This window comes from Primulina eburnea, chromosome 5 (genome assembly GCF_022965805.1).
Source record: "Primulina eburnea isolate SZY01 chromosome 5, ASM2296580v1, whole genome shotgun sequence".
Lineage (NCBI taxonomy): Eukaryota > Viridiplantae > Streptophyta > Magnoliopsida > Lamiales > Gesneriaceae > Primulina > Primulina eburnea.
Genome location: NC_133105.1, coordinates 13,700,235 through 13,772,323, shown reverse-complemented (window position 1 = coordinate 13,772,323; position 72,089 = coordinate 13,700,235). Strand labels below are relative to the sequence as shown.

The window sequence follows — 72,089 nt, the reverse complement described above, 5'->3', positions numbered from 1 at the left end:
TTCGTGAAAGAACTAGGAAATGGTCCCATAAAGTCTATCCCCCATACATCGAAAATCTCACACTCAATGATATTATTTAAAGGCATTTCATGACGGTTAGAGATGTTACCTGACCGATGGCATTTATCACAATGTAGCACATAAGAACGAGCATCTTTAAAGAGGGTTGGCCAATAAAAGCCACATTCAAGTACCTTGGATGCCTTCCTTGTTGGTCCGAAATGACCACCTACCTCACGGTCATGGCAATGGTTGAGGATTTGCCCAAACTCTTCCTCTGCGACACATCTCCGAATCATGGCATCTGCACAAATTCTGAACAAGAAAGGTTCCTCCCAAAAATAATACTTCACGTCCGAAAAGAATTTCTTTCTCTGGTGAAATGTTAAATTTGGGGGGGGGGGGGGGGGGGTTTGAGCCTGTAACAAGAAAATTTGCAAAATTTGCATACCATGGACAATTTTTCACCTCAAACAACTGCTCATCTGGAAACCAATAATTAATCGCATCATTCACACAATCATCACTGATAAATTCCAATCTAGACAAATGATCCGCAACCACATTCTCAACACCCTTCTTATCTTTTATTTCTACATCAAATTCTTGCAATAATAAAATCCACCGAAGTAAGCGTGGCTTTGCATCTTTCTTGGCAAGTAAATATTTAAGGGCAGAGTGATCAGTAAACACAGTTACTTTCGACAAAATAAGGTATGAGTGGAACTTGTCAAGTGCAAACACTACTGCAAGTAACTCTTTTTCAGTGGTGGCATAATTTAATTGTGCTTCATCTAGAGTCCTACTTGCATAGTATATAGTGTGAAATACCTTGTTTAGTCTTTGGCCGAGGACAGCACCAACCGCAGTATCACTGGCATCGCACATGACCTCAAAAAGTAGATCCCAATCCGGTGCCACCAAGACAGGGGCCGTCACCAAGCGCTCCTTCAACTTCTCGTATGCCTGCAAACAATCCGAATTAAAATCAAAGGGTGCATCTTTCATGAGTAAAGAAGATAGAGGTTTTGCAATTTTAGAAAAATCTTTGATAAAACGCCGGTAGAAGCCGGCGTGGCCTAGAAAACTTCTAACTCCCTTTATGGACTCCGGAGGTGGTAAGTTCTTGGTAACTTCAACTTTCGCCTTGTCCACCTCTATTCTGTGCCCCGAAATCTTGTGCCCTAGGACAATTCCCTCTTGTACCATGAAGTGGCATTTTTCCCAATTAAGTACCAAATTCGTCTCCTCGCATCTCTTCAACACCACCTTCAAATTCTGCAAACAATCATCAAAAGAAGAGCCAAATATCGAGAAGTCATCCATAAAAATTTCAAGAAACGTTTCTATCATGTCGTGAAATATAGCAGTCATGCATCGCTGAAAAGTGGCCGGCGCATTACACAAACCAAAGGGCATTCGTCTAAAAGCAAAAGTGCCGTAAGGACAAGTGAAAGTGGTCTTCTCTTGGTCCTCCGGCGCAATCATAATTTGGTTGTACCCTGAATACCCATCCAAAAAGCAATAAAATTCATGACCCGCTAACCTTTATGCATTTGATCGATAAAGGGAAGGGGAAAGTGATCTTTACAGGTGGCATCATTTAATTTCCTATAATCAATGCACACACGCCATCCCGTAACAGTCCTAGTGGGTATTAATTCATTATTCTCATTTGTAATCACAGTAATCCCACCCTTTTTTGGCACACACTGAACAGGACTTACCCATGCACTATCAGATATAGGATAGATAATACCTGCATCGAGAAGCTTAATTGTTTCCGCCTTTACTACCTCTTGCATCTTTGGATTCAGTCTTCGCTGAGGTTGCACATGAGGTGAGTACTTCTCTTCCATCAAGATCTTGTGCATGCAGACTGATGGATTAATCCCTTTGATATCCGCCACCTTCCACGCAAATGCACCCTTGTGTGCTTTCAATACCTCCAGCAGTTTGTCCTCCATCACATTTGTCAAAGCAGCAGAAATAATGACAGGTAAAGTGTTATTCTCACCTAAGTATACGTACTTGAGGTGTGGAGGCAACAGCTTCAGCTCAAGTGTTGGTGGATCCTCGATGCTTGACCTTTGAGGGGTCAAATCTATCCGTTCTCCTAGATCCTCCAGTCGCATCCTCATTGGCTTTCTCCATGGATGGTTGGTATTAAAGTGTGCCACTATTTCAGCTCTTTCTTCATCCAACTCCTCCTCTGCCAATTCAGTATTTATAGTGGCCTCCAAAGGGTCCCTAAGAGCATCCTGCACATAGTGAGACGCAAGAAAGTCAAAAGTATCAATTCTAAAACAACTATCAGAATGCAGTGTGTGCTTAAGTGCATGAAAAACATCAAAAGTAATCTCATCCTCGCCCACTCTCAGTTTCAACTTCCCCTCTTGCACATCAATCAGTGCCTTGCCAGTTGCAAGGAACGGTCTACCCAAAATCAGAGGCATCTCCGCATCTTCCTCCATGTCAAGCACCACGAAGTCCGCAGGGAAAATGAATTTGTCCACTTTCACTAGCACATCCTCAATCACTCCGCGGGGGTACTTGACAGATCTGTCAGCTAGTTGTAGAGACATCTTCGTCGGCTTTGGTTCTCCCAACCCAAGCTTCCTAAACACAGACAATGGCATAAGATTAATACTGGCACCGAGATCACACAATGCTTTATGAAAAACAACATCACCAATCATGCAAGGAATAGAGAAACTCCCTGGGTCTTTCAGTTTCGGTGGAATTTTGTTTTGCACCAAAGCGGAGCAATTCTCGGTTAAGTTGACTGTCATATGATCCTCCAACTTCCTCTTATTAGCTAAGATATCCTTCAAAAATTTTGCATAACTAGGCATTTGCATTAGAGCATCGGCAAAGGGAATATTGATATGCAGCTTTTTAAACACCTCGAGAAACTTACCGAATTGTGCATCTAGTTTTGCTTTTTTAAGTGCTGCAGGGAAAGGAGGAGGTATAACAATCTTAGCATGCGTAGTGTGTGCCGGTGTAGGGTTAGATGACTTACCTTTTGATGTCGCATCTTGTTCATCCGGCACTTGGCTTTTCTCTTTTTCTCTAGGCTCCAAAACTTTTCCACTCTTCAACTCAATGGCCTTCACTTGCTCTTTTGGATTAGTCTCGGTATTACTTGGCAAGGTGACCGGCTCTCTACTTGCTATCATCTTGGCCAACTGTCCAATTTGATTCTCGAGCCCCTTTATTGATGCATCTTGGTTTTGGAGTCGAGTTTCAGTGGATGAAATAAACTTAGACATCATTTGTTCCAAGTTGGACTTTTCTTCTCTAGGAGGATCGGATCTATACATCGGTTGTTTTCCATATTGTTGTCCTCCTTGCGGTCTATTCTGACTGTTTTGACCGCCCCACGAGAATTTGGGATGTTGCCTCCACCCAGGATTGTATGTGTTCGAATAAGGTTCATTCCTTGGGCAGTTTTGGACTCCCACTTGATTCACCGGTTCCTCATTTTGCACATAGAAGGGATTTCCATCTTGACAGTCTTTCACATAGTGCTCTCCTCCACACTTTTCACAGAATATCTCTTGAAGACGCATAGCCGTGCCACCCACATTCAAGCCGTCTATTTTCCTGTTTAAAGCGTCAAGTTGTGCAGTAATAGCAGAAAAATCAGTTACCTGGTGAACTCCTGCACTTCTCCGCTGGTTGTTCCTGTCAGATTGAGGATGATAGCTGCTAGCAGCCATTTCCTCTAACAATTCATATCCTTCCTCCGCGGTCTTTCTCAACAGGTTTCCACAAGCAGCCGCATCTATCATAGTACGGTTAGGAGTAAGCAAACCATAATAAAATGTTTGAACGACTAACCCAAGTGGTAACTCGTGATGTGGGCATCTTTGTAGTAGATCCTTGAAACGCTCCCATGCCTCATATAGTGATTCCTGATCGAATTGAGCAAATGTTGTAATGTCTGCCCGCAGCTTCATGGTTTTTGATGGGGGAAAGTATTTGATAAGAAACGCTTTCGCCATGTCCTCCCAAGTGGTGATTGAACCTATAGGCAAACAATTCAACCATGCTTTAGCTTTATCACGTAAAGAGAAAGGAAATAAACGTAACCTAAAAGCATCATCAGAAACTCCATTGAATTTAAAAGTATCGCAAATCTCAAGAAAATCCGCGATGTGCGTGTTTGGGTCATCTACTGCAGTTCCTCCGAATTGGACTGTGTTCTGAATCATCTGGATTATAGCTGGCTTGATTTCAAAGTGATTTGCCCGCACAATAGGCCTCACAATGCTAGGGCGTGCACCATCCAAAGAAGGCTGGGCATACTCTAACATTGGTATGCGGCGTGGCATCTCAATATGTCCCTCTTCACGCTGTTCCTCCTCACGTTCTGGCTCGTGTCTCTCCATAAGTTCTTTAAGCCTCTGTTGTTGTCTTCTCCTGCGGAAGGTTCTTTCAATTTCAGGATCAAACTCATGCTCCACGTCAAGTGATTTTGGCATGCACTGGAAGAGATATCTGTAAAAAAATATGAAGTGTTATCTCACGAGAAATAAAATAATGCTAAAGAAGATAACTAAAAATAAAATCGTAGATTAACAGTCCCCGACAACGGCGCCAAAAACTTGATCGAGCAAAACTTGCACAGTAAAATCCCCAATAAAAATATGATTTTTTATGCTCAAAATAAATCGCAAGTGCACGATGTCAAGTTATAATATAGTGTACGTGAGTACGAGTATCGTTCCACTGAAGACTGTGTTTTACAATTATTATTTTCAGTTATTGAACATTTAGCAACGAAAAGTGATTTGATTGGTTTATTCCTACTAAAATCAAATAAAAATGCAAATAAAAAGATTCAAAATCAAGTAATGAGATATAATGTCTAAAATGGTTGAGTAAAATTCAATGAGAAATGGATTTGTTGGGAATCTCGGTTCACCTACCCCTCGTTAATCAATTAATTCTTTCGTTCGTGATCTACGCTTCCGACAGGATTTCCTAATCTATTGAACACACTCTCTCGAGCTATGCCAAACTAATTCTACTCAATGAAGTAATTAAATCTCTTTAATTATTTATCAAGAGTGAATCGTATTTCGACTTATGAAATCCCCTAGTTCTCGACCCTTCGGACTATGACTATCGGCACGTATCCAATTTCATATATCTCTGTAAATTGTAGATCCGCGAATTATACTACTCGATCCTATCACTCGTTATTCTCTCGAACTCACTCGTGATATGAAAACATCGTTAAAGTTAGCTATTCTTTAATGACACGATAAAACAGTAGTAAAATCAAGAATAACACACAACCGAAATATAAATTAATTCAAACCAACATTCGGGGTAGGATCCCCTTTAATCCCAACAAATAATAAAGTTAGCTACTAGAATTCATAGTAAAAATAAATGCAACAATGTTTAAAACGAAAGAAACTAGATTAGAAATACTAGGCGAGACGAAATCTGCGAAGAACGGTGCTCGGAATCTTCAAATCTTCAATCCAAGCGCAAAAGTGCTCTCTAAACTTGACGACGGCTGCAAAATTCAGTCTGAATCTCTCTGAATGTCCCCCAAAAGTCGACCAAAAACTCCTTCCATAATAGCCACCCTCCTAAACTAAGGTAAGAAATCGAGCATGAAATCTTGCCAAAAATAGGTGGCGCTCGGGCGGTAGAAAAATACCGCTCGAGCGCCACACTTTCTGTATTCTCCCTGGGCTTGTGCGGCATTCGCGCTCGGGCGGTAGAAAACTACCGCCCGAGCGCCGACCTTTCTGTCGAAGCTCTTGGGATGAGTGGCATTCGCGCTCGGGCGGTAGAAAACTACCGCTCGAGCGCCGACCTTTCTGCCTTTTTTCCTCGGAAATCCACCTACCGCGCTCGGGCGGTAGAAAACTACCGCTCGAGCGCCGACCTTGCTGCACTTCATTTTCTTGACTTGGCACTTGGCTCCGATTTTTGGTTTTCCGGCCACTTTTCCTGCAAATTCATCATGCCCGAGTGAGATAGGATAAAATGCAGATATTTACTCTAAAATGAACAGAATGTGATTGAAATAAACGATGCGCAATGCGAAACACACACAGACTAATGCAATGAAACACGTAAAAACAACACATATCAACCCCCTCATACTAACCTTTTGCTCGCCCTCGAGTAAAATAGGTTAAAGCACGAGATACTAAACAAACTCAACAACCACAAAATTACTCAAACAAGAAATAACTAACACAAGTAAATATCAATGGTGAGTTAACAAATTTTATGCTCATGCCTCAGTGAACTTTCTCACGTACAAATCATAATCAAGTCAAATCACAAACGAATACTCATTCTCATCTACGCATAAATCTTGACACTAATTTGAACGTGTGTGTGTGTGTCATGATGGGTCTAGTCATTCGTATTTCAAATAGATCAATTATCCAATCATGCGAGTCACTCAATTAACACTTCAATACAAGTCTCACTAGCATGCATCCCCGTGTCCATTTATCACTAGCCATTAATTGAACTTTATTCAACTTTTAAGTGCAGATAAGGGTGTCGAAAAGAAGGAAAATAAGCTCAAGTGGCTAAAAGTTGGGAGTACACCGATCATTTTCATTGTGCAATCGTCAAGACTTTTCGTCTGACTTTCCTCGTCTCCTTACATCTCCAACTTTTAGCCTAAGAATAGAATTTCATTCCTTTTATTTCGGCTCCCCCTCACCTTACATCTCCTTCTTCCTTCTCTTTTTCTTTTTTTTTTAAATGCACAATTTTCACACATGTACTCCCTAGGCTAAGAATATAATCCTTTGGATTACAGCTGGTTAGGAGTATGACATTTTAATTCAGTGCATTGAAAAGGAGGTAAATGTAAAGTTCAAGGCAAAACAAATTTTCTCATTCGAGGTCCCAATTAGCGACTTATTTTCACGGGTTTACATGCTAAATCAACTCATAAATGGTGCCTTTCAAGTTAACCACACAAAACTTTCAAATTTCACCATTATTCCTACAAACTTCTAGTCCCCACACATATGTGCTTAAAAAGTTCAAACTTGAGCCAAAATTCATGCTTTAACAATCAAGAGTACCGTTCATGAAATGACCCAATCAATACTTTTGTATACTATCAATCCAACCTCATCATTGGCGCATAAACTCTGTCTTCTCACCATAACGACACTAAACAAAATAAATGCAACGAATAACTAAACCAATCAACTAAACAATCAAAACAATCTATCTACCCCCCCTCATACTAGAGTTGTGCAATGCCCTCAGTGCACAAACGAAACCAACACTAAAAGCAAACCAAAAAAAACTCATGAATGCAAATGCAACGACAAAATAAGCAAAAAGAATAAAAGAAAGGGGAAACAGTAAACTCCCCTGATCACGCGTCCTCGTCATCATACTCCGGCGGTGGCACTCCTGCGGCCTCCCCATGCTGAGAATAATCATACTGGAACTGGAATGGGGGAGGAGGGAGCGGAGTCGGTGGAATGGTCGACGGGTCAACGCCCACGTGCACAAGCAAAGTGCGCATCATGGAGTCAATGTGAGATAAATGGTCTGTGACATAGGAGTTGAACTGACTCTGATGCGCTTGGAAGGCGATATTTTCATCCATCTTATCATTCTGAGTTCGCCTGCGGGGTTGTGGTGGGAGGCGTTGTGGAACGGCAGTGCTTGATCCACCGGCCTCCTCCGCCCGAGGGGGAAAGTCCGCTCGTCGTTTTGCCTTTTGCGGTGTTCATCCTCCCGACAAATTGGCTACATCGGTTGAAGCCACTCCTCGTCGTCCCGGAAATGCACCCCGGCCCGTGCACACAATTCGGAAATGATGCTCGGGAAGAAGAGACCTATGTGGCTGTTGTGGGTGCTCAGTGTGATTTGCGAGTTGATAAGTTTGCCCACATCGATGGCGTAACCTCGGTGCAACGCAAAAAGTAACACCGCACGCTCCTTTTGCACCTCGCTTTTGTGCGAGACTGGCATCATCCGTCGGGCCACAAACAGATACCACAAGGCAATATCAGCTCTCAAGTACTTCTCATCAAAACAGCTCGGCGATCCACCCAATGGCTTCCACATCGCGCCCGGGTGGCACAGAGTCTCGATAATCAGGTTTTAGTCAGGATTAACCATCAATGCCTGGAAAATAGAGTCATCTACCTCGGCCGTTTCCAAAAGGGCGTTAATCGTGGGCAAATCGAACGGCACAAGCTTGCCTCTAACAAAGGCCCTACCATCAGTTCGTTCAACGGCATTGGCGTAGAATTCCCTAACCACCGACACCACAGCCGCCTTAGGTTGCTCGCCAAATTTGTCCATCCCCTTCTTCCCAAGTCCACAAGAGGTGGCATATATCGATCCTCCATAGTACGACGAAATCCCCTCTCGGTAATGGGGTTTCGGTGAATTTTAGCATGGTCATATCTAGCACGAGCCTCCGCACTCACGAAACGTGTTCTATCAAATGAGGATGAAGAGGAGGAGCTAGGATTACCTCGTTGCTTCTTGGGAGCCATGGGGTTGAAGAAGTTGGAACTTTGAATTGGAGATGGTGTTCTTGCTTCCGAAGGGAGATTGTGCCTTGCCGTCGAAAACTTGAGTGGAGATGGTGGTGCTTGCACAAGAAAATCGAAAAGAGAAAGGATGAGAGGAGTTAGGGATTTGGGAGTGAAATTGGGGGAAAAATTTCGTGCAGAATGAGAGAAGGGGAAGGGGGATCGAGTTTTAAAAACTCTCGCGCTCGAGCGGTAGAAAACTACCGCTCGAGCGCGAACCTCTCTGGAGTTTTTATTTCAAAGGTAAGCTCTCACGCTCGGGCGGTAGAAAACTACCGCCCGAGCGCCAACCTCTCGGGAAAAAATTTCACGAGGTAGACGTTCGCGCTCGGGCGGTATAAAATTACCGCTCGAGCGCGAACCCCTCTGTTTTTTCTTTAAATTTTTTTTTCATTTTTTTTAAAATAAAATAAAACAAAAGGAATAGAAAATAACGAATCTAAATCAAATGCGAGAGAAGGGAAGAAAATAGTTCTCAATTTATAGTCGAGAGCTTGACTGTCGGTCTGTCTCAGTTCGGCATGTCTTGGAACCGGGTGATTCCAAGTTGTGGCTCAGTTATGTCACCCATTGTAGTGCTTCAGGCGCTGGGCATTGACCGTGAATGTCCCATCCTTCCCGCTTTCAATTCTACAGCTCTCGATGGATATACTTTCGAATTCACAAATGGACCAGACCATCGTGATTTCAACTTTCCGGGAAAAAGTCGCAGCCGGGAGTTGTAGAGTAGGGACACTTTCACCTTCTTTGAACTCTCTCTCAACGATCCGCTTGTCATGGGCCTTCTTCGTCTTTTCCTTGTAGGTTAGTGCGAGATCATATGCCAGATTTCGGAATTCCTCCAACTGATCTAGTTGAAGCAACCATCGTTCACCTGCATCAGTAAAGTTAAAGTTTAGTGCTTTTGTTGCCCAATATGCGCGATGCTCTAACTCTACAGGTAAGTGACATGCTTTACCAAACAATAATCTGTACGGTGTCGTGCCTATTGGTGTTTTGAAAGCAGTCCTATATGCCAAAGAGCATCATCTAATCTCACCGACCAATCCTTCCTATTGACACCTACCACTTTTCCAAAATCCGCTTAATTTCTCGGTTAGACACTTCCACTTGACCACTCGTCTGGGGATGATAAGGGGTAGATATCTTATGTGTGACACCATATTTGCTCAAGAGTTTTTCAAAGAGTTTTTTGCAAAAATGAGTGCCACCATCACTAATGATTGCTTGTGGTGTTCCAAATCGGTTAAAAATGTTTTTCTTTAAAAATTTTAGGACCACTTGAGCATCATTAATGGCATATGCTTCCGCCTCTACCCACTTAGACACATAATCAACCGCCACCAAGATGTATTTTTTCGTGAAAGAACTAGGAAATGGTCCCATAAAGTCTATCCCCATACATCGAAAACCTCACACTCAATGATATTATTTAAAGGCATTTCATGACGGTTAGAGATGTTACCTGACCGATGGCATTTATCACAATGTAGCACATAAGAACGAGCATCTTTAAAGAGGGTTGGCCAATAAAAGCCACATTCAAGTACCTTGGATGCCTTCCTTGTTGGTCCGAAATGACCACCTACCTCACGGTCATGGCAATGGTTGAGGATTTGCCCAAACTCTTCCTCTGCGACACATCTCCGAATCATGGCATCTGCACAAATTCTGAACAAGAAAGGTTCCTCCCAAAATAATACTTCACGTCCGAAAAGAATTTCTTTCTCTGGTGAAATGTTAAATTTGGGGGGGGGGGGGGGGGTTTGAGCCTGTAACAAGAAAATTTGCAAAATTTGCATACCATGGACAATTTTTCACCTCAAACAACTGCTCATCTGGAAACCAATAATTAATCGCATCATTCACACAATCATCACTGATAAATTCCAATCTAGACAAATGATCCGCAACCACATTCTCAACACCCTTCTTATCTTTTATTTCTACATCAAATTCTTGCAATAATAAAATCCACCGAAGTAAGCGTGGCTTTGCATCTTTCTTGGCAAGTAAATATTTAAGGGCAGAGTGATCAGTAAACACAGTTACTTTCGACAAAATAAGGTATGAGTGGAACTTGTCAAGTGCAAACACTACTGCAAGTAACTCTTTTTCAGTGGTGGCATAATTTAATTGTGCTTCATCTAGAGTCCTACTTGCATAGTATATAGTGTGAAATACCTTGTTTAGTCTTTGGCCGAGGACAGCACCAACCGCAGTATCACTGGCATCGCACATGACCTCAAAAGTAGATCCCAATCCGGTGCCACCAAGACAGGGGCCGTCACCAAGCGCTCCTTCAACTTCTCGTATGCCTGCAAACAATCCGAATTAAAATCAAAGGGTGCATCTTTCATGAGTAAAGAAGATAGAGGTTTTGCAATTTTAGAAAAATCTTTGATAAAACGCCGGTAGAAGCCGGCGTGGCCTAGAAAACTTCTAACTCCCTTTATGGACTCCGGAGGTGGTAAGTTCTTGGTAACTTCAACTTTCGCCTTGTCCACCTCTATTCTGTGCCCCGAAATCTTGTGCCCTAGGACAATTCCCTCTTGTACCATGAAGTGGCATTTTTCCCAATTAAGTACCAAATTCGTCTCCTCGCATCTCTTCAACACCACCTTCAAATTCTGCAAACAATCATCAAAAGAAGAGCCAAATATCGAGAAGTCATCCATAAAAATTTCAAGAAACGTTTCTATCATGTCGTGAAATATAGCAGTCATGCATCGCTGAAAAGTGGCCGGCGCATTACACAAACCAAAGGGCATTCGTCTAAAAGCAAAGTGCCGTAAGGACAAGTGAAAGTGGTCTTCTCTTGGTCCTCCGGCGCAATCATAATTTGGTTGTACCCTGAATACCCATCCAAAAAGCAATAAAATTCATGACCCGCTAACCTTTATGCATTTGATCGATAAAGGGAAGGGGAAAGTGATCTTTACAGGTGGCATCATTTAATTTCCTATAATCAATGCACACACGCCATCCCGTAACAGTCCTAGTGGGTATTAATTCATTATTCTCATTTGTAATCACAGTAATCCCACCCTTTTTTGGCACACACTGAACAGGACTTACCCATGCACTATCAGATATAGGATAGATAATACCTGCATCGAGAAGCTTAATTGTTTCCGCCTTTACTACCTCTTGCATCTTTGGATTCAGTCTTCGCTGAGGTTGCACATGAGGTGAGTACTTCTCTTCCATCAAGATCTTGTGCATGCAGACTGATGGATTAATCCCTTTGATATCCGCCACCTTCCACGCAAATGCACCCTTGTGTGCTTTCAATACCTCCAGCAGTTTGTCCTCCATCACATTTGTCAAAGCAGCAGAAATAATGACAGGTAAAGTGTTATTCTCACCTAAGTATACGTACTTGAGGTGTGGAGGCAACAGCTTCAGCTCAAGTGTTGGTGGATCCTCGATGCTTGACCTTTGAGGGGTCAAATCTATCCGTTCTCCTAGATCCTCCAGTCGCATCCTCATTGGCTTTCTCCATGGATGGTTGGTATTAAAGTGTGCCACTATTTCAGCTCTTTCTTCATCCAACTCCTCCTCTGCCAATTCAGTATTTATAGTGGCCTCCAAAGGGTCCCTAAGAGCATCCTGCACATAGTGAGACGCAAGAAAGTCAAAAGTATCAATTCTAAAACAACTATCAGAATGCAGTGTGTGCTTAAGTGCATGAAAACATCAAAAGTAATCTCATCCTCGCCCACTCTCAGTTTCAACTTCCCCTCTTGCACATCAATCAGTGCCTTGCCAGTTGCAAGGAACGGTCTACCCAAAATCAGAGGCATCTCCGCATCTTCCTCCATGTCAAGCACCACGAAGTCCGCAGGGAAAATGAATTTGTCCACTTTCACTAGCACATCCTCAATCACTCCGCGGGGGTACTTGACAGATCTGTCAGCTAGTTGTAGAGACATCTTCGTCGGCTTTGGTTCTCCCAACCCAAGCTTCCTAAACACAGACAATGGCATAAGATTAATACTGGCACCGAGATCACACAATGCTTTATGAAAAACAACATCACCAATCATGCAAGGAATAGAGAAACTCCCTGGGTCTTTCAGTTTCGGTGGAATTTTGTTTTGCACCAAAGCGGAGCAATTCTCGGTTAAGTTGACTGTCATATGATCCTCCAACTTCCTCTTATTAGCTAAGATATCCTTCAAAAATTTTGCATAACTAGGCATTTGCATTAGAGCATCGGCAAAGGGAATATTGATATGCAGCTTTTTAAACACCTCGAGAACTTACCGAATTGTGCATCTAGTTTTGCTTTTTTAAGTGCTGCAGGGAAAGGAGGAGGTATAACAATCTTAGCATGCGTAGTGTGTGCCGGTGTAGGGTTAGATGACTTACCTTTTGATGTCGCATCTTGTTCATCCGGCACTTGGCTTTTCTCTTTTTCTCTAGGCTCCAAAACTTTTCCACTCTTCAACTCAATGGCCTTCACTTGCTCTTTTGGATTAGTCTCGGTATTACTTGGCAAGGTGACCGGCTCTCTACTTGCTATCATCTTGGCCAACTGTCCAATTTGATTCTCGAGCCCCTTTATTGATGCATCTTGGTTTTGGAGTCGAGTTTCAGTGGATGAAATAAACTTAGACATCATTTGTTCCAAGTTGGACTTTTCTTCTCTAGGAGGATCGGATCTATACATCGGTTGTTTTCCATATTGTTGTCCTCCTTGCGGTCTATTCTGACTGTTTTGACCGCCCCACGAGAATTTGGGATGTTGCCTCCACCCAGGATTGTATGTGTTCGAATAAGGTTCATTCCTTGGGCAGTTTTGGACTCCCACTTGATTCACCGGTTCCTCATTTTGCACATAGAAGGGATTTCCATCTTGACAGTCTTTCACATAGTGCTCTCCTCCACACTTTTCACAGAATATCTCTTGAAGACGCATAGCCGTGCCACCCACATTCAAGCCGTCTATTTTCCTGTTTAAAGCGTCAAGTTGTGCAGTAATAGCAGAAAAATCAGTTACCTGGTGAACTCCTGCACTTCTCCGCTGGTTGTTCCTGTCAGATTGAGGATGATAGCTGCTAGCAGCCATTTCCTCTAACAATTCATATCCTTCCTCCGCGGTCTTTCTCAACAGGTTTCCACAAGCAGCCGCATCTATCATAGTACGGTTAGGAGTAAGCAAACCATAATAAAATGTTTGAACGACTAACCCAAGTGGTAACTCGTGATGTGGGCATCTTTGTAGTAGATCCTTGAAACGCTCCCATGCCTCATATAGTGATTCCTGATCGAATTGAGCAAATGTTGTAATGTCTGCCCGCAGCTTCATGGTTTTTGATGGGGGAAAGTATTTGATAAGAAACGCTTTCGCCATGTCCTCCCAAGTGGTGATTGAACCTATAGGCAAACAATTCAACCATGCTTTAGCTTTATCACGTAAAGAGAAAGGAAATAAACGTAACCTAAAAGCATCATCAGAAACTCCATTGAATTTAAAAGTATCGCAAATCTCAAGAAATCCGCGATGTGCGTGTTTGGGTCATCTACTGCAGTTCCTCCGAATTGGACTGTGTTCTGAATCATCTGGATTATAGCTGGCTTGATTTCAAAGTGATTTGCCCGCACAATAGGCCTCACAATGCTAGGGCGTGCACCATCCAAAGAAGGCTGGGCATACTCTAACATTGGTATGCGGCGTGGCATCTCAATATGTCCCTCTTCACGCTGTTCCTCCTCACGTTCTGGCTCGTGTCTCTCCATAAGTTCTTTAAGCCTCTGTTGTTGTCTTCTCCTGCGGAAGGTTCTTTCAATTTCAGGATCAAACTCATGCTCCACGTCAAGTGATTTTGGCATGCACTGGAAGAGATATCTGTAAAAAAATATGAAGTGTTATCTCACGAGAAATAAAATAATGCTAAAGAAGATAACTAAAAATAAAATCGTAGATTAACAGTCCCCGACAACGGCGCCAAAAACTTGATCGAGCAAAACTTGCACAGTAAAATCCCCAATAAAAATATGATTTTTTATGCTCAAAATAAATCGCAAGTGCACGATGTCAAGTTATAATATAGTGTACGTGAGTACGAGTATCGTTCCACTGAAGACTGTGTTTTACAATTATTATTTTCAGTTATTGAACATTTAGCAACGAAAAGTGATTTGATTGGTTTATTCCTACTAAAATCAAATAAAAATGCAAATAAAAAGATTCAAAATCAAGTAATGAGATATAATGTCTAAAATGGTTGAGTAAAATTCAATGAGAAATGGATTTGTTGGGAATCTCGGTTCACCTACCCCTCGTTAATCAATTAATTCTTTCGTTCGTGATCTACGCTTCCGACAGGATTTCCTAATCTATTGAACACACTCTCTCGAGCTATGCCAAACTAATTCTACTCAATGAAGTAATTAAATCTCTTTAATTATTTATCAAGAGTGAATCGTATTTCGACTTATGAAATCCCCTAGTTCTCGACCCTTCGGACTATGACTATCGGCACGTATCCAATTTCATATATCTCTGTAAATTGTAGATCCGCGAATTATACTACTCGATCCTATCACTCGTTATTCTCTCGAACTCACTCGTGATATGAAAACATCGTTAAAGTTAGCTATTCTTTAATGACACGATAAAACAGTAGTAAAATCAAGAATAACACACAACCGAAATATAAATTAATTCAAACCAACATTCGGGGTAGGATCCCCTTTAATCCCAACAAATAATAAAGTTAGCTACTAGAATTCATAGTAAAAATAAATGCAACAATGTTTAAAACGAAAGAAACTAGATTAGAAATACTAGGCGAGACGAAATCTGCGAAGAACGGTGCTCGGAATCTTCAAATCTTCAATCCAAGCGCAAAAGTGCTCTCTAAACTTGACGACGGCTGCAAAATTCAGTCTGAATCTCTCTGAATGTCCCCCAAAAGTCGACCAAAAACTCCTTCCATAATAGCCACCCTCCTAAACTAAGGTAAGAAATCGAGCATGAAATCTTGCCAAAAATAGGTGGCGCTCGGGCGGTAGAAAAATACCGCTCGAGCGCCACACTTTCTGTATTCTCCCTGGGCTTGTGCGGCATTCGCGCTCGGGCGGTAGAAAACTACCGCCCGAGCGCCGACCTTTCTGTCGAAGCTCTTGGGATGAGTGGCATTCGCGCTCGGGCGGTAGAAAACTACCGCTCGAGCGCCGACCTTTCTGCCTTTTTTCCTCGGAAATCCACCTACCGCGCTCGGGCGGTAGAAAACTACCGCTCGAGCGCCGACCTTGCTGCACTTCATTTTCTTGACTTGGCACTTGGCTCCGATTTTTGGTTTTCCGGCCACTTTTCCTGCAAATTCATCATGCCCGAGTGAGATAGGATAAAATGCAGATATTTACTCTAAAATGAACAGAATGTGATTGAAATAAACGATGCGCAATGCGAAACACACACAGACTAATGCAATGAAACACGTAAAAACAACACATATCAACCCCCTCATACTAACCTTTTGCTCGCCCTCGAGTAAAATAGGTTAAAGCACGAGATACTAAACAAACTCAACAACCACAAAATTACTCAAACAAGAAATAACTAACACAAGTAAATATCAATGGTGAGTTAACAAATTTTATGCTCATGCCTCAGTGAACTTTCTCACGTACAAATCATAATCAAGTCAAATCACAAACGAATACTCATTCTCATCTACGCATAAATCTTGACACTAATTTGAACGTGTGTGTGTGTGTCATGATGGGTCTAGTCATTCGTATTTCAAATAGATCAATTATCCAATCATGCGAGTCACTCAATTAACACTTCAATACAAGTCTCACTAGCATGCATCCCCGTGTCCATTTATCACTAGCCATTAATTGAACTTTATTCAACTTTTAAGTGCAGATAAGGGTGTCGAAAAGAAGGAAAATAAGCTCAAGTGGCTAAAAGTTGGGAGTACACCGATCATTTTCATTGTGCAATCGTCAAGACTTTTCGTCTGACTTTCCTCGTCTCCTTACATCTCCAACTTTTAGCCTAAGAATAGAATTTCATTCCTTTTATTTCGGCTCCCCCTCACCTTACATCTCCTTCTTCCTTCTCTTTTTCTTTTTTTTTTTAAATGCACAATTTTCACACATGTACTCCCTAGGCTAAGAATATAATCCTTTGGATTACAGCTGGTTAGGAGTATGACATTTTAATTCAGTGCATTGAAAAGGAGGTAAATGTAAAGTTCAAGGCAAAACAAATTTTCTCATTCGAGGTCCCAATTAGCGACTTATTTTCACGGGTTTACATGCTAAATCAACTCATAAATGGTGCCTTTCAAGTTAACCACACAAAACTTTCAAATTTCACCATTATTCCTACAAACTTCTAGTCCCCACACATATGTGCTTAAAAAGTTCAAACTTGAGCCAAAATTCATGCTTTAACAATCAAGAGTACCGTTCATGAAATGACCCAATCAATACTTTTGTATACTATCAATCCAACCTCATCATTGGCGCATAAACTCTGTCTTCTCACCATAACGACACTAAACAAAATAAATGCAACGAATAACTAAACCAATCAACTAAACAATCAAAACAATCTATCTACCCCCCCTCATACTAGAGTTGTGCAATGCCCTCAGTGCACAAAACGAAACCAACACTAAAAAGCAAACCAAAAAAAACTCATGAATGCAAATGCAACGACAAAATAAGCAAAAAGAATAAAAAGAAAGGGGAAACAGTAAACTCCCCTGATCACGCGTCCTCGTCATCATACTCCGGCGGTGGCACTCCTGCGGCCTCCCCATGCTGAGAATAATCATACTGGAACTGGAATGGGGGAGGAGGGAGCGGAGTCGGTGGAATGGTCGACGGGTCAACGCCCACGTGCACAAGCAAAGTGCGCATCATGGAGTCAATGTGAGATAAATGGTCTGTGACATAGGAGTTGAACTGACTCTGATGCGCTTGGAAGGCGATATTTTCATCCATCTTATCATTCTGAGTTCGCCTGCGGGGTTGTGGTGGGAGGCGTTGTGGAACGGCAGTGCTTGATCCACCGGCCTCCTCCGCCCGAGGGGGAAAGTCCGCTCGTCGTTTTGCCTTTTTGCGGTGTTCATCCTCCCGACAAATTGGCTACATCGGTTGAAGCCACTCCTCGTCGTCCCGGAAATGCACCCCGGCCCGTGCACACAATTCGGAAATGATGCTCGGGAAGAAGAGACCTATGTGGCTGTTGTGGGTGCTCAGTGTGATTTGCGAGTTGATAAGTTTGCCCACATCGATGGCGTAACCTCGGTGCAACGCAAAAAGTAACACCGCACGCTCCTTTTGCACCTCGCTTTTGTGCGAGACTGGCATCATCCGTCGGGCCACAAACAGATACCACAAGGCAATATCAGCTCTCAAGTACTTCTCATCAAAACAGCTCGGCGATCCACCCAATGGCTTCCACATCGCGCCCGGGTGGCACAGAGTCTCGATAATCAGGTTTTAGTCAGGATTAACCATCAATGCCTGGAAAATAGAGTCATCTACCTCGGCCGTTTCCAAAAGGGCGTTAATCGTGGGCAAATCGAACGGCACAAGCTTGCCTCTAACAAAGGCCCTACCATCAGTTCGTTCAACGGCATTGGCGTAGAATTCCCTAACCACCGACACCACAGCCGCCTTAGGTTGCTCGCCAAATTTGTCCCATCCCCTTCTTCCCAAGTCCACAAGAGGTGGCATATATCGATCCTCCATAGTACGACGAAATCCCCTCTCGGTAATGGGGTTTCGGTGAATTTTAGCATGGTCATATCTAGCACGAGCCTCCGCACTCACGAAACGTGTTCTATCAAATGAGGATGAAGAGGAGGAGCTAGGATTACCTCGTTGCTTCTTGGGAGCCATGGGGTTGAAGAAGTTGGAACTTTGAATTGGAGATGGTGTTCTTGCTTCCGAAGGGAGATTGTGCCTTGCCGTCGAAAACTTGAGTGGAGATGGTGGTGCTTGCACAAGAAAATCGAAAAAGAGAAAGGATGAGAGGAGTTAGGGATTTGGGAAGTGAAATTGGGGGAAAAATTTCGTGCAGAATGAGAGAAGGGGAAGGGGGATCGAGTTTTAAAAACTCTCGCGCTCGAGCGGTAGAAAACTACCGCTCGAGCGCGAACCTCTCTGGAGTTTTTATTTCAGAGGTAAGCTCTCACGCTCGGGCGGTAGAAAACTACCGCCCGAGCGCCAACCTCTCGGGAAAAAATTTTCACGAGGTAGACGTTCGCGCTCGGGCGGTATAAAATTACCGCTCGAGCGCGAACCCCTCTGTTTTTTCTTTAAATTTTTTTTTTCATTTTTTTTAAAATAAAATAAAACAAAAGGAATAGAAAATAACGAATCTAAATCAAATGCGAGAGAAGGGGAAGAAAATAGTTCTCAATTTATAGTCGAGAGCTTGACTGTCGGTCTGTCTCAGTTCGGCATGTCTTGGAACCGGGTGATTCCAAGTTGTGGCTCAGTTGTGCCACCCTTGTAGTGCTTCAGGCGCTGGGCATTGACCGTGAATGTCCCATCCTTCCCGCCTTTCAATTCTACAGCTCCCGATGGATATACTTTCGAATTCACAAATGGACCAGACCATCGTGATTTCAACTTTCCGGGAAAAAGTCGCAGCCGGGAGTTGTAGAGTAGGACACTTTCACCTTCTTTGAACTCTCTCTCAACGATCCGCTTGTCATGGGCCTTCTTCGTCTTTTCCTTGTAGGTTAGTGCGAGATCATATGCCAGATTTCGGAATTCCTCCAACTGATCTAGTTGAAGCAACCGTCGTTCACCTGCATCAGTAAAGTTAAAGTTTAGTGCTTTTGTTGCCCAATATGCACGATGCTCTAACTCTACAGGTAAGTGACATGCTTTACCAAACAATAATCTGTACGATGTCGTGCCTATTGGTGTTTTGAAAGCAGTCCTATATGCCCAAAGAGCATCATCTAATCTCACCGACCAATCCTTCCTATTGACACCTACCACTTTTTCCAAAATCCGCTTAATTTCTCGGTTAGACACTTCCACTTGACCACTCGTCTGGGGATGATAAGGGGTAGATATCTTATGTGTGACACCATATTTGCTCAAGAGTTTTTCAAAGAGTTTGTTGCAAAAATGAGTGCCACCATCACTAATGATTGCTTGTGGTGTTCCAAATCGGTTAAAAATGTTTTTCTTTAAAAATTTTAGGACCACTTGAGCATCATTAATGGCATATGCTTCCGCCTCTACCCACTTAGACACATAATCAACCGCCACCAAGATGTATTTTTTCGTGAAAGAACTAGGAAATGGTCCCATAAAGTCTATCCCCCATACATCGAAAACCTCACACTCAATGATATTATTTAAAGGCATTTCATGACGGTTAGAGATGTTACCTGACCGATGGCATTTATCACAATGTAGCACATAAGAACGAGCATCTTTAAAGAGGGTTGGCCAATAAAAGCCACATTCAAGTACCTTGGATGCCTTCCTTGTTGGTCCGAAATGACCACCTACCTCACGGTCATGGCAATGGTTGAGGATTTACCCAAACTCTTCCTCTGCGACACATCTCCGAATCATGGCATCTGCACAAATTCTGAACAAGAAAGGTTCCTCCCAAAAATAATACTTCACGTCCGAAAAGAATTTCTTTCTCTGGTGAAATGTTAAATTTGGGGGGAGTGAGCCTGTAACAAGAAAATTTGCAAAATTTGCATATCATGGACAATTTTTCACCTCAAACAACTGCTCATCTGGAAACCAATAATTAATCGCATCATTCACACAATCATCACTGATAAATTCCAATCTAGACAAATGATCCGCAACCACATTCTCAACACCCTTCTTATCTTTTATTTCTACATCAAATTCTTGCAATAATAAAATCCACCGAAGTAAGCGTGGCTTTGCATCTTTCTTGTCAAGTAAATATTTAAGGGCAGAGTGATCAGTAAACACAGTTACTTTCGACAAAACAAGGTATGAGTGGAACTTGTCAAGTGCAAACACTACTGCAAGTAACTCTTTTTCAGTGGTGGCATAATTTAATTGTGCTTCATCTAGAGTCCTACTTGCATAGTATATAGTGTGAAATACCTTGTTTAGTCTTTGGCCGAGGACAGCACCAACCGCAGTATCACTGGCATCGCACATGACCTCAAAAGGTAGATCCCAATCCGGTGCCACCAAGACAGGGGCCGTCACCAAGCGCTCCTTCAACTTCTCGTATGCCTGCAAACAATCCGAATTAAAATCAAAGGGTGCATCTTTCATGAGTAAAGAAGATAGAGGTTTTGCAATTTTAGAAAAATCTTTGATAAAACGCCGGTAGAAGCCGGCGTGGCCTAGAAAACTTCTAACTCCCTTTATGGATGCCGGAGGTGGTAAGTTCTTGATAACTTCAACTTTCGCCTTGTCCACCTCTATTCCGTGCCCCGAAATCTTGTGCCCTAGGACAATTCCCTCTTGTACCATGAAGTGGCATTTTTCCCAATTAAGTACCAAATTCGTCTCCTCGCATCTCTTCAACACCACCTTCAAATTCTGCAAACAATCATCAAAAGAAGAGCCAAATATCGAGAAGTCATCCATAAAAATTTCAAGAAACGTTTCTATCATGTCGTGAAATATAGCAGTCATGCATCGCGGAAAAGTGGCCGGCGCATTACACAAACCAAAGGGCATTCGTCTAAAAGCAAAAGTGCCGTAAGGACAAGTGAAAGTGGTCTTCTCTTGGTCCTCCGGCGCAATCATAATTTGGTTGTACCCTGAATACCCATCCAAAAAGCAATAAAATTCATGACCCGCTAACCTTTATGCATTTGATCGATAAAGGGAAGGGGAAAGTGATCTTTACGGGTGGCATCATTTAATTTCCTATAATCAATGCACACACGCCATCCCGTAACAGTCCTAGTGGGTATTAATTCATTATTCTCATTTGTAATCACAGTAATCCCACCCTTTTTTGGCACACACTGAACAGGACTTACCCATGCACTATCAGATATAGGATAGATAATACCTGCATCGAGAAGCTTAATTGTTTCCGCCTTTACTACCTCTTGCATCTTTGGATTCAGTCTTCGCTGAGGTTGCACATGAGGTGAGTACTTCTCTTCCATCAAGATCTTGTGCATGCAGACTGATGGATTAATCCCTTTGATATCCGCCACCTTCCACGCAAATGCACCCTTGTGTGCTTTCAATACCTCCAGCAGTTTGTCCTCCATCACATTTGTCAAAGCAGCAGAAATAATGACAGGTAAAGTGTTATTCTCACCTAAGTATACGTACTTGAGGTGTGGAGGCAACAGCTTCAGCTCAAGTGTTGGTGGATCCTCGATGCTTGACCTTTGAGGGGTCAAATCTATCCGTTCTCCTAGATCCTCCAGTCGCATCCTCATTGGCTTTCTCCATGGATGGTTGGTATTAAAGTGTGCCACTATTTCAGCTCTTTCTTCATCCAACTCCTCCTCTGCCAATTCAGTATTTATAGTGGCCTCCAAAGGGTCCCTAAGAGCATCCTGCACATAGTGAGACGCAAGAAAGTCAAAAGTATCAATTCTAAAACAACTATCAGAATGCAGTGTGTGCTTAAGTGCATGAAAAACATCAAAAGTAATCTCATCCTCGCCCACTCTCAGTTTCAACTTCCCCTCTTGCACATCAATCAGTGCCTTGCCAGTTGCAAGGAACGGTCTACCCAAAATCAGAGGCATCTCCGCATCTTCCTCCATGTCAAGCACCACGAAGTCCGCAGGGAAAATGAATTTGTCCACTTTCACTAGCACATCCTCAATCACTCCACGGGGGTACTTGACAGATCTGTCAGCTAGTTGTAGAGACATCTTCGTCGGCTTTGGTTCTCCCAACCCAAGCTTCCTAAACACAGACAATGGCATAAGATTAATACTGGCACCGAGATCACACAATGCTTTATGAAAAACAACATCACCAATCATGCAAGGAATAGAGAAACTCCCTGGGTCTTTCAGTTTCGGTGGAATTTTGTTTTGCACCAAAGCGGAGCAATTCTCGGTTAAGTTGACTGTCATATGATCCTCCAACTTCCTCTTATTAGCTAAGATATCCTTCAAAAATTTTGCATAACTAGGCATTTGCATTAGAGCATCGGCAAAGGGAATATTGATATGCAGCTTTTTAAACACCTCGAGAAACTTACCGAATTGTGCATCTAGTTTTGCTTTTTTAAGTGCTGCAGGGAAAGGAGGAGGTATAACAATCTTAGCATGCGTAGTGTGTGCCGGTGTAGGGTTAGATGACTTACCTTTTGATGTCGCATCTTGTTCATCCGGCACTTGGCTTTTCTCTTTTTCTCTAGGCTCCAAAACTTTTCCACTCTTCAACTCAATGGCCTTCACTTGCTCTTTTGGATTAGTCTCGGTATTACTTGGCAAGGTGCCCGGCTCTCTACTTGCTATCATCTTGGCCAACTGTCCAATTTGATTCTCGAGCCCCTTTATTGATGCATCTTGGTTTTGGAGTCGAGTTTCAGTGGATGAAATAAACTTAGACATCATTTGTTCCAAGTTGGACTTTTCTTCTCTAGGAGGATCGGATCTATACATCGGTTGTTTTCCATATTGTTGTCCTCCTTGCGGTCTATTCTGACTGTTTTGACCGCCCCACGAGAAGTTGGGATGTTGCCTCCACCCAGGATTGTATGTGTTCGAATAAGGGTCATTCCTTGGGCGGTTTTGGACTCCCACTTGATTCACCGGTGCCTCATTTTGCACATAGAAGGGATTTCCATCTTGACAGTCTTTCACATAGTGCTCTCCTCCACACTTTTCACAGAATATCTCTTGAAGACGCATAGCCGTGCCACCCACATTCAAGCCGTCTATTTTCCTGTTTAAAGCGTCAAGTTGTGCAGTAATAGCAGAAAAATCAGTTACCTGGTGAACTCCTGCACTTCTCCGCTGGTTGTTCCTGTCAGATTGAGGATGATAGCTGCTAGCAGCCATTTCCTCTAACAATTCATATCCTTCCTCCGCGGTCTTTCTCAACAGGTTTCCACAAGCAGCCGCATCTATCATAGTACGGTTAGGAGTAAGCAAACCATAATAAAATGTTTGAACGACTAACCCAAGTGGTAACTCGTGATGTGGGCATCTTCGTAGTAGATCCTTGAAACGCTCCCATGCCTCATATAGAGATTCCTGATCGAATTGAGCAAATGTTGTAATGTCTGCCCGCAGCTTCATGGTTTTTGATGGGGGAAAGTATTTGATAAGAAACGCTTTCGCCATGTCCTCCCAAGTGGCGATTGAACCTACAGGCAAACAATTCAACCATGCTTTAGCTTTATCACGTAAAGAGAAAGGAAATAAACGTAACCTAACAGCATCATCAGAAACTCCATTGAATTTAAAAGTATCGCAAATCTCAAGAAAATCCGCGATGTGCGTGTTTGGGTCATCTACTGCAGTTCCTCCGAATTGGACTGTGTTCTGAATCATCTGGATTATAGCTGGATTGATTTCAAAGTGATTTGCCCGCACAATAGGCCTCACAATGCTAGGGCGTGCACCATCCAAAGAAGGCTGGGCATACTCTAACATTGGTATGCGGCGTGGCATCTCAATATGTCTCTCTTCACGCTATTCCTCCTCACGTTCTGGCTCGTGTCTCTCCATAAGTTCTTTAAGCCTCTGTTGTTGTCTTCTCTTGCGGAAGGTTCTTTCAATTTCAGGATCAAACTCAAGCTCCACGTCAAGTGATTTTGGCATGCACTGGAAGAGATATCTGTAATAAAATATGAAGTGTTATCTCACGAGAAATAAAATAATGCTAAAGAAGATAACTAAAAATAAAATCGTAGATTAACAGTCCCCGACAACGGCGCCAAAAACTTGATCGAGCAAACTTGCACAGTAAAATCCCCAATAAAAATATGATTTTTTATGCTCAAAATAAATCGCAAGTGCACGATGTCAAGTTATAATATAGTGTACGTGAGTACGAGTATCGTTCCACTGAAGACTGTGTTTTACAATTATTATTTTCAGTTATTGAACATTTAGCAACGAAAAGTGATTTGATTGGTTTATTCCTACTAAAATCAAATAAAAATGCAAATAAAAAGATTCAAAATCAAGTAATGAGATATAATGTCTAAAATGGTTGAGTAAAATTCAATGAGAAATGGATTTGTTGGGAATCTCGGTTCACCTACCCCTCGTTAATCAATTAATTCGTTCGTTCGTGATCTACGCTTCCGACAGGATTTCCTAATCTATTGAACACACTCTCTCGAGCTATGCCAAACTAATTCTACTCAATGAAGTAATTAAATCTCTTTAATTATTTATCAAGAGTGAATCGTATTTCGACTTATGAAATCCCCTAGTTTTCGACCCTTAGGACTATAACTATCGGCACGTATCCAATTTCATATATCTATGTAAATTGTAGATCCGCGAATTATACTACTCGATCCTATCACTCGTTATTCTCTCGAACTCACTCGTGATATGAAAACATCGTTAAAGTTAGCTATTCTTTAATGACACGATAAAACAGTAGTAAAATCAAGAATAACGCACAACCGAAATATAAATTAATTCAAACCAACATTCGGGGTAGGATCCCCTTTAATCCCAACAAATAATAAAGTTAGCTACTAGAATTCATAGTAAAAATAAATGCAACATTGTTTAAAACGAAAGAAACTATATTAGAAATACTAGGCGAGACGAAATCTGCGAAGAACGGTGCTCGGAATCTTCAAATCTTCAATCCAAGCGCAAAAGTGCTCTCTAAACTTGATGACGGCTGCAAAATTCAGTCTGAATCTCTCTGAATGTCCCCCAAAAGTCGGCCAAAAACTCCTTCCATAATTGCCACCCTCCTAAACTAAGGTAAGAAATCGAGCATGAAATCTTGCCAAAAATAGGTGGCGCTCGGGCGGTAGAAAAATACCGCTCGAGCGCCACACTTTCTGTATTCTCCCTGGGCTTGTGCGGCATTCGCGCTCGAGCGGTAGAAAACTACCGCCCGAGCGCCGACCTTTCTGTCGAAGCTCTTGGGATGAGTGGCATTCGCGCTCGGGCGGTAGAAAACTACCGCTCGAGCGCCGACCTTTCTGCCTTTTTTCCTCGGAAATCCACCTACCGCGCTCGGGCGGTAGAAAACTACCGCGCGAGCGCCGACCTTGCTGCACTTCATTTTCTTGACTTGGCACTTGGCTCCGATTTTTGGTTTTTCGGCCACTTTTCCTGCAACTTCATCATGCCCGAGTGAGATAGGATAAAATGCAGATATTTACTCTAAAATGAACAGAATGTGATTGAAATAAACGATGCGCAATGCAAAACACACACAGACTAATGCAATGAAACACGTAAAAACGACACATATCATATTCATTGACGACATTCTTATCTACTCGAAGTGCCATGAGAAGCAAAGTCAGCATTTGGGTACAGTTTTGCAGGTCTTGCAGATTCCTAAGTTTGCTAAATTCAGTAAGTGTGAATTCTGGTTGGAGAAAGTAGGGTTTTTTTGTCACATCATATATGGCAGCGGAATTGAGGTGGATCCGGCTAAATTAGCAGCAGTTAAGGAATGGATTGAGTCGAAAAATGCTTCAGAGATACGCAGTTTACTAGGCTTAGTAGGATATTACCGAAAATTCATTCAAGAATTTTCTTCGATTGTAGTGCCACTCACTTCTTTGACTAAGATGAATGCTAAATTCGTTAGGAGTGAGGAGTGTCAGAAGAGCTTCGATACTTTGAATCATTAACCATGCCAGCAAGGAACGGCAATTTTGTGTTGTACATCGATGGTTCTAAGCTCGAGTTAGGTGCAGTATTGATGCAGCATGGTCAGGTTATAGCATATGCCTAAAAACAGTTGAAAGTACATGAGAAGAATTATCCGACTCATGATTTTTAGTTAGCTTTCGTTGTCTTTCCGTTAAAGATATGTAGACATTATTTGTATGGCGAGCAATGCCTGATATTTAATGATCACAAGAGTTTCAAGTACTTCGTCACGCAGAAAGAGCTGAATATGAGACAAAGACGGTGGTTGGAGTTAGTGAAAGACTACGATTGTGAAAGTAGCTACCATCCGGGGAAAGCTAATATCGTGGCAGATGCTTTGAGCAGAAAATTTGCAGTCGTAGCACAGATGTCAGTGGAAAGATCTATTCAATCAAAGATTCAGAGGTTTGGTTTAGAGGTATATCCTAAGGGCATGGCTCCTTAGCTGTCTAATCTGACAGTCCAGTCTTTTTTGCTAGACCGAATCCGTAGAGGTCAGCCTTCGGATGAGCAGTTACAGAAATGGAGAATGAAGGATGAAGCCAAGGGCAGTGTACTTTACACAGTGTCTGATGGTATTGTGAAGTATAGAGGAAGGATGTGGGTGCCTAGTGTTGATTCGTATATCCATCCAAGAGGTATCAAGATGTACAAGGATTTGCAAATTCTATATTGGTGGCCAGGTATGAAGCGGGACATTCGTCGATTTGTGGCTGAATGCCTCACTTGTCAGCAAGTGAAAGCAGAACACCAGAGGCCAACAGGAATGCTTAAGCCGCTCCCTATTCCGGAGTAGAAATGGGAGAATATCAACATGGATTTCATTGTTGGGTTGTCGAGGTCAGTCAAAGGATCCAATTCCATTTGGGTTATAGTGGATCGACTTACTAAGTCGGCATATTTCTTACCAGTGAAGACGACTTTATCCATGACTTAGTATGCAGAGCTCTATATAAGGGAGATAGTCCGATTGCATGGGATCCCAGTTTCTATTTTGTTCGACAAGGACCCGAGATTCACATCGTCTTTCTGGAAGAGTTTACATGCAGCCATGGGGACGAAGTTCCAATCCAGTACTGCATTTCACCCTCAGACAGATGGCCAATTTGAGCGAATGATTCAGATTTTGGAGGATTTGTCGAGAGCTTGCGTGATCGATTTCCTTGGGAATTGGGAATCAAAGTTACTTCTAGTGGATTTTACCTACAACAACAATTTTCAATCATCTATAGGTATGGCTCCCTACGAGGCACTGTATGGAAGGAAGTGCAGATCGCCGATTCATCGGGATGAAGTTAGTCAGAGATCAAAACATGGCCCAAAGATTTTTCAGCAGACTGCAGATGTGGTGGTCAAGATTCAAGACATGATGAAGACTGCCCAGAGTCGTAAAAATAGTTATGCTGACAAGAGAAGAAGGGATCTTGAATTTGCCGTAGGAGATCACGTAATCGTAAAGATAGCACCTATGAAGGGTGTTATGAGGTTTGGGAAGAGAGGCAAACTCAGTCCGAGATTTATTGGGCCGTTCGAGATTCTTGATAAAGTTGAGACACTTTCTTATCGTGTATTCCTACCGCCGAATCTGGTCGTAGTACACAATGTGTTCCACGTTTCAATGCTGAGGAAGTATCTAGCAAATCCTTCGCTTGTGCTGAGTTTTGAGCCGTTACAGCTTGCTCCAGATCTATCGGATGAGGAAAGACATGTCCAAATCTTAGACAGACAAGAACGGATACTACGAAACAAGGTGACCAAGTTGGTCAAGGTCCGGTGGCTAAATCAATCAGTGGAGGAGGCCACTTGGGAGGCCGAGACAGACATGTGGAATTGCTACCCGGAACTGTTTGGTAAGACTTAATTTTGAGGACGGAATTTATTTAAATGAGAGAGGAATCGTAGAGCCCAAAATCAATACACGTAAAACTGATGCATATTTTTAAATTGTTAATTTATTTATTTAAGTTTAAAATGATTTTAGAGATGCATGATTTATGGATTTGCATTATTTTAAATTATTTATGTTTATGTGATGCACGTTGAAATGTTTTCTTGATTTTCATGTTTCAGACGATTATTCAATGCGGGATCGAGGAAAAGAGGGTGACGATTCTTGGCGATTTTAAAAAGTGGTGTTTTATCTTAAGTTAGGAATGAAGTATTTTAAATGATTTATTTAGTTTTTTTTTAGCATTTTAAAACATAATTTAATTATTATGTGAATTTTCAAGATTTTAAAAATTTAAAGGTTATCAACTGTGAATTTTATTTTCAAATATATGAATGCTAGTGTTTAGTGGGGAATTGATATTTTAATTATCATGTAATTCCTTACTAAATATTTAATTATGCTGATGACCTCCTAATCACCCTTAATTCACTTTTAAACACACGCACACATACAAATACACACACACTTCGGCTAACTCACACACATACTTCAATAGCCTTCATTTCAATTATTTTAAAACAACAAAACCTAGGGTTCTAAGTGCTTTTAGCAGAAACCACCTCCCTTTGTCAAAGTTTTGTAGATTCACGTTGGTTTCTTCAAGAAAATCGTGCATCGTTTAATCCCAGATCAACCCTCGTATCTTTCTCTCTTTGGTATCGTCGTTTCAGAATTTTTAAAAATCAAAGGCATGTATAATCTATTATTTCGGCATCTATCTCGTTATATTATGTGTTGTGATGTTTATTATGCGTAAAAATCCATGTATGATGGGCAAGAGTTTGAGAAAAATTGGTTGGGTTGAATTTGAAAAGATATTTAGATCTCGAAACCAGACGTTGCTGTCATTTTGAGTACTGTGAATTTTTCGGTCAATTTTTTGGAAAAGCTTTCAACATATAAAGCGTAGTACTCTTTGGTACCTTCGATTTGACAGTAAATTCGTAATTTTTGGAAAAAAAAACGAGTGATTTATGATCATTATCGTTTGACTGCTCAAACTCTGTTGGTTTTCAAAAATGTTCGCACAGGGCGGTGCTCAGGCACTCGAGATTTTGCTGCCCGAGCGCCAATCATTCTGAAAAAAATTAAATTTTTGTCTTGGGCAGGCATGCATAATGTATTAGTATGTCCGACGTGCAAGGAAAAATATTTTATTTTTTTGAGGTATGCTAAATGTTTGTGACCAATTATGAATGGGTTTGGAAGTTGGTGAACGTGCCCGAGGACCTCTCCACTCCAATAAAGTATGATCGGGTTTAGATCAGGATTGGAAAGTGGTAAATCATGACCAGGGACCAATCCACCTGGTAAAGCATGACCGAGGATCTCATGTATGCGGTAGTGGATCTTCCCTACCAGCCCAGTACTGTGGTTTAGTCTGATCAGACATATTTATGTTACATGTCACTTGCTTTGAAACATATCTCTATGCAAAATGATGAAGTTTATGCATGTTCAAGTATGTATGATGCAAGTATGTTAATGAAAAGTTTTATGATGATGGCACGTCTATGTTTACGTTAATATGTTCAAGTTTTAGTATGTACGCTCTACTTTAAAATACATGTGGTTTTATTTCGTATTACTTGTTATTCCAAGTTTAAACGTGTTGAGTCTTTAGACTCACTAGATTTGATTGATGCAGGTGAGGACGAGTATAAGGTTATCAATTGTGTATTTTATTTTCAAAAATTGTATTTTCAAATATATGAATGCTAGTGTTTAGTGGGGAATTGGTATTTTAATTATCATGTGATTCCTTAATAATTATTTAATTAAGCTGATGACCTCCTAATCACCCTTAAGTCACTTTTAAACACACGCACACATACAAATACACACACACTTCGACTAACTCTCTCACACACACACACACACTTCATTAGCCTTCATTTCAATTTTTTTAAAACAACAAAACCTAGGGTTCTTAGTGCTTTCAACAAAAACCACCTCCACTTTTCAAAGTTTTGTAGATTCACGTTGGTTTCTTCAAGAAAATCGTGCCACGTTTCGTCCCCAATCAACCCTCGTATCTTTCTTGCTTCGGTATCATCGTTTCAGAATTTTTAAAGATCAAAGGCATGTATAATCTATTATTTCGGCATCGAACTCGTTATATTATGTGTTGTGATGTTTATTATGCGTAAAAATCCACGTATGATGTGCAAGAGTTTGAGCAAAATTGGTTGGGTTGAATTTGAAAAGATATTTAGATCTCAAAACCGGATGTTGCTATCATTTTGAGTATTGTGAATTGTTCGGTCAACGTTTTTGAAAAACTTTCAACATATAAAGCGTAGTACTCTTGGATACCTTCGATTTGACAGTAAATTCTCAATTTTTGAACAAGAAACGAGTGATTTATGTTCATCATCGTGTGACTGCTCAAACTGTGTTGGTTTTAAAAAATGTTCGTGCATGGCGGCGCTCGGGCACGCGAGATTTTGCCGCCCGAGCGCCAAGCATTCTGGGAAGAAAAAAATTAAATTTTTGTTTTTGGTAGGCATGCATAATGTATTAGTATGTCCGACGTGCAAGGAAAAGTATTTTATGTTTTTGAGGTATGCTAAATGCCTTGTGACCAATTACGAACGGGTTTGGAAGTCGGTGAACGTGACCGAGGACCTCTCCACTCCAGTAAATCATGACCGAGTTTAGATCATGATTGGAAAGTGGTAAAGCATGAACAGGGACCAATCCACCCGGTAAAGCATGACCGAGAATCTCATGTATGCGGTAGTGGATCTCCCCTACCAGCTCAGTACTGTGGTTTAGTCTGATTAGGCGTATTTATGTTATGGGTCACTTGCTTTGAAACATATCTATATGCAAAAAGGTGAAATGTATGCATGTTCAAGTATGTATGATGCAAGGATGCTTATGAAAAGTTTTATGATGATGGCACGTCTATGTTTACGTTAATATGTTCAAGTTTCAGTATGTACGTTCTACTTTAACATACATGTGGTTTTATTACGTATTTTTTGTTATTCCAAGTTTATACGTGTTGAGTCTTTAGACTCACTAAACTTGATCAATGCAGGTGAGGACGAGTATGAGGAGACGAGGGGTGGGGACCAATGAGCCGGTTTGGACTGTGTAGGAGGCTAAACCCGAGGATCGCCTATGTTTAAGAACTTTATGCATGTTTTAAATACTCTGATTTTCACGATATTGTTTACGATGTTTACACGTTTACTTTTTTGCACACTTCGATTGTAATTGTTTTTATTTCAAGTATTTTTAGATGAGCAGTTCATTTTAACGCAATTTGAATGATTAATATTTATTTAAGAAAATGTTTACTTTTCCGCAAATTTTAAAATAGTATAAAAATACAATACACGTCAATAATCGAGGAGGTTAAAAATATTTTTGAGTATGAATTGTTGGTTATGTTTATCGCTTGAAAAAAATAATTATATTTTGCATATTTTTTTAGGTCACAACGAGATCACACATTCATTCCAAAGCCAATGAAAGAAATGTGGGAAAACTATTATGAAGGATGTTCATTCTGTAGCACCCGGTGACCGTTTAGTAGTAACATTTAATGAAAGAGGCCAACCTTATGGAGAAATGCAGCCGATGCTTGCAAATTTTGTGGTCAACATTGCTCGTAATGGAAATGTTTTGCCCCTTGATTTTTTAGATTGGAGAAAAATGCCTAAGTGTTGCTTGGATGATGCATAGAAACGTCTAACAGTAAGTTGATAAATATTATATTTCATACTTAATTCAAAACATTATTATAACTTTTTCAATATTCACAGGCAAGTTTTGATATCCTCGATCAACATAGAGCTATTGTGATGCAGATGATGGGAGTTTCATGGAGGCGATGGAAGACCCAAGCTAAAGCTACTTCTTACAATCAAAATATTCCATTAAGGGAACTTGTGCCAATTCGTCCCATTCCTCATTACTTTACGTCAGAAGTATGTCAAGCTTTGTGTCATTACTAAAAGTCTAATGAGGTTGTTCTTATATTGACTGATTTATATATATATATATATATATATATATATATATATATATATATATATATTTGTATGGATAAATTTGATATAACTATAATTTTCCAGAGGACTTCAAGAATAAATCGAGAAAATGAGAGTAAAAAAAGAGGGATACATGCACAATCACAGACAAATATTGCATCTTTGGACTATGAGTTTGTAAGTATTAGATCATAAAATATCTTCACGAATATTTCATACTATCGATTTATTATATTACATGTTTCTTTTTTTTTTTTCTTTTTTTTTTAATTTTTGGCATGTAGAGATTAGATATAAGGGAGCTATTATTGAACATATACGATTTAGGTAGTCAATTTTGTTAAGACCTTTTCCATGCTTAGTATTTGAAAATATTATCAAGATTTTATTGTTGTAATGATATAATTCAATACAGGGGAGTGATTTATATCTAGATTGGGTAGGGCGCACATTCAAGCCTTCTTGAAACAAGATCCAGTTAAGCATTAAAGTCTATAATCAGAACAAAGATAGACTACAGAAAGGTGTTGCATCAAGTTTGTTAGGGATGAAGTATTAGTGTATTGAAATGAAGAAGGGGATATAAAACCATATAAGGAATGTTGGTTGAAGGTAAATTATTAAGTTATTTTTCCTGACTCAAATTCTCACCTAGCAATAAGGAATGTTGGATTGAAGGTAAATTATTTTTATTTCATCAAAAATGCCTTGGAGATCCTCATTGCCTTGATCCATGGAACTCATCATCTAGGGTAATTCCATGATACTCAGATGGAGTGGAAATTAGAATCACCAATCGGGACTAAGAGGATGATGGAATGAGAGAGTACATTGTCACTGGAAAGTTAAATGGTTCATCGAGCAAGATTAAAGCTATGTGAGGAGACAACTGAGCAACATGAAATATGTCGAAGTTCAGGATTTGGACAAAGGGTTGCGTTGGTTCCGCTAGTTAGTTCCTTAACTGGCCAAAGTCAACAGCCCCATTAACAACCTCACAAACTTGAAACTGATTTAACCTAGTCTTATTCTCCCTTTCTCCTCTCAGTTCCTCGAGTGCGCAACTCAACCAACCCACAACCTGCAATGTGGGTCTTGGATTGTGTTGACTAATTTTTTGCAGTTCCTGTAGCTTTCTTGGACTTTAATTCCTTGAGGCCGATAATTAAAAGGCATAATGGATTATAAATGATAAATTTGTTGGCCAAATTAATTTATTGGCAAAATAAATTCTCCCATCAGGTTGTTGTGTCATAAGGTGTTGGTTTAAGTCCCGCTAGCTATTCGTACGTGTTGGTTCACGTAAGAGTGCGCGTACAAAAAAGTTTATTCGACCTAATCGTGCCATATAATATTTTAAAAAGTGTCATGAGTGATTTATTTAAGCTCCCCTTTTCCGTTGATTTCAAATTCAATCAAGTAAAGCGTATTAAGTTCAATTATTTTATTTGTAGGTCCAATGGGTGAATACGTTTGCCCATAATACCGTACATTGACATGATTTTCCCACAAAATGTTGGCCCAACCGACCAATTAATATACTGGGAAAAACATTTTCCTTGATCCTGAAGCCCAAAAAACGTTTGAACAAATAATTCTGCGAACATGCCAAGACAACTGAAGTTAGAATAGATGCCTTAGAATCTGTCTGTTTGGTTGGGAATTTTATTATGGGTAAAAGATAGTCTTTATTTTAATATATTTATTATTTATATTTGTTATGACCGAATTATTTTTGTTGTTATTTGTTAAAACTTTCATTCCATATTTTTTCATCATTCTCGTAAATCAATTTCCACATTTTTCGACACTTAACCGGAGATATTATAACAGACGATCAAACCGAGACTCGTAATCAATTGATTAGAAGTTAGACAAAAATTTATGTGAGACGGTCTCACGGGTCGTATTTTGTGAGACGGATATCTATTTGGATCATTCATGAAAAAATATTACATTTTATGCTACGAGTATTATTTTTTATTGTAAATATGAGTAGTACTAAGCCGTTTCTCAGATAAAGATTCGTGAGACCGTCTCACAATAGATCTACTCTAGAAGTTAAATTTTCGACAATTATATCACACTTTGGCACACATCATGTCTGCGCTCGCAGAATAATTTGTGCAAATAATAATATACTTTGAGGAAAAAAGACGAAAAGAAAAATCAATGTAACTGTTACATATGAATTAGAGCATGTAAAATTCTTAGAAAACTAGTGAAATGAAACAATTTACTAACTCAGATAATGACATAAATAATAATTGAATATTATAAAACATTATTATAACAATCATTTTTTCTTTGTTTCAAAGGGATACTTTGCGTAAGTGGAGTAGATGAACGTTTAACCAAATGTCAGAAGTTTGATTTCTTCTGTCAACAACTTTCCGGATAGGTTTGTCACACAGATTTTGCTTAGTTTGATTTGTTTGACTAACGTAGTTTACAAACTATTGTGTTAATCAAGAGTTTATCCACTATATACCAAAAGTAACGGCTACGATTTCGTTATACAACAATCATTTTCTAAATTTATGCTTATTTGTTTCCAAATACTAATTTACATGTTCAAAACTAATGGAATAACAATCAAAACGGTAAGTACCATGTCATTATATAATAATTGGTGAATATAAATGTAAATGTAAAATATATAAAAGTTGTTTATAAAATAAAATATATGAACATAATAAATAAATAAAAAATAGTGAAATTCACCATGAAATTGTGATGAGTCAATGAATTGGAATACATGCGCCGCCGCAGCCTGGAGCAGTCCAGCGGTGGCGCGAGCAGATGTAGGTGGAAGAGTCTTACAAAATTGACTTATCATAGCTGGTGAGTTCAAATGGTTGACCGCTTCTGTCCCGGCGGCTGGAGTGGGTGGCTACAGCCCGCCGCATTCCCCGTCAAAGTCAAAACCCTTCAATTTTCATCAATTTCTCCTATTTTCTCCGCGCATTCTCCGCTCAATTCCATTATTATATTACTTATTCTTACGAGAAATCTCTCTCTTCCCAAAACCCAAGTTTGGACTTTCCATGGATGAACTCGGAGAATACGTCGACACGCCTATTGGGGTGCGCGCGATGCAGGCTTTGGGGCTCGGCTTCGATTTGGCTAGTGATTATAGACTCAAGTTCGTAAAAAGGAATCCAAACGGGGGGAGACTGGTCGTTCTAGATGAGAATCGGAAGCGCGACGTCGTCGTCCCCGGGCACGGCGGTGTAGTCCAGATTCCCGACGTGCCGGAATGCATTCGCGTTGATAAAGGAGATCACATTCGGTTTAAGTCCGATGTACTGCCGTTTGACCAGGTGATTTATCTTCCAAGTTTTCTAACAAACAAGACATGTAATTGCACATTCTTATCATCTTTTATAATGAATGCGTTCGATCTAATTAGCATCAATTTCGTTGTTTTTGCTTTGCTTTGGTGAAATTTAAAATTTGCACTTTAGTCAATATACGCATAGGAATTGCGTAGTCTTTGTTTGTTCATCTTTTCAGAATTGTTGGAAAACATTTTCTGAAATTTAATCTGGGGGAAATGAATTTGTAGAATATAAAGAACGTTTGGATGCAGGTTTGGGATAAAAAAAATTTATGGTAAATATTGTGTGTGATATCAAAGTATGCTGGATTATTTAGCATTACGTTGTTATTTTATGTAAAATAAAGGTTGTGGTGAGGAACGTGAAGATAAGTTGAAAATACTTTTTCCGAACAGAGTTATAAATTAACAAGGATACATGTTTGTGTTCCGGGAAATAAAAGTGTTCCCAGTAAGATACATACATTGCCTTAGTTATTGATACAGCGGGCTGAAAAGAAGTTGGAGTCTAAAGCTACTAATCTGTATGGAAGTCCATGATGCATCTTTGAATTTTAAAAAATTAAAAAGGGATTATGTGGAAAAATTGCTGTGTGTTTTCGCTTAAATAAAGCGGATCAATTTTGGTGAGTTGATGGCTCCATTTAAAACGCTACTCTTGATGAAGCGTTGCATTTTCTGAAGTAAAACTGTATATGCAAGCTGGCTGCTCAAACCTCTATTTCTACATGGTATTTAGCACCTCAAGTACCTTGCTTTAAAAGTTTGAATAAAATGGCTTCTAAGATTTGAAACAATGGTGAGAAATGGATGAACCATTACTGCAAGAACACATTTGAGTGGGGGTACTGATTTGAAACTTGTACGAACATTTAGCACATCGATCATAGAATCAAAAAAAGAAGTAAAATGTTCTCTTTTATGTTAATTCTTTTGTGTGTACTTTCTGAAATTTTTCTCGCTGATGAAAAAAACTTCTGTAGCAGATGTCAGAGCTACTCAATCAGAAGTCATCGGTACAGGGAAAAGTTCCTTCGGGTTATCTTAATGCTGTTTTCGATTTAAGTGGTGCCTGGTTGAATGATGTAGCAGACGCTAAAAATCTTGCTTTTGATGGTTATTTCATCTCACTTTTCTGTTTGCACCTTACTGCATCACCATTGGTACTTCATGAGCATGTGAAGAAGTCTGTTCCATCACGCTGGGACCCAAAATCATTGTCAAGGTAACTTTAAGTTAACATCCTTTGTTTTCTACATCTATATCTGTTAGAGGTTAAAGTTCATCTCTGTAGCTGAAATCATTGCAAGTCATGTTTTTCTTTTGCACTGATGTCCTTTAACTTAACTAGGTGTGCATGATAGCTACCATATTTTTTCTGATATTCTCAAGTGCATTTAGAACCATTAGCATCAATTTTGGCTTTTACTGTTTTATCATACCAACTGGTTTCATCTCTCCAGATTTATTCAGACTTATGGAACACATATAATTGTGGGAATGGCAGTTGGAGGCCAGGATTTAGTTTGTGTTAAACAGAGGGCATCTTCTCCGATTTCTTCTGCTGAACTCAAGGGATACTTGGATGAACTTGGAGATTGCCTTTTCTCTGATGCTAATAGTCCTATGCTAGAGAGGAAGGCTATGAATAAACAAAAGAAGGTTTGTATACCCACGTTATATTTGTTTGTGTGCTTGTTAGCGATCCTCTATTGAGTCATGTGAAAATGTAATCTGACTACAAGTTAATGCTATCTTTTGATTGGTTAGGTTCCGGAGGTGTTTAATCGTATGCTTCAGGCACATACCCTGCAGTTCACCAGCATCACAGAAACATCAACCAAGGATGTAAGTTGCCCTTATTCTTCATTAATCTAAATAATATATATAAACATTATTTATTTATTTTTGGAATAATTACTGTTAAGATGTTTGACTTAAAATATAGTTTGGATCAGGGACTCACGCTTATTTGGTCAAAAAGGGGAGGTGATTTGTTTGCACAAAGTCACTCCAGGTGGCTCCAGACAATGGCTACTAACCCAGATGCTGTAGTTTTCAAATTTGTTCCTATTACCTCTTTACTAAATGGGATTCCAGGGAGTGGCTACCTCAGTCATGCCATTAACTTGTACCTACGATGTATGTCTTTCAGATTCTCTTAGTCTTCAAATACCGTTATTTATTTTGTATCTTCCCATGGCGTGTACACAAGCTTGCATACATTTTCTCCCCTTCGTCTGTTGGATATTTGAGGTTATAAGTTTTCTCCTCTTCCTCACATTGAAATAACTAAAGATTCTCTCTTTATAGACAAGCCTCCTGTAGAGGATTTACATTACTTTTTGGAGTTCCAAGTTCCCAGACAGTGGGTACCCTTATTCGGTGAACTGCCTTTAAGACATCAAAGAAGTAAAGCATCTTACCCTTTGTTGCAGTTCAGTTTATTGGGTCCAAAAGTTTATGTCAACACCGTCCAGGTATAAATAATTTTTATCTGCGTGAAGAGAAAGTTGAAAATTGTGCATTTTTCTGCAGTTTAAGAGTTCGATTACAATATATATCGTCTACATTTCTCGAGTTCACTTCATTTATGTATCTTTCTCTCCATTTTAGGTTACTAGTGATCAAAAACCAGTTCTTGGCCTTCGCCTATACTTGGAAGGAACAAAAAGCAACCGATTAGCCATTCATGTGCAACATCTTTCAAGTCTTCCAAATATAATGTCCTTTAACTCATCTCGCAAGCCACAATGGCGAGGTTCTGACGAATATGAATCCTCTGATAATTTCTTAGAACCAGTTCGATGGAAGAAATATGCAAATATATGTTCAATGCCTGTAAAACACGATCCTAATTGGGTTCAGGGAGAATCTGATGGTGTATTCATTGTGATTGGAGCACAGCTCATTATAAAGGGGAAATGGCCAAGAAAGGCTCTTCACCTACGGCTGCTTTATGGCCACATACCGAACTGCACCATCCGGAAAACCGAGTGGGCATCTGCACCAGAATCCTCACAAAAGTCGAATTTCCTCACGAACTTAAGCACCACTTTCACTTTCACCCAAAAAGCTGTGGCCGATTATCCGAAGCAGCAACCAGCGGCTCTGAACTCCGGTGTATTTCCTGGTGGTCCTCCTATGCCTGCTAACTCAAGGAAGCTGCTTGAATATGTCGACACAAAGGATGTTGCTCGACACCCATACGATGTTCCAGGACATTGGTTAGTAACAGCTGCGAAGTTGGTGAAAGATGGTGGCAAAATCGGTTTGCAAGTGAAATTTGCTTTGTTAGATTATTCCCAAGAGTGATTTCCTTCTGTAAATGAAATGGGAAGAGGTTTGATGCGATCGTATAGGTTTGTTTTTAGTTTATAATTCGTTGAACCAAACGGGCTTTTCCCACTTTAAGTGTGGGGGAAAATGGGAGTGGTGACGATGATATGTCGTGGTCGTGGTTCATGTAAAATATCTTTCAAAATTTTTACTTTTTTATGTAGATTCGGACAAAGGCTATGTTACACCTGGGAAAACCACCCCATGTAACATATCCATTAGAGTAACCAGATCTGACCACGGTTTCCTTCGAATCGTGAATCGAATAAGCGAAAATCAAAATAAAAGGCCTTTTTCGGTTTTGGCTTCGAAACTGGAACAACTCTAGCTAAGACTTGAACCAAGTGGGGTGAAATTACAATTGAAATTTAAAATTGTATTCAGATGGATGTATTTGAAGTTAAAGATTTCTGGTGAATAATGACAAATTTATTTGGTTTTTAGGTAAATCCACTTGATAATTGATTTTAAATTTTCGACTAGTTAATTTTTTAAAGCACTGTTGTGGATTTTATCTAGATATGTAGTTTCAAATACTTTACCAAATTGAAATCTTTTAATTCAAATAAACGTTGTTTCAGCTTCAAGAATAATGATAAACTAAAAATGAATTATTTTTTTCAAAATCTAAATAATTTAGCATCATCATGGAAATGATGTTGGCTTGATGGGAATAATGAGAAATGAGACTGTAATCAGCATATTTCCCCTCTCAAATGGAAAAACAACTAGAAATCTACATATAATTTTTTAAAAAAATCAGGTGTTCTTCCCAAATCCAATGAGCAGCATCCTAAACTCAACCCCTTGCACAAATCATGAGTCCACCCCAATATACTGTCAGAAAGTTGCATAGGTTTATGACAAGGTAGTTCAAGAATGTGAGAAAACAATCAGAATATACATGCGCGAGTTAGGCCATCGGAGCTTAGTTTGTTGAAGACGCAGCTAAGGGTAACATGCTATCTAAGAGATTAACTATCCTTCAGTGATAAAGAGCTAAAAGATAGCTATGAGTCTCGAATTCGAGGGAAACAATAAGAGGTGTGTTTCTTCACATGAAAATGTCATGAGTCACGACACATGATGCTATACACTTCGAGGGAAAAGAATAGAACAATGCCTATATCTAACTTATGGTAACCTAAAATTAAGCACATAGAATCATGGTGTGATAGAATGATACCATTTCATTTATAAGGTAATTAGATGCATAAAGCCCATGTCCAAATTAGCCTTGTCACGTCGATCAAGCATAACAGAGAAAGCACAGAGCCAATCTAACCTTACACGATCAAGCAGCTTTAATCATGAAGCTGAGGGTGAAAGACTTCCAACCTGTGGAGCATGTTTAGCCACAAACGTCGCAATGAGCGGATTCACCAGATGAGGGGCCTCGTCCTTCATGGGAAATTTTTTTATTATGAGATACAAGGTAATATTACCAATTGATAAAGGGTAGAAAATCCCGACACACGCACACATGCACATACGTCCATTAGTTAAGATTCAAGAAATTTGTATTGTGTGACAAGTTTCAAAGATTTTAGCAACGTGTGTTCCTTGGAAACCTTAAAAGAAAACATAAGAATAGCATAAAGCCTGAGGAGAATCACTCCTGGCAAATCTACTTCTGACCTAGTTATTTATTCCATTTACCATAAATTCCATCATATTCTTATTTTCTACAGAATTTATCACATGATGGTATTTTCCTTTTCAGACATATCACAGTATTTTACTCAATTCAAATCGACCTGAGGGCAGTGGCCAACATCTGGTAGGACAACAAACTCTTCAACAGATTCGAATTGGGCATAAGCTTTCCCCAAATCAATAGGTTCCCATGGATCCTTGTCACCCCATGCAATTAGCACAGGACACTGCGATAAGAAGCGAAATTAACATGTTATTTTCATTCACAAAAAGAAAGAAGCAAAAATACAGTACTTATAAAGATGGTAAATATCAAATTAAGGGATGACCTTCACTTGAGGTAATAGTTCCTCCGGAAGAGGCCCATCTGAGTAGCATATGAATTCAAGAAACACATCTACAGCTCCAGGCTCACGTCCCGGATCAAGGATTATCTGTACTAGTTCATCCGTAACTTGGGAAGTGTCATAGTAACACTGAAACACAGTTCACAATGATCAAAAGATTACTAAAAATTTTAATGGAAAACATCATGAATAAATAATTCAATGTTTCAAAGAAGAGACCTGAATCAATATATTTCCCTCAATTATGACGGGAAATGGCAAAATAATTCTTTTTGGCTGTGCTTGGGTTGATAGATTTGAAATTATGAATTCAACGATTTGTTTGAATGTACAAAATTCAAGTCAATTTTAAATCACTTTCTATCAAATTAAGTAATTTTAGTAGTAAGATAGTAGATTTTGAATACACTCAAGATGGGTGTAACTTATGGTTTATTCCTCAAATCCTCCCCAAAAACGAATCCACTCCTCCAAATCGAATCTATCTATCCAAATGCAACCTTAAAGTATAATGCTTCACTTACCAAGCGAGATATTCTTCAATGACATTAAAGCAACAAAAAAGAGTAGTAATGTAAACTATTGAACAATGGATTTCTGGATGCCGCTAAGACAATAACATTTCTGGACACTTCGACCTTTATGTTTTCATACTCCAAAGTACAGGGTAAATAGGTCTTCTGGTCACCCTTTTTTCACTACGCCCCCAAAACTGTAAGACTAACATGAAGCTTTTCAACAAATATTAATCTTTCCCTGCCTTTATTTCCTTTTCGCGACATGATATAGAAGATGAAATGCTTTAATGCAATATGAAGGTAGCCAATTTGCTTATTGCATGAATCAAATCCATTTCTTTTTCCAAATAAACACTTCTAAGATCATGATGAGGGTTTTGGTGGAGCAGCACCTTTTTATTCAAAGCAGGAAAAAGCAATATACGAAGGGTGTGAGACTTTGAAATCAATTACAACAAAATGTTTAAAAATTAAACCCATTTATTATTTTTTTAAAATAGGTGATGACTGTAATGGCCAGTTAGAGCACCACACATACATTGGACCAAGGATAAGTTCCATCAGTGTCCAATTGAACAAACATTCCTTCTGGATACAAATTGTTTGATGAACTTTAATAGCATAAGGCTTTAAATTAACTACGATATTTTCATTTGTCACAAACGTTTTCTTACAACTGAAAAAACATCCTACATGTCTACTTTTAAGTTTTCTTACCTGACGGAGAATGTTCTTCACTGATTCTGGTGTGGCAACAGACTTGAAAAACATTTTCCCAAGGTCCGTATTCCTGGCAAAGTACATGTATGCAATTAATTGTCAAGTATAACACTTAAACATGATGCACTGTAGAAACTTATCTTAAGTTCAAGTACCTAAGCAAACTCTGAAATGATTTTATTAGAGGTCTTCCAAACCAGGGCTGTTTTTTTATGTGCAACATACGGAGTGATATATTCAAGAGAATAATTCCCTTGCATATTTGAGGATCCATGACTGCAGCCTGCAGACCGACAAGTCCTGCATCCAGAAACTTCAACAAGTCCTTTAAATGGAAAAATAGATTATTTTGTTTTCAAACAAAAACAGATTATTTTTGCAATTTTCTCCATGTAACATCAAATAAAATTTCTGTCCCTCGCTAGACACTAATTCCATCAAATCTTCTGCCTTATGACCCAAATTTAACAGATAGAATTGGTTGGTAGAACAACTAAAATGTTTACAAGAAACAATTTTTAATTATCATTGTTGATTTCTCCATTCTCGATCGCTCAAAATCTGCAAGGCATGAAGAATACACAACAACAATTTCTCTGTTTGGATTCTGTTAAAATGTACTTTCAACTTGCCTTTCTCTAGGTTATCAGTTTGAGTGTTTCCCCTTAACAAATGCAAAAATTTCTTGTATACACTTCTCTTACAAGAACAAACAATCAGCATTACTAAAAGAAAACACGTGAAGCTCAATGTTACCCTACCAAATTCATCGAAAACTAGGGGAATAGAGTAAATCACCTCCAATAGAATTGCAGATAAAAAAGGCTTCATCTTTAACAATATCTTTACAAAAGTCGTTGAGCTGGCTGGCCCAAGTCTCAAATGTGTAAAAGTAATCAACACTTAACTGTCGAGGATTAGGTTTATCTGAGTAACCATATCCAATAAGATCAATGGAATACACCCTATGTGAATGTGCTAAAACTGGTAAATTTTTCCTCCAATGGTCACTGTAATAACAGATATAAGGTAGATATAATTGTATGTCAAAATAAATTGTGATCATCATTGATCAAATGCCAGCATAAAATGTAGTGGATTATTTAAAGCTTCATGATCTAATGAGAGTATAATGGAATAACTAATGGGAGTATAATGGAATAACCTGCTAAAGCTGCACGTGTTGTGAACGTCAAAACAATAAAGAAGGATATTTTTCAGAGCCTAAGATTTCATGCAAATTATACCAGCCAAAATGAGTCAAATTACCTATTAACAGCATTACAGCTTTCATAATACATTTAATAACTGCATAGGATAAATGATTCAGCCTAACAAAAGGCGATCGTATCTAAATGTTGATGTTGGGCTCATTTATTTGGTTTTACCTTCACCTATCAAATGTGTTTTACTTTTTCATTTCATTTTGAATGTCCAAATGTGTTTTTCTAATATTGAATGTTTTGCATATACTTGCATCTAAGTTACAGTGATAAAGACAGTAGAGGCAAAAAAAGAAAAATTCAAGTTACTCCACTACTTTGTTCACAAATACCTAGATCATACAGCTGACAAAAAGAGAAAATTAAGGAGATGTACACCTGTTTGCTCCAAAACCGTGAACCAAAATCAAGGCAGGGCCACTAACTCCAGAATACTGGTAACGAATAGAGTAATCTCTCCATTTCCATGTACTGCAAAAAAGAGTAAATTGCTTACATGACGAAGATAAAAATTTTGGGAAAAAGTATTCCGCATAAATAATATGGTAAGAAAAAGAGTAGATGAATAAATGGAACATAACTTCCTAGTAAGCTCCTAATGCTTCTAACACACATAAGTTATGCATCATCCAATCTAATTTCCAAAACAGGGGTACATTGTAACTAATAGAACACAAATTTCTACGTATAGAGGCACGTCAATAAATTTGTTCACGGACATTTGTCTCAAGAAACATATCCTTCCAAAAATATAGTAGAAACATGATCCTGATAAATTTCAGCACATGCTCCCTCCATCACTTACTGAATGCCTTATTTTCGATTTGCACATTGTTTTGAAACAAGAGCTAAAATGGAGTACATGGCATTGGAATGAAGTACCTTGCACAATTTAATGTTGAATGCACAGCGCAACTCTATCAGAATCTTAAGACATTGCAAGAAGCATCATATACACTAAACTTGGTAAAAACTCATTCTACACACATTCAGCTCTCTCTGGGTCATGTTTTGTGATTACTGATCTTTCTTTACTGTTTGAACGAAGTGTAGGGGTCACATCTTCCAAAATATCAACAACAATTCCATGATATGCAACCCGTGCCAAAATATTAGCCAAAATTTTTTGCAACTTTAGATCTCCAATAAAGTGATTCTAATCTTGTAATCTATTAGAGCTTTTATCTTGTTAACTTATTCTGCATCGTCATCAGTATCTAGGCACGCTTTTAGCTTTCCAAAGCTTCGTAAATGATAATCTATAAACTTCTAATCTTCATTCCAGAACAACCTTTTGTATAGCAGTGCATTTAATCACAGTATTCCAAAGAAGAAATAAAGTGAGAAACTTTAAGAATGTTTCGTGCGTTACTGATAATTTTAACAATTAATTACCATCGGTAAAAATTAAAAGATTTTAGTATAATTGATATTTCTATCTGATGGAATTTTTTTCTCACTCAATATGCATTTCTAACGAATGATCTATATAACATTGCAGTAAATCTCCTTCTCATACATTTTTTTTTAAAAATGAAGCTTTGAATCAAGTAAGAAAGTAAACAAAGTAACAAGCTTCATGACAGGTCTATATTAAACCAATATGAAACAAAAATTCATCATGTTCCCCTTACGATTCGGTTGCATTAGGCCTATAAATCTCTAGTATTCCGATGAAAATTCACTAGGCCTTGGCACCCCACTCATGCCCTGAAAGACAATTTCATTCATTGCCATTTGTAAAAATGCTACTGTGTTTGAATTTCATCGGACACAGGATTCTTACCTTACCAAGAGTCTCATTCAAATTATAAATTTATTTGAATGTAAGTCGTATAGAGCATTATTATCTCACTCAAATATGCATACTTACAGGATCAAATCCTAAACCAAATTCAACATCCAACAATAACCACAATCCCCACCAAAATGTGTCCAAGCCCATAAATTGAGCCCAATAATAAATCCATTAATTATTCGAAAGTTGGTTGTTGAAATTTTAATTGGAAATCATTCAAGGAGCATGATAAGTTAGTGACCCATTCTAGAATAGTGGAGGAGTGGGAAATTGAATAGCCAGAGAGTGGAAACTGCATGTATGATAGAACAAAAGAAAGCATAAGCAGAAAAAAAAAAAAAAAAAAAAAAAAAGACAACTCAATCACCCAACAACAAATTCTCTAAAATTTCTCTAAAATCATCTTCAAGCAATTTATCTTTTTAGTCTAAGTCCAAGCATTTTGACGTTTTTTCATTCTAGATTCAGCAAATTTTAATACTTTTATGTTTTCTAAATTCCTAAATATTATTGTAAATACAAAATCTTGTTGGGAGTTTATTTTCTTAAATTTCAGTTCCGTTTCAATCAATTTCTTTTATTTTAGCCCATATTAGTTTAAGAGATTAAAACTAACTATCGAATTTAGAATCTACGTCGTCTGAATAGTTAGAAGTTAGATTTTTATTATTTTTTAAATAGTTGGTGCTCGTGGCACCCAGCACGCCCGCAACTCAAGAATTTGTGCAAACAAGTGCATTGTAATCATATAATCCATATCAAATTACAGTGAATCCTTGATTTCAAAATCATTTTAGTTCTTTCGAATTCATTTCCTCTCTGTTTCTGTGTGCAATGTTTCAAATTATCAGCTCTCCGTTATATTAAGAAATGAAACGTACTTCTATAGAACCTGATATCTGTGTCATCAAAGATTCCTTCATACAAAACCAATCTTCTCGCCCCAAATCAAACTCAAATCCTTCAATCGACACAGTAACTTGCCCAACAAATACCTTGTAACTCAGGTTAAGACAAAAATTTTAAAAGCCAACGATATTTTAAGAAATCTAGAGTGAAGAACATGATATGCACAAAAAAAAAAAAACCTGCTTCAAGATTGTAAAACCAAACTACAAAGTGCCACCTAAAAATAATGAAATTATGAAATTTTTTAAGAAAGATAATGGCGCGAACAAGTAGTACCTTGTTTTAACTTCATGTACGGTCGCATAACTTTCATCAAGCGAACTGTAATTCACCACAGAATTGAATACATGGAAAACATTACGCCTCGAGCGGTTAAACTTTGAAATTGTACTGGGCATAAAGAATTCGTTAGGATATTGACAAAGTTGTTTACTTTTTGGAGATCTAGAAGATGAATATATATGAGTGAGATTGAGGGTTGATACGGCCAATGCCGAAGAGCAGCAAATCGCCATGCTCGGTTGGAATAAAGCTAAAAAATTGGCTTTTGAGGTTGGGAAGAAACCACAACGATGGAGCGTCTCCATATGTGATGGATAAATTTGTAGTAGGTCAAATATTTTGACAAGCTTCACATTTTTATTCGCAAAAACTAATATGAAATATGTAAGAAGAATATCTATCATATTAGACTTGCTAATTTTTATTTATTCATTATTATTTTTTTTGTATTCTTCCAAAGTTTAAGTTTTACTCTTTATAAGTTTAAGCGGTTTACTAAAATAATAATGTTAAAAAATATTATGTATTTTTCTTTTATAAATTTGTAAAATTTTGTAGTAGAAAAGTTCTTAATTATTTTTTTAACATTTTCAAATACTAATGTTAAAAGTCTTAGTTGTTACTATGATGTTAATATATATAAAAAAAACATAAATTTTAACGTAAATATATTCATTTTTCATTTTTTTTTACTATCAAGTGTAAACATTTAGTTTTTTATTTTAATTATCCAAAATTCAAAAGTCAACTTTTATTTAAAAAATTAGTAAAATTCATTTAAATTTTTTTTAAAAAAAAAACAAAAGTAACTTAAAATTTTATGTAAAAGGCTCTCGCTTCTCTTAAACACGTTTGTTCACACTTTGTTCTCACTCATTATTGCCAACCTTAGTTTAATTGGATTTTCCATTTTTTCCCCAAATTTTATATTTTTCTTCACGTTTAATTGTATTTATTCGGCGTCTCTTGATGTTTTTAAAGATACTATCTATTTATACTATTAATTAAATATAATCTGATGAAGTAACTATTTTTTTGTATGTTGTGTTTGTGTATCGTTTTCTAGTTTCTCAAGTACAACGAAAGTTTTAAAATTTTATTTTTACACGGAAAATTGTGCTTGCCCACTCTTATGATTTTAACCCAATAATAAGATGTTTATTGTATGCGATCTTTAGTAGATCATACCAATCCCTACAAACAATCAATGTTGGGTGCAATAATGTCTCTGCTTCGTAGAGCGATCGAATCGTGGTGCTTGAGCTGTTGTACGGTTTAAAATATTTGAGTTGCACTATTACTACTAGGTATAGCTTTTGATAAAACGACAAACGCTCGATCCTACAATCAACTTGATTAATCGTCTTTCTTCAAGCATCAAATCAACTCAACGATTAATAATTTTTTTCCTCTTCTAGTTTGTATTAGAAAATCTAGAAGATTCTTTGTATTGAAAAGAAAGGAAAGATCGGCAATGGCATGGTGGTTTCATGACAGCATGACGATGCAGTGATGTTCCTAGGGAGTTGGCCGAGACTCCTTATTGAATAATCAAGGTAATTGTGCAGTTATGAACGCCAATAGCTTATTGGTAATTGTGGAATTTTTGAAATTAAAGAAAAATCGGATAATATCCGAGGAAAGTAAGAATTAATTTTGCAATTTTTAATAAATTTGGGGACCATATTAGCAGTAAGTGAGAATTGAATAATTTAAATGATATGAATTTTCGATGATTTAGGCTTGAAAAGATATTTAGAGCCCTGAGATATCTTGATTATACTGCTATAAGGAATGATAATCGAGGGCATAGTATGATGAATCAAATTTTGGCTTGAAAAATTTAAGTGTTAGTTAAATAATGTTGTAGCGAATTAGGAATTTGGAATGATAACAATTTAAGATAAAGTTGATCAATTAGTTAAGTTATAAGATTAGACGGTAAGTCAACTTAATTTTGGGAGATTAAGGTTTGATGTAGCACAAGTTTTAATCATGATCCTAAGAGTTAAAAATTGTATCTTTGCTATGTTTAAAATTTTTCTAGAAGGTTGGGTATGACTGATAACTAGGTTCCTTTATAGACGCATGTAAGAATTGAGGTAGACACCTTATGAAACGTTCATTACTCGTTTTGCTTAAAAAGTACTAAATTTTTTTTAAACCTCTTATAAATTCGGCCGAACATGTACAAAATAAGTAAAGTAATTTTGCACCATTTTTAAAATAAAGCAACCAACTAGTATTTGAAAATCAAAGGAAATAGTCAAAATATAAAATCGTCAAATATTTTACCAAATCTAAAAAGCAATAATTTTAAAAGTATAGTTCATACTAAAACCTCTCAAAAATAACTCAAAGCATAAATAAAAGTCGTAAGATCTTTAATGTATTCGTAAACTTAAAATCATAAGTGCGGAAAATAGAAGCGTTCGTCTTCGGGTTATGTGCACCTTCAGTCCAGTCAGGTCAACCATCAAGACCTTCATTAACAACATTATCATAACCACATGCATCAATTACATCTAATGAGTCTAAAGACTCAACACACCATAATCTTGATAACAAATAATACGTATACAGATCACATGTAACAGTGAAAATACTTATACTTAAAATAACATTTTTCATGATTATTAAAACATAGACCTTTTCATATCATCATAAACATATCCATATACTTCATCATTTTATCATAACCATTTCCTTTATCATCAGAAGCATATATGTTTTCCTTTTATTAAATTTGGATCGTTAATTGTGACTTTCGTATCATCACAAGGTCGATGGATCCATCTATCATGTAACAACAGTACTGGGCGGCGAGGACATCATCGACACTCTCAGCCATCAACTGAGCCTTGGCCTATCCTCATCATATGGAAATACGATCTTCGGGCTCCCTCTGGGGCCTTCTCCCATAGACAGGCTCTCTCTGAGGCCTTCTCCCGTAAATGGACCCCATCTAGGGCCTTTTCCCTCACGATATCCCCATTCATATCATCATATAATCATTAATAGTCACAATTAGTTCACCTCCTCCAATTTTTCACATTTTCATCACTTTAAAAAAATCATGCATTTAATATCATTTTTTCTTTTAAAACCAAGCATGCAACATTTCTTTTAACTTTATCGTTTCATAATAAATTCCATAAATAATCATAAAATTCCATAAACATTTAAAATAACATTTTAGCGTATAAAACAGTATTCAGAGCAATACCACGACGTTTACTAATTTTCGGGTGTAAAATTACCGTTTTACCCCTAGACGTAATATTTCACGTTTTTGACTTTTTATTAATTTCCATTGACTCTTAGATGTCCCAAATTATTATTTAAGCTTAAATTATTTTTCTCATAATTTTATTTAGCTCAAATACTAGACTTTTAAATTAATCCTTAATTATTCGTTTTAATGTGTTTTAATCCCGAATAATTTCAAACTTTAATATAAAATTTCTAAATTAAAAAATTAGATTTTTTATATTATTTTAGCCCTCGTGAACCACGACTCGAATCCCGTGAGCCATGTTCCGGTTTTATTTTCAAAAAGAAAACCCCAAACTCTCGAACCAACCCTTGAGCCATCTTGATTTCTCATCGAGCCAAGCTCGAGCCAGCCTGAGCCAACATCGAGCCAACTCTTCCCTAGACCCTACTTGACCCTAAGAACCAAAGGACTAGCCCCAATCTTGAAAATCGAAGCTTCCCAACCTGCACATGCATGGCCGAGAACTCCACTGTAGACTAGGACTCTTGTTTCGCACCTAGGATCTAACCAGCGAGCCAACCCTCAAACCATCCCCTCAAACACCCTCCTAGGACCCTAACCCATTGATCTAGCCCATCCCCTCTCGGGTAGGAATCCTACCTTGCTAGGACTCCTCCCCATCCCTTGACTCGAGTCCTAGCATTGCTAGGACCCCCCTTCCTGACTCATATGTGCCCTAACTAACCCTGGTCCCAATCCGAACCCAAGCCAAGCCTTTACTCCTCAAAACCAATCTCTCAAGACACACCCACACATAATCGGTTTCGGCTTGTGTTCATGTGTGTGAAACGTGGTTTCGTGCATGTTCTAGGACCCTAAAGCTTCGTATAAACACCCTTTATCATAATCCTAACATGGCAGCCCTCTTAAACACATAACAAACATGATTTTTCATCAAATTCAAGCCTTAACAATTGACATACGACATAAAACCAAAAATATTTCATGTTGCAACTTGTTTTCCATGCGAACCGATTTTAAATAATTACTATGGTGCGAATGATGAGTAAAAAGGAGAAGATGAAGTTTTTTTTGCGTTTTTAACGAACGATTAAACGTTGACGATTGAAGAACGACGACGCGAAGAAGATGACTTGATTTTTCATTGCAAAGTTTCTATCCTCCTTGTTGAATATGATTTGTGTGCCGTAGTTTAGAAGAAGAAGAGTCTTGTATTTTGTTGGAGGAAGGGGGCGTGACATAATATGGGTTAAGGGGTAGGTTTAGTCTTATTTATAATTAATTAGAACACTAACCATGGCTTATGCCCATTAACAATGTTACTTAGGCCCATTTAGCCCATTGATGTTTAATTAAAATATTTTGTTTAATAAAGTTTGTGAATTTATTAGTCTGATTACCAATACGATCGTATTTTTGTTGTAAAACCAACATAGATAAAAATTACGTCTCGACATATAAATCACTTCAAAACTCTTTATTTTCAAAAATAAGAGAAAGCATCAACCATATTTTAAATAATTAGAAACATTATTTAATAAAAACATTTTCTATTTTTCAACCCTCTGTCTTTGATCCTCGATTGCAACTCGAATAACCCTTAAAAATACATTTTAATGCAACCATGTAGAAAAGTATATTTTAAACATGTCAATATGCTCAACATAATTAATATATGTAATTAAAACAATTAATTGAAATACACGAAGAATTTAATAACTTGTATGCATGTGGTTTACGTGGACCTTCAAATTTTCGGGACGTTACACCTTATCTTAAATTATTTTTGAAAGTCATTAAGAAACTTGAAATTAAGTAGATATGTATATTGGAATTGTGTTATCTAAAGACTATTTGGGTTATGTAAGTGAATTAGAAGTTTAGGGGATAGGCGGTTATACGAAAATTTTGGACGAAATAAAAACAAAAAGGGAATTAGTTGTGTTCAACATAAGTTGCCAATGAACGAATATGAAGATTTTTATCGAGTAAGAAATCTTGATATGATGATTCTATAATTCTATGGGTTATGAGTGAAGTCGATTTATTAGAGTTAGTTCATCTTTAACAGGGGAGAACTTATTAATCTTTATACGCTAGTACCAATTTTAGGCATTAAGAATACGTAAGAATGCGATATTCGTTCCAATGAGGATAATCCAAGGTTCTTAGGCCTCAACTATTTTGTAAATGAGGAGAGAATAGTATAAGCATGTAATTGACGCTAGAAGAGTTTTTCTTTTATTAGTTAGGTAGAAGATCAATATTGTATTTTTTGGTTTTATGGATTAACATTACTCGAGGATTAATATTTGCAACAATTTTATATTGAGGATGTACTTGTAAATAGTTAAGTACGTAAGGTTGGTGCCTGTGGGGACCCGGACGCTAATCAAGTTCTTAATCATCATTGGGACTAATTAATCAATTATCAAACAGGGTCTAAAATTATTATTTTTTTAAAAGATTGCGAAACGTAGTGACATAAAAACATATATATATATATATATATATATATATATATATATATATATATATATATATACATCTCAGCATATATATAAAAGTACAAATCCTATATCACATACATATATTCAACTAAGGTTTAACCGCTAATATCAAGTGTCTAACCCTATCTCTAATCCAAGTCCGGAGCCGTCACTCTAATCACGATCTCTCTTCATCTCCTCAACCCTGAACCTGTCCCACCTGTTGTCATGTACACATACAGACAAGACAACAGCCGGATAATTCCGGTGAGAATATAATCTCAGTATAAATCAACGAAACATGCAATCATATAAACAAATATAAAGCATGTAACAGGTAATAACAATATGTATCAAAATCTGAAACATAACTATTATCAAACTGTCGACAATACTCATAGCTACACCATTTAGATTAGACTCAATCCTAGTCTAGGGATCCCGGTTTCCAGAAGTTGACATTCCATATCGATCAACAATAATAGAAGAAATACCGATTCTATCCACATCGATATGGTATCGATCACCAGTAATAGAAAAAGGTCTGATTCTATCCACACCGATATGGTATCGATCACCAGTAATAGAAGGAACTCTCATTCTATCCACACCGATATAATATCGATAACCAGTAATAGAAGAAGCTCCAATTCTATCCACACCGATACGACATCGATCAACAGTAATAGAAGAAACCCAATTCTATCCACATCGATAGCCAATCCTCCGGTGACAGACTTTGGCTCTATCGCCAATAGACTATCTTGTAACATCGTGCAATGTGCCCGTGGCGATCCCGCCACTATCAGGCACTTCTGTTACAAGATTACTCGACTAATACCTGCTGTCTATATATCAAGAGAACAAGTAATCTGATACATGTTATCTATATATCAAGAGAACAAGTATATCAATCAAATACATGCAAATATCAATGCAATAAAATAAAGTATGTGATTTAGGGAAACTCAAGTCTAAATTGACTCAAGTCGATCTCCCAATACCACATTGACTTATACCTTTCGTTTGCAGTTCGGTCTGGAATTCAAACTCTGTCAATCCCTCAATCTGGCAATGGTAATATCAATGATAACATATCAATATAACGTTCAAATCGATACCAATCTGATCAATAATTCAAAATTAACGGTATAACCGCACAATCCCGATATCCCGGTCAATATAACATCACCAGATAATAATTCTCTCAACTAATAATCAATACCAATATACTCTGATATCATATCTCAGTCAATTAGCTTCAGAAAATCATAACAATTCCATAATCAGTCCGTTTCTTAATCTGACTTCGATTCTACGCTGTCTAACATGTCAAGAACAATATATATGACGTGTATTCAATTCCAACAACATCATAATTTCAAAACATGTCAAAACGTAGTAAAACTTACGTCCAGTTGTAGCCTACGTCGATAGGATTACAGTACTGAAGTCAGATTTCAAATCGAACGGACGGATTGAAATATAAAGGCGTAAGGATTTTTCAGTCTTCCCCCAGAGCTTCTCTCGATTCTTTCTTTCCTTTTTTTTTTCTGAAATGGACGAGTATATATATATATATATATATATATATACATAGTATATATATATATATATATAAATATATATATATATATATATATATACACACACACATAGCATGCAGCAAGGCAAGTGGCTGAATGTGCGTACTGCACGTCTCGCGCTATGCGCGACCCATTGCGGCGCATATGCACGAGACCTACTGGTCTGCGCAATGTTATCCTCGTCAGCTCGCGCATATGCGCGAGACCTACTGGAATTTTCTTTGCCCCATCGCACAGCTCGAAAATATGCGCGCCCTCCTGTCGCGCATATGCGCGAGACCTTCTGTCCAATTCGCGCATGTGCGCGTCTCATGTCGCGCATGTGCGCCGATGGTACTGTCCTCGCACATACATTTTCACACGTTACCTCAAATCGTGTCTCGGTTAATCCTTTCCTAATCATATCAAATTATAACTCAATAATTATAGATTATGAGGATTAAATTTACCGGGCATTACAATGCCGTAAGATAAGGATTCGATTCAAGGATCTTAGGCGAATATTATTATGTGTTGAGATAAGGTTTAAATTTTAAGTGTATTATCGAGGATAGAAATCGATCAGTAAATTTTGATGTCAATGAACATCATGGGTATAATATAAGAAAGTAAGATGCAATAAGTTTGGACTGTCATTTCTAATATTGAGAATTTTGAGAAAAGTCAAAATTCGAGGTCATAGTAGAATAGAACTAACTCACCATAAGTCGTTTTAAGTTGCGATTCGTAAACGAAGATTTTGAAATTAAATTTAATTAGGATTGATGATACATAAGAACAACTTAACACTTATTTTATTAGAGTGGCACAACAGAAGCGTGTATTATCGGGATACTAGAATTAAGAATCTAAACTTTTTGTTTATCGAGAATAAGCGAATTTCGGGGACGAGATTCAATTTAAGGAGGATACATTGTAACGTCCCAAAAATTTGAAGGTTTACGTGAACCACATACATGCAAGTCATTAAATATATTTGGTATTTTAGTAAATTGGTTTAAAGTATTAAATGCATGTTTATTTCATTAATTTGTGTTTTAATTCATTGCTTATTTAAAGTTCATGCATAATGGTTTTTAAGATGCATTTCGCGCTCGAACAGGGAACGAAGACCGAGGAATTATCAGGAAATTTTTTTTATAACCAGATTAATTATTATTAATTAATATAATGTGTTTTAAATGTATTTTTTTTTTTCAATAAATGGGCTTTGTTAGGTATTTTTACCCGTCGGAGCATATTTTTAATTGGTACGTAAATTTTATCGAATCGGGGGACTTTTTGAGTGCTCGGACAATATTTTCTAAAACGTACCTGACGATATATTTTTTGAGAATGTGATTGGGCTTGTTTGGGTTGTTTTATTTTTAAATGGGCTTAAAACCATTTTAATTCTTTTAAAAACCAAAATAGGGCCCATTAGTGCAATGTTTAATATTTAAATAAGGCTTAAGCATAACCTAAACCTATCCTCCACTAATCAGCCGCCCACCCTACCTTTCAGTATTTTCCCTAACGTGTTCCTCGCAAAAAAAATCCAGCAAGCTCGGCCATTGAGAATTTCTTCAAGAAAGCTTCCTCCAACCTCCCCGTTTCACGTCCCGCACGCGTATACTCAAGCTTTTGGTCATCTAAACGCTAAGGCATGCTTATATTTTAATTTTCTCTTCATACACGTCATAAATTTGTTGATTTTAAAATATTTGTATGAGAATTCTATGATCTACATCATGCTTGTATTTTTAGAAAAGTTTGACATGAAAAATTTCGGTTTCTTGCATGATGCTCACATTTGTTATATTGGTTGCAAGGGGTGGTCATGGCTGCTTGTTTTTAGGCTGGTAACATTATGAACTAAGGTAGAAAGGAGTTGGAGTTGGCTAAGTGTCGAGCACATTGAGGGATGATCGATGTTTAGTGCATATTGGCACAGGCGGGCGAGATCGAAGGCAGTTGGTTGTGTGGTCGTGCATGTCTTGTTTCCAGCCAAGCAGCTGACCCTCTTGGGTCCCCGTTACAAGGCTGGAAGGGGCCAAAAATGGCTGTTCGTAGTCTAGGAGTCGGCCGAAGGGGGTTAGATCGAGGGAGGGTTCAAGCTTGTGCGGTGCGGCTCCTAGGTTAGAGCACGAGGCTGATGTTTTGGGCAGTAGGGTCAGCTAGGTTGATTTTCTGAAAATTTGTTCAACGGGTGATTTGTAGAACTCTGTGTTATCTTTGATTTGATAGTAAATTCATAATTTTCTAATCAGAAACGAGGGAGATAATATTTTTATTGTAAAACCGCGCAAGCTGTGAAATTTTTGTGTCACAAAACTCGTCACCCTCGGTTATTTTGAATTCTGCAACTTATAGGTTGGTTTTCTGAAAATGTGTTCGACAGATGATTTGTATCACTCTGTGTTATCTTCTATTCGATACCAAATTCGTAATTTTTTGATAAGAAACGAGGGAGATATGATTTTTATCGTAAAACCTAGCAAGCTGTGAAATTTCTATGTCACAAAACCCGTCACCCTCGGTTTTTATGAATTTTGCAACTTATAGGTTGGTTTTCTAGAAATTTGTTCGACGTATTATTTGTATCACTCAGCGTTCTCTTCGATTCGATAGCAAATTAATAATTTTCTGATAAGAAATGTGAGATATATGGTTTTTATCGTAACATCGCTCAAGCTGGAAAATTTGTGTGCTCACGCTAGAGATTTCCCGCAATATTTGGGCTTGTTTTTTGGGTCATAAGTGGTCTGGAATGGGTGATTTATTGGCTGGTCATGTAGGTTTAAGTTACGGTAAAATTTGGGAGAAATTTGGTTAAGTTTCGAGTCAATTCGGGTTAAAACCGGAATTCCGGTCCAAGTTTTAAAACGAATCGAATAAATTTTGAAACGAGCTCGAGTTTACATCTAAAAAATACTTTTAATATGTTTTGAGATGTTTTAAGGAGTTTGGTAAGTTTCGGGTCGAAGTTTAGAGGCTCAGGGGTAAAATGGTCATTTTGGGTTTCCAGGGGCAAAATGGTCATTTTGCATCCGGGATGAGATTTTGGTCTTGGCAGCGTCCTGAGAACATTTTATCATGTTTTAAATGTTTACGCATCACAGTTATGAATTTTTTGAAATTATGATAAATACGGTGCATGCTTGGTTTTAAGGAAAAAGTTAAGTATATACATGTTTTTATTAAGTGGTGAATATGATGATGTTTTTGAAGGATGAGAATTGTTTGTGACTGACGATATATATGTATACGATGAAATCAGATATGATGAGCTTAGGCTTTCCAAGTCCAAGTTTCCTGCATACAGACAAAGACATAAGGTTAATACTTGCACCAAGATCACACAAAGCTTTATGAAAGAAAACATCACCAATCATGCAAAGAATAGAAAAACTTCCTGGATCCTTGAGTTTTGGGGTGATCTTGTTTTGCATCATTGCAGAGCAGTTCTCGGTTAAGTTTACCATCATATGGTCTTTCAACTTCCTCTTATTTGCTAAGATGTCCTTCATAAATTTAGTATAAATAAGCATTTGCATCAAAACATCAACAAAAGGAATATTAATGTGCAATTTCTTAAATACTTCAAGGAACTTACTGTGAGGTCTATGAATTTAAATCACGTAACCTGAATGCATGCAATCTAGGATTTTTATTTAAATTATGTGTTTAATTATTTTGTGCATTTTATGCATAGTTATTGCATGATAGAAATTATCTCACGAAATTTTTAAAAGTTCATGCATTAGGGTTTCTAGATGCATTTCGCACTCAAACGAGCACTACAACAAAAATAGCTTTTCGCAGCGCGCAAATCTCTTTCCGCGACGCACATTGCACGCTGCGAAGTTGCAAGCTGTTGAAAGTTCAAGATTATCCGCGGCGTACATATGCACGCTGTTCATACTATTATCAACGGCTTGCATATGTACGCCGTTCATACAACTATCAGCAGCGTGCAATGTACGCCGTTAATATTCATAAAACATCTAAATATTAGCGACGATTTATAATCCTCGCTAAATTAGCGACGGTCTTTAAATTTAGCGAAGATTACAAAACCGTCGCTATATTTCGTGACAGTTCAAAAACCTTCGGTATATTTTGCGTAAAAATAAAAAAAATTTACTTTTATAATTTAATAAATTTTTTAAGAAAACTACAATACAACTATGATAACAATACTGATGATCTTAACTAACACTTAAAAAATTAACCAAAAATTGAAACAAAAAAACGTACCTAAATCGAAATTAAAATCGTATAAGAGAGAAAAAATTTAAGTGCTGTGAAGTGGTGTAGATGAAAGTGGAACGAAAATCGGATTTATAGACAATTTACGACTATTAGCGACGATTTTCCATTAAATCGTCGCTACGGTAGAAATATAACTGTCGCCAATAGCGACGGTTATTCATAAAACCGTCGCTGATTTACGGCTATTAGTGACATTTAAATAAAAACCGTCGCTTTTATGAGCCCGTCGACGACTTTAAATCGGCGACGATTTATTTTAAACCGTCGCTAAATATAGCGACCGTTTTTTAAACCGTCGCAATCTTTAAATTAGCGATGGTTTCACCAAAACCGTCGCTAATTTAAAAATTCGCACCCATTTTCCGCAGCGTGCTAGTAATATGCATGCCGTGAATAATACTCTTGATGGCGTGCGATTAATGTACGCCGTTAAGTCTAAACACGATTTTTTTTAAAAAAAATGCTTTTTTTTAACAGCGTACATAAACATGCACACGGTTAATAATACTATTAACGGCGTGCCTTTATTGTGCACTGCGAAAATTGCATAGGTTATTAACAGTTCACATATAACTGCACGCTGTCGTTTATATAATTTATTAACAGCACACATAAATGCATGCTATCCGCAGCATTATTTTAATGCACGCCGTTATTTCTGTCAAGTGCAACAATATTAACAATGCACACATGGGTGTACGCCGTTAAAAGTATTATTCACAGCGTGCTTTAAAAGCACGCTGTTAAGATGTGCTGTGGAAATTCATTTTTCTTGTAGCGGAGGAGCGGAGACCGGAGAATTATCAAGAAAATTATTTTATTGCATAATAATTTTTAGTAATTAATTTAAGGTGTTTTTAAGTTTATTTTTAGAAAATGGGCTTTATTGGATATTTTTACCCGCTGGATTTTATTTTTATCCGGTACGCAAATTTTATCGAATCGAGGGACTTTTTGAGGTTTTGGTTAATATTTTCAAAAAATTTCCAACACGAAATATTTTTCGAGAGTCTGTTTGGATTTAATAGGCCTATTTTTAAGCTTATTGGACTCAAAACTCTTTTAATTCTTTTTATTTAAAATCAGGGTCCATTACCTATTATTTAACCAACTAATTATTATTTAACCACACCTTAAGCCTAAAAATTTTCTACACTCAGCCGACACCTCCCTTCTCCCTATCAAACCCTCTTGGTTTCAGAAAAACTTCTTCAAGGAGGCTTCGGCCAAGTGAATTCGCTCAAGGAAAATTCTCCGGATTGATTCCCGACGCTCGTTCTTTGGTTTTATTGCGAAATATATATACGAGGAACACTTCGTACCGTTTGTTTTGCATCATACACGTTTTATATGCTGAAGATTTTATTTATGCATGAAAATTTTGATCTAGCCTAGTACATCAAAATTATTTCGGTTTACATGTGATTATTGTGTTTTCTTGTTCAACCCTCACGTATTTCCTACTCTTATGCAAGGGGACTGCTATGTTGGTGTATTAAGGGGCTGTGTATGCTGTAAACCGTGGTTTTCAGAGACTGGAGTATGTAGGGAGTCGAGTTTGAGCATAGGCCAATGGCTTTGCGTTGGTTGCTTGTAGCGGGAGTGGGCTCGATCGGATATTCTGTTGCTCCGGTTGTGCGAGGGTCATCTCCAGCCCTGGACCAGGCCCTGGTGGGTCTGAGTTGTGGTCTGGGATGACTCGAACCTTGCTGAAGTTGGTGGAAAGATCGGTCGAGCAAAGGAAGTCGGGTTGGCCGCAGTAGGAGCGCTTGGGTTATTTATCGGCTCTTAGCAAGTTGCAGCCTGCATGGGCCGGGGCCGTGAGCCTAGTGGGTCCATTAGTGTCCTAGGGTGGTCAAGGGGAGGTTGGTTCGTGGCTAGATCCGTTGGTTGTAGGTTAGAAGCCTAATTATGGAAAATGTGGGACTTTAGGATCGAACGGTAGCTGCTGGAAAATTCCTTCAACTCTTGAGGCTGTCTTTGTGAGTCTCTGAGGGCTGGAAAGTGGAGTTTTGGGGCTAAGGGGAGCGTGTTTTATGTATGGTATAAGTTGGGACAAATTTGGTTAAGTTCGAGTCGATTCGGGTTAAAACCGGGACCTCGGTCCAAGTTTTAAAACGAATTGGTTAAGTTGTATAATGGGCTTGAGTTTACGTCTATGAATGCTTATAAATATGTTTTGGGACATTTTAAAGAGTTTGGTAAGCTTCGGGTCAATTTTAGAGGTCCAGAGGTAACACTGTAAATTTTGGGTTTCCAAGAGCAAAATGGTCATTTTGCACCCGGGGTGAGATTTTGGTCCTGATAGCGCTCTGAGCACAATATTATCATGTTTTTAAATATTTATGCATCATGGTCATGATTTTTATTAAATTACGATAAATACGTTGCATGCTTGGGTTAAAGAAAAAATTACGCATGCTTTTATTTAATTGGTGAATATGATGACATGTTTTGAAGGATGAGAGTTGGTTGTGATTAATACAATGACACGATGACATGATGACACGAAAGGTTGGGGCTTAGCGGACGGGTAATGCTATCGCTGATGCCTCTGTCGTCAAAACTGGGTTACATGTAGATGGATCCATCGAATGACATGATAATACGAAAGTCACAGCTGATGAACGGAATTAAAACTAATAAAGCGAACATATATACATTGATACGATGATACATGCTATGATTATTATAATGTTTTGACAGATCACGATTATGCATATGATTTTACCACATACATGAAATATGTGTTGATTACGATATTTTTCACTGCTGCTTGTTACGTATATGTATTTGTTATCAAGGTACAAGTGTGTTGAGTCTTTAGACTTACTAGGCATGTGTGATGCAGGTGATCAGGATTTTGAGGGGGCTGGAGGTGCTGAACTCTGAGCCGGCAGACCTGGTGGGAGACACGACCCGAGGACCTCATGATTTTCCGCACATTCACGATTTTATATTATTGAGGAGATATGAGCATTTATGACGCTGTTTTATTTTACTATTTGATGTTAGGATTTGTACTCGTTTTTACTCAACTATATTATGATTGGTATTTACTTATGATTATTTTTAAATGATATTTTTTGTAAGCCTGCATGCATGTAATTTATTTAAATGATTTAATTCAAAATGTGAGCTTTACAAAAAAAAAAAAATTATTCCGCACTTTTAAAAACGGTAGACGCTGTAGTTGGTATCAGAGCAAGGGTCTTGTACAGGGTTGTGCCACCACCAGCTTCTGCAACTCAGTCTTCAAACCTCAAGTCTGTAAGCTTTTATGTTTTAAATGTTTAAAATGATTTATTGTAACCACTTGCATGCTTTCATGATTTAATTTACATGTTTAACTGCCTTTACGATTTAATGTTTATTATTTTAAAAACTAGATTAATTGCATGATGGGTTACGTTTATAAATTGGATTGTATTCAGATCATGCCTCCTAGACGCGACCCCAACGTTGACAAACATGATGAGGTTCCTGGAGGTGGCAGAGGGCCACCACCACAAGGAGACCCAGCTACCCGAGTACTAGAAGGGATAGCTAAATCGATGGAGCAGGCCCAGCAGGCGCCCCGACCACAGACTGATATCTATGAGCAGTTTAGATGGCTCGGCCCGAAGGAGTTCCGGGGTACCACTGACCCTTTCTTGGCAGAGAGATGGGTTAGATTGCTGGAGCTGCACTTTGACTACCTACAGATGGGAGATGGTGACCTGGTCAGGTGCACCGTTTATATGCTGTTGGATGATGCGTCCCTATGGTGGGAGGGAGCCACCCATGCAGTCGACTTAGCTACTCTCACCTGGGACATGTTCAAGGAGATGTTTTATGGTAAGTTCTTCCCAGCTGATGTCAGGGGCCGTCTGACGAGAGAGTTTATGAGTCTCCGCCAGAGGGACTCGTCTTGATCGAGGCTGTCACTTCGTGCCTCTTATCGTCAGAGATGTCGGGCAGAAGCTGCGGCACTTTATGGATGTACTGAGACCTACCCTTCGTCGGGATGTGATGTTGATGAGGCCGACGAGCTACGATGAGGCCACCGCCTGCATTTTTCAGGCGGAGCATGCTCTGCGGGACATAGACTTCGAGATACAGAGGAAGCGGCATCAGGCCCAGTCCAGTTCTCAGCCACAGAATAAATAATACACGGGGCCGTCGAGACAGCAGGGACAGCATAGGGGGCCAGGACAACAGCGGACACCTCAAGCACCAGGGGCTCCCAAGCCGGAGGGAGGACCGCCATGCAAGCAGTGCAACAAATATCATTATGGCAAATGCATGTGGGGCACCTACAGATGATTCGTATGTAAACAAGAGTGGCACAAGGCTGCAGATTGCAATCAGAACAAGGGTCCCACTACCGGCAGGGCATATGTGATGCATGCCGAAGAGGCTGAGGCTGAGCCAGATTCTACTTTGATCTCCGGTAACCTTTACACTTAAGTTTTTATATGTTTACCGCTTTGATTGCATGAGATGATTTGATTATTATGAGAACTGAACTATGAGATTGATAACATAGAAGGAATTAGGATGTATGCTCTACCTATTTAGGATTAAGAATTTAATGGTGTGAATTGAGAAATTTTAGGGACCCAATTGTATTAACTGGTAAATCGAGGACTTATGTAGAACCCGTAAATCAGTAGACGTATAAGCCATGCATAATTCTAGATTTTTAAATTTAATTGACTTCATTGCATGATTATTTTAAGAGTGGGTCTCATGTGAGACCGTCTCACGGATCCTAATCTGTGAGACGGGTCAACCCTACCCATATTCACAATAAAAAGTAATACTCTTAGCATAAAAGATAATACTTTTTTATGGATGACCCAAATAAGATATCCATCTTACAAATACGACCCGTGAGACCGTCTCACACAAGTTTTTGTCTTATTTTAAATGCATTTGTTTGAAGTTAATTATTTTATTATTTCAGTTCAGTAGTTTGAATTTTAGCATTTCAGTTATTTCAGTGAGGCCGGACCGGAGTTGAAGTTTAGAAATAAATTTAAGATTCGAGAAATATTTCCAGACTTTATTTTAGCTAGCCAATAATTTAATTTAAGTTAAATTGAGGTTTAAGGAATTTATTTTAGCAACTTGAGGTGATAGAAAATAGATTTATTTAAGTTACTTAATTTAAGGATTAATTCAATAAATTAATTAAAGGATCAGTGAGACTTCTAAGGGTTATTAATGTGCTAGATAATCAACATTTCCCTTTCTTTTATTTTAAAATTTTCGGCCACCTTGAATGTCTAGACATTCACTTTGCCTTATCACCATCTTATCCCTTCTTTGAATTTAATTAGTAAATTAATTCTTAGATAGTATTTTGGGAGCACCATTTAATTATTATTTAGAGCTTATCCTAGTCTAGTAATCAAGGGAAAAATCGGCCACTTCATCTAGCAAGCACCAACAAATCTTTTGTTATCAAACTAGAATTCAAAATTTAAATTGAGAAGACTTGGTCTCCCCCTTTCTATCCCTTTTATTATGGATCTCCCCTCACTATCTAGAACCACATTCTCCCCTCTCCATGACCGAAAAACAGCAGCCTTTTCAGTGCAAAAACCGTGAGGCATAGCTAGAGATTAAGGGAGAAAAATCGAGAACTAGAAGGATCAAGAGAAACCACTCCGTCTCCGTGCCGCGTCGTCGTCTCTTCATTCGTTTTTCATTAAAACGAAACCAAGGCATGTCTAGATTCTTTCAAACCTCAATCAAGCCATAGTAGTAAAATTTTGTTACATCAAAGTCACGATTTTACAGCATGAAAACCGAGATTTTTGGACAGCAAGGTGCTGAAATTTTCTGCCCAGATTTTTCCTTGTGCTCTTCACGGTTTTGCTTGTTTGTGTGTGTCCAGGTGATTGGCTCGACTCCAGGCTCCCAGGGCGACTTATATACATATAGTAGGATGCATTAGGACCATGTTGGTCCATTCAAACCAGCCCCAAGCATGCTAGAAACTCGAAATGACAGCAGCACTCCCCACTGCCCCTTTTTGTGTCTCGAAAATCTGATATGCTGTCATGGGAAGGGATCCGACCTTGGCTGCCCTAAGGGCCTATAGCCAGGGTTAGATCACCCCCCCTATCATGTCTAAGACGTGACTAAGTCGCCCTTTTGGTGGCTTGGTCCATGGTGTATCGGTTTTAAAATAACAAGGAAGAACAGCCCCTCTCTCGTCCCTTTGGTGTCTTTGTGACAGCACATGTGTAGTTCGTTTTTGGTGGCATGGTGTGGATCTGGTTTGGCCTATGGCCCTTATCCACGGTTCATACCATACCCCTAGATGTCTAGATCGTGCCATGGTCAATCGAATGACCACCGGAACGATCCATGACAGCAAAACAAGAACAAGAGCCCGATGTGCAGATTTTTGTTCTCGGGTAGGAATTGTCGGTTGGTTGCTGGAATGTGCGAATCTTGGCTGGCCTAGGGCCCTTAGCCATGGTTCAAATCATTCCTTGGGACGTTGGTAAGAGTCTCTGGTCAGTGGTTCACGCCCCTAATGGCCGATAGTCTCAAAACCAACGCAAGTCTTGTAGTGCGCAGCTGCTGGAATTTACAGCAAGTTGCTGTGACCGTGCGAAGGCTCGTTCGAGTTCTTGGTTGGCTTTTAGCCCATGGACTTGGACTGGACAGTGCCTCATTGAGTTAGGAAGGTCATGTTTTTGACCGTTTGTCATTCGGATCATTTTTGAGGTCGTACGAGAATTTACGGTGCGATGTGCCAAATTGACTCTCGAAAGAGCGTTTCGTGTTTTGGCCTCTATTTCACCTAGATTTCGACCCTAATCATTTTAGGAGCATTATTTCGGTATTTTTAGCGTATTTTAATCATGACTAAATGACGGTTCAGTGTTGGTTCGGGTTTGGTTCAGAGTCATGATTAAATACGAAGTCATTAGGCGTCATAGTCGCATCTTTTGTACGTAAATTTCATAGTTGGGCAAGTTTTAGCATTTGCATATTTTTCATAGCACCGTTAGGTTGCAGCGAGCCTGAGGACGATCCAATCCAATCCAGTTGGTAAAATATACAGGAATTTTCATTATGACAGTTAATTATTTTACGTGCATTAAATAGAAAATGATATTTTTGAGATTTATGCGATATGGCTTGTGGTTCATTCACTATGTGGGAGTGATATTTTATACGGTCGCCAGTGACCGCTCAGTTCAGTTTGGTACCACCCGGTCGCCAGTGACCGGTCAGATCAGTTTCAGTTTCAGCCTCCCCGGTAGCCAGTTACCGACCAGTTTCAGCTTAGTGCAGTGGCCACAGGCGTAAAACATAATCTCAACAGAAAATTTTACCAGTTATTTCAGTACAGGCTCCAAGGAGCAAATATTTTTACTGTGATTATCAGTTCAGTTATGCACGCATTATAATTGCTCAGATCAGTTTATTTTCAGCATGATTACAGATTATTTTCAGTATGCCTCATGACATAATATTTTACCCCATGCATATTTTACTTCAAATTTTACTCGTTACCTGCGATATATGCATGCTGAGCCTTTAGGCTCACTAGACTTGATTGTTGTAGGTACTGATGAGGCTAGGGCCGAGGGCGGGGACAAGTGAGCTAGCTTGGGTCGGCAGTAGTGGCACCTGAGGACCTCAGTGCAGCAGTGTTTATTTTATTCCGCAAACAAATTTTTATCAGTCATTGGATATTTTTAAGTTGTTATTGATGGCAAACAATTATTTTCTTCCGCTGCAACATTTTTGAAACATTGAACTTGGTTCACCAGTTGATTTTATGAATGAGGCCATTTAAGTTCTTTTAAAAAGAAAATTTTTAAATTTCCCGCAAATTTTCAAGCTAGCAGTTTTAGGGCCTTTACAACTTAATTGATAAAAATAGAGATTTTGGGAACTATTTTCGAAACTTCTGTAATTTTGAAGATTTGATGGTGACTTTTCGAAATTTATCAAAATTTTGGGGCTTAAATTCGAAAATAATAAAGGGCTACATTGCAATTTTAGAAAATTAGAAGGAACATGGTGCAATTTTCGAAACTTTAAGGGGCAAATTTGTAATTTTTGATTTTTCTGAGGTTGAATTTCGAATTTTTGGGAATGTTATTTGGGTTTAATGCAGTTCGTTTTCCGAGGGTGAGATTTTTGTCCTGTCAGTGCCCTGAGCACAATCTTATCATGTTTTTAAATGTTTATGCATCATGGTCATGATATTTATGGAATTACGATAAATACGTTGCATGCTTGGGTTAAAGGAAAAATTATGTATATGCATGTTTAGATTTAAGTGGTGAATATGATGACATGTTTTGAAGGATGAGAGTTGGTTGTGACTAATACGATGACACGATGACACGAAAGGTTGGGGCTCAGTGGATGGGTAACGCTGTCGCTGAGGCCTCCGTCGCCTGGTACCTCGGTTACACGTAGATGATCCATCGAATGACATGGTAATACAAAATTCACAGCTGACGAACGAAATTCAAACTAATAAAATGAACACGTATATGTTGATACGATAATACATGCTATGATTAGTATCATGTTTTGACATGTCACGATTATGCATATGATTTTACCGCAGACATGAAATGTATGTTGATTACGATATTTTCACTGCTGCTTGTTGCGTATATGTATTTGTTATCAATGTACATGTGTGTTGAGTCTTTAGACTCACTAGGCGTGTGTGATGCAGGTGATCAGGATTTTGAGGGGGTTGGAGGTGCTGAACTCTTAGCCCGCAGACTTGGTGGGCGACACGATCCGAGGACCTCATGATTTTCCGCACATTAACAATTTTATGTTATTGAGGGGATATGAGCATTTATTACACTGATTTATTTTACTAATTGATGTTAGGATTTTTACTCGTTTTTACTCCGCTATATTTTGATTGGTATTTAATTATGAATATTTTTAAATGATATTTTTAGTAGGACTGCATGCATGAAATTTATTTAAATGATTTCATTTAAAACGTTAGTTTTTTTAAAAAAATTTCTGAACTTTTAAAAATGGTAGACGTTACACTTACCGAATTGCGCATCAATTTTAGCTTTTTTCAATGCTGGTGGAAAAGGCGAAGGGATAACAATTCTAGATTGTGTAGTGGGTGCAGGTGTAGAGTTAGAAGACTTACCCTTGGGTGTTTCGACATGTTCCTCTTGTGAGTGGCTTTTTGCGTCCTCCTCCGACTCTAAAGTTTTCACACTCCTTAACTCAATGGCATTCACTTGCTCTTTAGGATAAGTCTCGGTGTTGCTTGGCAAGGTGACCGGATCTCTGATCAAATTATCTTGGCCAGCTCTCCTATCTGAGTTTCCAAGTCTTTGAGAGATGCATCTTGATTTTGTATTCTAGTTTCCGTTGAAGACATAAATTGAGTCATCATCTGCTCTAAATTAGATTTCTCCTCTCGAGGCTCATATCTATACATCTGTCGCTCCCCATACTGTTGGCCTCCTTTTGGGCGACCCTGATTGTTTTGACCACCCCATGAGAAATTTGGTTGTTGTCTCCATCCAGGATTGTACGTGTTCGAATATGGATCATTTCTAGGACCGTTTTTAGTCCCCACATGGTTCACTGGTGTCTCATTTTTCACATAATTAGTATTCTTTGTCAGTAATCCTTCGTGAAGTGCTCACCTCCACAACCATCACAGAAGATCTCTTGCAGTCTCATGGCCGTACCACCAACATTTATATTTTCTATTTTCATACTCAAAGCCTCTAATTATGAATCAACCGCAAAAAAAATCACTTACATGGTGAACTCCTGTACTGCTTCTCTGATGGTTCCTCTCAGATTGAAGATGATAACATGTGGCGGTCATCTCCTCTAACTGCTTCATCATCTATCATAGTATGATTGGCAGTGAGCAAGCCATAATAAAAGTTTGAACTACTAATCCCAGAGGTAGTTCTTGATGTGGGCATCTCCCAAATAAGTCTTAGTAGCGCTCCCAAGCCTCGTAGAGTGACTCCTGTTCAAATTGAGAGAAGGTGGTTATGTCCGCTTGAAACTTGATGGTTTTTGATGGAGGAAAGTATTTCAACAGGAATGCCTTGGCCATATCTTCCCAAGTTGTGATTGAACCTACATGAAAGGAAATAAACGCAATCTAACAACATCATCAGACACTCCATTAAATGTAAAAGTGTCGCAAATTTCTAAGAAGTCGGCATTGTAAGTGTTTGGACCATCTAGTGCATTTTCCCAAAATTGGACAGTGTTCTGGATCATCTGAATTATGGCTGGTTTGATCTCAAACTGGTTCGCCCTGACGGTTTGTCGCACTATGCTTTGACATGCTCCATCAAGCAAAGGTTGTGCATACTCCAACATGGGTATGCGCCTTGGTTCTTCGACTCTTACATTTTCATGAAGCTCTTCCTCACATTCGTTTCTATTCATCATGTCTCTCAGCCTTTGTTTTCTTCGTCTGCATAGGGTTCTTTCAATCTCAGAGTCGAGTAACTCAAGTTCAGATTCAAGAGACATTGGCATGCACCAAAAACTTGATAGAGCAAAACTTGCACTCAAAAAATTCCTTACCAAAAATTTATAATATTCAAGTTCGAAATAATCGCAAGTGCACGATGTTAAGTAATAATATAATGTACGAGAGTACGAGTATCGTTCCATGATAAGTGCAATTTATTGCACTTTTATTACTTGTATTTAACTTGAAATTTTGTGATTCTTGAGCAGATTTTATGCGATTTATTGTTGTTTTTGTTGTTGTAATTTGGAATCTAATAATGAGAGTTTGGAGTATTAACATGTTGAATAGGAAAGTGCAAAAGATGCAAAAATACAAAAGTTACAGCGCACTCGCGCTTATATTTACACCGCACCCACGCTGGAAAACATAATGCACATGCGCTCACACACCAGTAGCTGCACCGCACCCGCGATGACTTCCTATCCGCACATGCTGTCCTTGCAAAACAGAATATGAAAAATCTGTATTCTGGTGTGCTGCGTATGGAAGTCCAAGATTTTGGTGTACTGCGAATTGGGGCTTGTCTGGGACTATAAAATTCATCATTTACTTACCATCTAGGGTATTGGGGAGCCAAGGGAAGAGTGGAGGCTGCTGCTAGAAGATTGAAGACCCAAGTTCATCAAGTTTTTGGGAAATCTTTTGCACAACTCCGGGGACGGAATCAGCAATTCAAACTCTTGTTCTAAATTCTTCTTTCTTCTGTTTTTCATTTGATTATGTCTTGTTTTAGAACCATGTTTTGTTGTTTTTCTTTTGTTATTATGAACTAATTTTTATTTCTAGAGGAAAGATGGAACAAAACTAGAAATCATGTGTTGGAATTTATGAACTAAGCTATTTAAGTTCTTCATATTGTTCATTTGTACTGTTCTAATCTTAATGCTTTCAATTTATTGGCAATAATTTGAATTATTTATATGTTTACAATTTATCACTCGGAAGAGGAAATTATAAACACGAAAAGGAAAAAAATACGTCAATGATATTTATAGAGTTTGGAAAGGCCTATAATGCTATCGAAGCCCATAGAGAATCTAGTACTTAATGTGTTATTTAATTGTAGATTGTTGATGAGGATGTCGCAATCCACTTTTAGATAACTAACATCTACCTATCACTCGGGAGAGGGAGGTAGATAATTATAGGATTCTTGGCTAATGAATAAGATGGATTTTTATAACATAGATACAAAAAATTACACATGGTGGACGGTTGCGTGAAATCGGACCTCTAGATATTTTATTTCATTGTTAGTTGATAAAATTTGGTGTTACATTTAAATCCATTTTCAATTTAGTTATTCTTGCAAACAAATCTTTTGATTATTTTAAATAAAGTCAAGACTATTTTAATCACAAGAACTTATATACTTTTATATACACATTCCTCGTGATATCGACACTTGTACTCATAAATACATTTTACTATAACTTGACGTCGTGCACTTGCAAGCAATCAAGAAAACACGCAACATTCCACTAGAGACTGTATTTCACATTTGTTATTTCCAGTTATTAAATTTTCAGCAAGATAATTTGAATGATTGTTTACTACTACTATGATTAAATAAAAATTCAAAGAAATGATTCATAACTTAAATGATGAAATAAATAAGCAAAATGATTGATTAAATATTCAATGATAAATGAATTTGTTGGGAATCCCGGTTCACCTACCCCTCGTCATTTACCTAATTCGTTCGATAATGATCTACGCTTTCGACAGGATTTCCTATCCAATTGAACACGCCCTCTCGAGTTATGTCAAATCAATTCTACTCAGTTAAATAATAAAATATCTTTAATTATTTATCAAAGGTGAATTATGTGTCGTTTTATGAAATCCCCTAGATTTTGCCGTACCGGACTATGACTATCGACGCATATCCGACTTCATATTTCTATGTAAATTGTAAATCCATGGATTATGATACTCCTTCCTATCACGGTCTATTCTCTCGAACTCACTCGGAATATGATATCGTTATTAAAGTTAGCTATTCTTTAACAACACACTAAAAATAATAGCATAATCAAGAATAAATCAAAAATCGATATATGATCTAAACTCGATTTCGGGGTAGGATCCCCTTAAATCCCAACAAATATGAAACTTAGCTACTTGATGTCATGATTAAAATAAGCAAACAAAGTTTAAACAAGAATAAATTAAAATAGAAATACGAGTCGTTACGAAAATGCGAAGAACGGTGCTCGAAAATCTTCAAATCTTCACTCCAAGCCTTCCCCCAAGATTTTTCTCTTTTTTCGCAAGCTCCTTGGCTGTTGAATCCTCCCTGAAAATCATGCCTAGGGTTGTTTTTGTGCAGCCACCCTCGGCAACTTCTCCCAGAAGGCGATAAATCATCGTCAATATTTTTTCCAAATTGAGTACCGCTCAGGCGGTAAGATTTTACCGCCCGAGCGCCAACACCTCTGTAATTCTGCTTGTGAGGTGCGGCACTCGCGCTCGAGCGATAAGATTCTACCGCTCGAGCTCCGAGTCTTCTGTACTTCACTCTTTGAATTATCCTCCTGGTGCTTGAACGGTAAGATTATAGCGCCCGGACGCCAACTTGTCTGACATGTTCCTCTCTTTCTCACGTGGCTTGTGTATTTCTCTTCAAATTTCAGCTCTCCGGCCATTTCACCTGCAAATTCATCACGTATGGGTGAGACATGATCATATGTATATGCTAATTATAAAACAAAAAAAATGCATATGAAATGCACGCACAAACGATGCAATCACACACAAAACTAATGCAATAAAACACGTAAAAATAACATCTATCAAGAACAAAGGATTCCTTCCTCGTTATCACTCAGGAGGACCGTCTATAGAGCTGTCACAGCCTTGTTTTTGGAGAACGAGGGGAGTATCAGAATCCCCGGGCTCCCTCTCCTCGATCGGGGGTACATCGGCTATGGCCCCGACCAAGTCCTTGTCACATTTCTCCGTGTCAGCCTGGACCCTGGAAAGCGACTTCTTAGTTTCCTTGGCCTTTGTAGCCACCCAGGATTCTTCTACTTCCCATTTAGCCAATGCCTTCCTTTCAGCTGCAGCTTTCCGGCCAGCCCACTTTTTTTCTTCAACCGCTTTCTCAATAGCGCGTCTCTCTGCAAAGGTTTCCTACATCTCTGAGTTATCTGCAGAAAAAGGAGAGAAAATTTAAACAACAGTGTAGAAAATAATAAAAGAGTAAGAAGTACAGAAAAGAAGAGAGAAAATACTTGGTTGTGCGCCCGAGCGAGCTAATTCGTCAATCGCCCTGTCTACAGGGTCCTCAGCCTAGGCACTCAACCCATAGACACTAGGTTGTCTGAAGAAATGAGCAAGGAAGAAGAAAATTTTTATCCTTCCACAAGCTCTTGACTTCAGAGATAGGGCTCTTGAGGCTTGTAATTATTTGGGAGCTCGGGTTGTGATGTGCTGTCATTGTGCCACCAAACTTAAATTCCTACTCTCTAAGTAAAATGAGTGTAATGGTGAGTAGAGTCGAATCCACAGGGAACGGGGGATGATTTCTTTCGAGTAAAATGCAAATAAAGGAGGGA

At 38.5% G+C, this 72,089-nt stretch overlaps 2 protein-coding genes and 3 non-coding genes across 7 annotated transcripts; 4 read left to right on the top strand and 1 right to left on the bottom strand.

Moving 5' to 3' along the window:
- Positions 1-3,855: 3,855 nt before the first annotated feature.
- LOC140833258 (small nucleolar RNA R71) lies at positions 3,856-3,961 on the top strand. Its single transcript, XR_012118388.1, has one exon. It is a non-coding gene; the product is annotated as a small nucleolar RNA R71 (small nucleolar RNA).
- Positions 3,962-13,765: 9,804 nt separating this feature from the next.
- On the top strand, positions 13,766-13,871 carry LOC140833257 (small nucleolar RNA R71). The gene has a single exon (XR_012118387.1). It is a non-coding gene; the product is annotated as a small nucleolar RNA R71 (small nucleolar RNA).
- Positions 13,872-23,681: 9,810 nt separating this feature from the next.
- On the top strand, positions 23,682-23,787 carry LOC140833254 (small nucleolar RNA R71). Its single transcript, XR_012118384.1, has one exon. It is a non-coding gene; the product is annotated as a small nucleolar RNA R71 (small nucleolar RNA).
- Positions 23,788-35,023: 11,236 nt separating this feature from the next.
- Positions 35,024-39,046, top strand: LOC140833043 (MACPF domain-containing protein At1g14780-like). The gene is made up of 7 exons (XM_073197423.1): positions 35,024-35,634; positions 36,638-36,876; positions 37,115-37,313; positions 37,422-37,499; positions 37,610-37,793; positions 37,965-38,131; positions 38,268-39,046. The coding sequence occupies exons 1-7, from the start codon at positions 35,359-35,361 to the stop codon at positions 38,964-38,966; spliced, it is 1,842 nt and encodes a 613-aa protein (XP_073053524.1). The 5' UTR covers positions 35,024-35,358; the 3' UTR covers positions 38,967-39,046.
- A 534-nt stretch (positions 39,047-39,580) lies between these two features.
- Positions 39,581-46,766, bottom strand: LOC140833044 (uncharacterized). Of its 3 annotated transcripts, none has more exons than XM_073197424.1 (9): positions 46,438-46,766; positions 43,833-43,925; positions 43,030-43,241; positions 42,387-42,531; positions 42,229-42,301; positions 40,976-41,122; positions 40,748-40,873; positions 40,276-40,391; positions 39,581-39,827 (listed from the first exon to the last, which is right to left on the bottom strand). In XM_073197424.1, exons 1-8 carry the CDS (start codon positions 46,746-46,748, stop codon positions 40,299-40,301), a joined length of 1,200 nt encoding a protein of 399 aa, XP_073053525.1. In that variant the 5' UTR covers positions 46,749-46,766; the 3' UTR covers positions 39,581-39,827; positions 40,276-40,298. The 3 variants fall into 3 exon arrangements, with proteins under 3 accessions (XP_073053525.1, XP_073053526.1, XP_073053527.1); XM_073197425.1 differs by having other exon boundaries at positions 39,581-39,796; XM_073197426.1 differs by having other exon boundaries at positions 40,329-40,391.
- Positions 46,767-72,089: the final 25,323 nt, after the last annotated feature.

What these genes read in the sequence shown, in the direction of transcription:
- LOC140833043 (XM_073197423.1), top strand. Translation starts at nt 35,359, where the DNA reads ATGGATGAACTCGGAGAATACGTCGACACGCCTATTGGGGTGCGCGCG. An exon ending in CAGAAACATCAACCAAGGAT is followed by an intron (nt 37,500 to 37,609) that starts GTAAGTTGCCCT and finishes AGTTTGGATCAG; the next exon opens with GGACTCACGCTTATTTGGTC. An exon ending in CATTAACTTGTACCTACGAT is followed by an intron (nt 37,794 to 37,964) that starts GTATGTCTTTCA and finishes CTCTCTTTATAG; the next exon opens with ACAAGCCTCCTGTAGAGGAT.
- LOC140833044 (XM_073197424.1), bottom strand. Translation starts at nt 46,748, where the DNA reads ATGGAGACGCTCCATCGTTGTGGTTTCTTCCCAACCTCAAAAGCCAAT. An exon ending in TCATTTCAGAGTTTGCTTAG is followed by an intron (nt 42,302 to 42,386) that starts GTACTTGAACTT and finishes GTACTTTGCCAG; the next exon opens with GAATACGGACCTTGGGAAAA. An exon ending in ATGTTGGCCACTGCCCTCAG is followed by an intron (nt 40,392 to 40,747) that starts GTCGATTTGAAT and finishes TTTCCCATGAAG; the next exon opens with GACGAGGCCCCTCATCTGGT.